General features: G+C 35.7%; 1 long non-coding RNA gene across 1 annotated transcript; it reads left to right on the forward strand.

The window, feature by feature from the left end:
• Window positions 1-5,045: 5,045 nt before the first annotated feature.
• Window positions 5,046-39,018, forward strand: LOC124643369. The gene is made up of 2 exons (XR_006985923.1): window positions 5,046-5,382; window positions 38,925-39,018. It is a non-coding gene; the product is annotated as an uncharacterized LOC124643369 (long non-coding RNA).
• The last annotated feature ends 17,540 nt before the right edge of the window (window positions 39,019-56,558 follow it).

Below are 56,558 nucleotides of genomic sequence, written 5' to 3' on the forward strand. Positions count from 1 at the left end.
TAAGATATACGGCTTTATTGCAGTGAAGAATAAAATCACTTCAAAATATCTTTGTGATAGAGTCTACATGAAGCTCCGTATATAATCCTGGGTCTATGTGACATATAGCCTGAAGTCATTATTTTAATTTTTATAAAAATTACTTAAACATTTTTTTAAACATTTTTTTGGCCTTACCTACTACAAAAACTTAAACACCTGTTTTTCACTTGTCTAAAAAAATTGTGGCTGCAAAATGAACCATATGTCAACGTCATAATTTGACATTTTTTTAGACAAGTCTTAAACTGACTTTTAAAAGTTTTTGTGGTAAGACGATTTTTGTTTCTATGCTTATTTTTAAGTTCGTAGTAAGAATCATTATAAAATCAGCCGTCCAGTGAGTCAGTCAAGATATTTTGTTTCTTAAAGTAGTTAGCAATGTTCATTACCACTAATTACAACAAAGATTACACAAATAAACAGTTAATAAAAAGCAAATAAGCACTAAGCATTTACTAAAAATGATTTATTGCATACCAAAAAATATTAATTTGCTTTACAACAATTTGAGTTTCAGAACGGAATAATTACCGTGCTCCGTAATACTTAATAGTTGTACTAAAACAAACATTAGTTTATTATAGTGTAAACAGTATATAAATCTATTTTAATAAGCAAATTGATCCAATTATGGTTACAGGCCATTTTGATGTATGACGGCCTTTAGTTCGTGAAATCACCGCACCGTGACGGCGCTAGTGTGTTGTAAGATTTGCTACTCGATAACAGATGGCGTTGTTTTATCGATTTAATTGATTTTTGTGATGAGTGATCTTGATGTAACTTTTTTTGTGATTTTGGAATTATGTTTTGATATATAATTTAGGGATAAGGCTTTTATGGTCATAATTGGTTTTAAAAAAGATGACTGGTTAAACTACTTTTCAAAATAGTACTTAAGTATTAGGTAAATCTAACGTTACAAAAAGGAGTTCTGAGTGATTTATTGAGACCAAATATTTTAAATTGACACTAGGAAATAACTACTAGACCTATCAGAAACGTTATTTCAGTTGATCGAAGAATTCTACAGGCTTTTTTTCTTTCTGGGTGTGGAAAATAATTCCCATGGGATTTGATAGAATCTAGTTCTAAAATATTAAAAAGATAACTAATGATTAAACCATAAAGCTACAGATACCGGCCATAAAATAATGTAAAATATAATACTCTTCTAAAACATAGGTACCTATCACAAAATTTACTCAAATAACTATAATATAGCTCTGAAAATATGTAAAATTAAAATGTTTAATATTTTCCCACATATAAACGATAACACTAATTTACAAAATTATCTTGACCAAAATAAGATGAAGCTTTTTTCCACTGAAAGCGATAAGCTAAGCTTTTCTTTATACTATGCGGTGTTCAAGTATCTTTAAAACGAAAAAAATCTTTTGCGGTCCTGAGTTTTCTTTTAGACAGAAGGAGGCAATCTGACTCTAGCGCCAGTGACAGAAAAAAATGAGAAGCCAGCGTTTTTCATGGTATGGGCATGTAATGAGAAGTAAAACATAATTACTGTGTTAAGTATGAATGTAGGGGAGAGGCAGACCGAAGAAAAAAATTGATAAATTGTCTGAAAGAGGACAAAAGGCAGTGAATGTCAGAGAGGCTGACAGAGATGAATGGAAACGGAAGACATATTGCGCCGACACCAAATAAGTTGGGAACAGAACAGGAAGAAGGGAAGTATAAAATCCCTTCTTATTCATGTCACCTTTCAGGCAATATATTTACTTCATAGTCCGCCTTTTCCTCTCCATTCATGCACATTGATAACAAGATATTGAATGCCGTGCTCGGAGATGGGCCGCAGCACCTGGACGTTTTAGATTGTATCAAGTTGTCGACTATATAATGTTAAAGCTCGTTTAATCGTTGTTAAAAGCTATATCATCGCATTCTATGGAAAACAATCTCAGCCACCAAAATCTAAAACATAATAAGGTACATTATTGTTATTAAATACGGTCAGTAATCCTAAGTGGCGTACGAGGTTAATATTCATAATTTTTAGTATGGGCCCATGTAAGGAATATGATTAACTTTGTATCTTTGGCTGTACTATGTTATGCACGCGGTTTGGCTTGCAAGTTAAGTTAAATGCAAACAGTGTTTTATATGGCAAGGAAAAGTAAGAAATAGAGGTTTTTATATGTATAGTTAAGATAGGCTTTCTTCCTAGAAAAACGTCATCATCCTCCGAGCCTTTTCCCAAACTATGTTGGGGTCGGCTTCCAGTCTACCCGGATTCAGTTGAGTACCAGTGCTTTACAAGAAGCGACTGCCTATCTGACCTCCTCAACCCAGTTACCCGGGCAACCCGATACCCCTTGATTAGACTGGTGTCAGACTTCCTAGAAAAAAATAAACATTGCAAATGATGACAAAGTTTTACAGCCATTTCACAAGGGTGGATTTTCAGAGCGGAAAACTGAAGGGCATTCCCGGTTTCTACGGGCAGTTGTCAGTTGTCAATAAACCAATTGCGCGAGTATACGCTTGCCTGCTCGGAAAATCCACCAGTAGCAAAATATACATGACTGACACTAGTAAAATGCGCGACAATAGTATTTGCGCGTATTACCGCGGCCCTGGTAAGTACACTGTGGGCTCCAGAAGGAACATGGTGGGTTTTAGTCAGTAAGAGTCTGACACTCCCTCACGCTGCACCCACAGCGGGAGAGATAACCTGATGATATCCCGAGTTAAAAAGAACTGGTAATTAGCATTAAGGTTACTAGCTCTTCATGAAGTTACGTGTGAAAATTTAATTTTCCTGTAAAAATTAAACATATTTTCAAAACAGACGGGCGGACAGACAGACTGAATATCAGATATAAACTTACTTATCATACCTATAGGTACTTTAATATTGGTCGTGTAGGCATGATTTTTCATGTTGACATGAGTAACAACAGGCCGGACCATAGACTTGTGAATCTTTAGACTGATATTGATATCTACTTGAGATTTCGTAATATAGACTAATGTAATTAAGGTTTTAAAAAATTATGTTTGAAACATTGCTGTAAAAATCATTCATGCGTTTTTTTTTAAATTAATTTTGAAACCCGCCACAAGAAAAATATTAGTTACTCCTTGTAAAACACTGGTACTCAGCTACTTCCGGTTTGATTGGAAGCCGACCCCAACATAGCTGGGAATAAGGCTAGGCAGATGATGATGGCATTATTAGCAAACTTTATAATGCAAGCTAATTATTTTTTGGAAAATACATTACTGAATTTTACATCTCCAATGTAAGTTGTCGTTCGTTTAATCTTAGTATGTAAAACAACTAATTTATTATTTTAGCACATCAATACTCCCAACCAAAACTGCCACCTCTAACCATCCCCAACTCTACACCCAACCAACATTATCATTATGTTAATTCAACGTTTTTCGTCTTAAAACTAGATTCTTTGAAACTAATGATGGATTAGAAATATAATAACGCCGATACCCATCTGTCTCAGACAGAAAACAATTTGTTTTTGAATATAGGTTAGGTTTTAACGCGGGAATATGAAATGAGATGGCGGTTTTTTTTAAGTGTATGCATTTTGAGGTTATGACGTCATCTTACAGACAGATTGTTTATGGAGTTTACACTTATTTAACAAAAATGCGAAAGTAACTTTGTCTGTTCGGCTTTCACGCCAAAAACAAGGATTTAAATTAATTTTGGTAAATTAAGTTTTGAGCCTGAAAAAATGATTTTTTATACAGGTGCTGAAAAGAGTTTCTTCAGGATGCGGGTAGAACCATAGGGAACAGCTCGTATTATTATATTTTTTTAGATTTTTGTCCATTTTAAACAAAATATAACTGAAATGAAAATTGATAGAGTTAACATAATTATAACGTTGTCAACGTTTTTTTTTTTTTTGGCAGGGGTAAAATCCTCATGGACTTCCCTCCACCTGGGGTCGGTGGAGGGGGTGTGCCGGACTCTTACCGGCTAACAACCCACCCAGTGTTGTTGCCTTCTACCTTACCTATTGTCGAGGGCACGGGTATCGCCAAAGCATTCTTCCGCACCCCCGACAGGTATTGGCCCGCCAGATGTTCAAAGGCGGGCCCCGTCAACCTCTGTGGCCGTCACCCAGCGGCCACAGCAAACTCCACTAAGAGAGGCGCGCGCAACACAACGCCACCGTCTCGAGACCTGTTTCTGATCGGACGACAGACGCCCCTAGTCTGTCGCCCGCAGGCCGCGCCCTATGGTGGCCGGAGATCAGCCACCCTGCGACGCCCACCACGTCTGCTGCGGGCGGGGAGAGAGGAAGCAGTTTCTCTCTCCCTTTCCGCCACCTCCTTTAAAACCATCACATCCTCACAAAAGGAGGCGACGGCGTTCCACCCTTCTTCGCTGCCGACCATGCAGGACACAACAGCCGGCAGCGAAAGACTTCCCGCAGCATCTACTGCTGCCGCGAGGTCACGGCGCTGCGTTGCCCATGCTGGGCACTCCACCAACGTGTGCAGCGCCGAGTCCTCGCTGCAGATCCCACAGTGGTGGCATTTGGGCGTGGGCTCCCGGACGTTGTCAACGTTATTTATTGTCGAATCTGGCATCAAGGAGGTTTTTATCTTATACTTAGTTAGGTGAATCTTAGTAGATAAAACCTAGTTTATTAAGCAGGTGCTAAAACCAAGTAAAAATTGTTAATATGTAGGCACCTGGTAAATCTTTTTATCAAAACTTAAAATAACAACGAAATGCAATTATATGTAGCTAGGTACACAACATTCTAAATAAGTATTCCACAGAATTCCACCTTGTCCTACTACAGAAACCAAAAATCTATCAACTGAACCAATATTTAAGCTGCCAACAATATCCTCGGACTAATATAAGCACATTATACATAATAAGCATGACACTAAATTGGTATTGACCTCAAATGATTGCTCTTTGCTCACACAAATTGTACACCATTATAATTGGGTAGAAAACCGCATGTTGTATAGTGTCGTATCATTACGCTACTAACTCGCGATGGGGACAGACAGACAGTTAAAAGTGAAAAGTTATTTAAATAAAACAGTAGTCAATTTAAGTCAAAACAAAATGGACGCCAAAAATTTTTCAATGTGATATTAAAACTCTAACCTCTTTGGTAATTATGAAAGACCTAATTAGAATTTGACAGTGATGTCGTTCCTTATTGAAGACCGAATTTCAAATTTGGAACTCTCAGTGACATAATTCGATAGTGTTTTGTTTTTTATAGTAAATGGCGTGATCTGTTTTCTTAGAGGGAATCAATATACATAGTGTTAACGAAATGTCAATATTGTTTGGAGTCAAAAATATTGTGTAAGGTAAGAGAAACAATATCATGCAGCATGGATATGTATAAGTAAGTAAATAACGTCAAATTATCATTTTATTAAGTATTAGCCGTTTTCCCGCAGTTTCACTCGCGTCCCATATAAACTAAGTACTGCCTCGTTACAAGGGTTACTGCCTAAGTTACTTGGGTATAACGTAGCTTCCTAACTACCTACTTCAACTTTTTCAAATCAGTTCACTAGTTTCGGAGCTTTGATAACTATTTAGTGATCTGTGCTTTACAAACACACAAAAACTGTTTCCACTTGATAATATGGAAAATAGACAACAAAAAGCACTGCGCATGCGCGTCAGGCAAAGATATTAGTTGAGAACTGTAAATTAGTTTTACTCTGAATATCAGATTTTGTTAAGGAGCTACGAACATTATAAATAGAGATTGGACACAAGAAATAGGCCGATTAGTCCACGAATTTTTGACAAATACTTTGGCTCCTGTTACGGGTAGTCAGTAGCCAGAAAGTCTAACAACCACCCTTGCGAAAGGGTATAGGGCTTGAAGAGGTCAGATAGGCAGTCGCTCCATGTAAAACACTGGTACTCAGCTGCATCCAGTTAGACTGGAAGCCGACCCCAATATCGTTGGGAAAAGGTTACGCAGTCTGCGTAGCCTTTTTAGTTTATCAGTTTTTTAGTACAAATAGTACAATTATATTATTTATACATACATTTATAAAACTTTCTTAACTTTAATTCCCAGTTTAAACTTGAAAAAGAAAGCGCAGATACTCGTCTAGACACGCATTGAGTTAAAATTAACATAATTAGCTTAGGCGCCGGCCAAGAATTACGTTACATCCTAAACTTGTAGTTAAATATTCATGAGAGGAACAACGTTTCCTGTGATTATGTGTAGCGGTAGGTGTGGGTACGCAGGGATCCAAAATATATGTTAAAATAAAGGTACCTAATGATTATGAGGAAATTCCACCAAAACTGCGTACACCGGTGCGTGGTGTACTTTCACTAGCATGTGTTCGCGCAGAAACGTTGCAATTTCGCTGACATTTTAGAAAAGTCCGCATGAATTTGTCACTTTTTCTAGGTCCAGAAGATACATGTGTGTACCTTACAGTGCCTCACACTGGTGGAATCTCCCATTTTGGTATTTTCTGTATATTTCTGCTAAAGCTATAATTTTAACTATCACCATACCTGCTTAATTTCCATAGTTTTGGTAATTTCTATAGCTTGGGTTCGTTGTAGATAAATCCTAAACTAAATGCATTTTTCCTGAAGTGGCTGAAACGGGATTTTACGAAAATATTATAAAAGACAGCACCCAAAAACGCCCACCAACCATATCCAAAATTCTATGTGCAAAAAGTTGGAGGGGCGCAACAGAATTCCCCAATAATCCTATAAAATTCTGAATGTTGCTCGGAAAATCCGTTAGTGTGAAACGCCTTCATAGAAAATATTAGCTATAACTAAATGATGTTCCTAATTAAGTATATCTACCTAAGCGAGATATGTATATAACAGCTTTTTTCGTAAGCGCGGAAGTACCGCGCTATGTCGCGCGGTTTTTCCGCTCGGAAAATCCGCCAGCGTGAAAAGGATGTAAGCGAGTGAACATTGATTGATTAACCAAAACTCTGCTAGGATCTCAAACGTTAATGCATTCCCAGACTATCTTAAATACGTACATAATGTTATTAAATACTAACAAAAAATATTATTACAAAGAGATCAAGCATTAACGATAGAAAATTACACAAAATCATTTGATCCGTGTCTATGATCTATTTTTAATGATGGCCGCCAGGGTCGCCATTACGTTCCAATTTCAAATTCAAATTTCGAAGCCGCCTGCGCAGGCGCCGCGCGTCTGTCGCGACTGCGGTTTTTGGAAAAAAATATAGTCATTTCTGTTTCCGGGTCCGTAAATAGGGGTGGGCTGTTTGGGGGTGGTACAACCCTGTCTGTCAAAATCGAAATGATTATTGTTATGTAAGCAATCGATTTGAATTCTCGATGATTTGCGTGAAGCGATTATTTTGTTTTTTTTTTTTTTAATAAGTATGCGGTTTTTATTTGGTTTTGAAATATGTTTGATTAAATTGTTATACTTTATCATTGTGTTTTGTTGATCTAGTAGAAAACGCGGTTTAAGTCTTGAGAGCCTAGCATCAATTATATTTGCGATTCAGCCTAATTAGTAGTCATATATTTTAATTGAGAATTTCTCCCTCATGTAGGTACATGTAGATATTTATGTACATTGCAATAAATTATCCATTTTACATAAGACCCGCCCTTCCTGTAAAAATAAGCGCGAGTGTTGCACTTGAAATATTGATTTCGCGTATTCAAACATTTTCTATCGTACGTAGGTACGTTGGCTAAGTCTAAATTGGCTTCCCATCTCAATAATGTTTGGATGACTTTACTCTTTCACGCAAAACACGCTCTTTTTGGTAAGCTTAGCTATTCTTGTATGACAACAGGCTACATTTTTCTGGGCAAGACGCCTCGCTCGATAAAACCTCGACAACTAGCTAGTCATAAACAAAAAGACTTACGATGGTCACAATAAAATACAAAATTAAAATAAAAAATAACCCTTTTTCATCTACATGAATTAACTCTTACAATACCTCAAACCTTTACAATAAAACGTTGATTAACCCACAAGAAAAAAAGATCTAAAATAATACAAAAAAGCTAGTCCAGCAACAAAAGGAACTAACAAGCAATATTTCCACTAGTTTGAACTAGAAAATTGTCTAGAATTTTCCACAAAAGGACCAATTTACTTATTGTTGTCGAGTCAAATTGTCCGAAAGAAGAGGGTAGATGAACATTGGGAAATCAAATTGTATTGTGCTTGGTCAGTCGCGTGTGACTGCGGGTAGGGGTAAGACGTGTGGGGCGGTGTTCCAAAGGAGGGGTTCGTGAAAAATGTTTTTATACTTTTATGTAGCTATATTTTGGCATGTGAAATTGCTGCGTGTATTTTTTGGGTTGTGAGTGGCTGAATCTTTAGAGTCTGCTATATTTTTACTCGCCTGTTAAGTAGTATATTTTTTTCATCTATTATAATAAATGTATTACATACCTATACAATTAAAATTTTCTCTAAATCTCTGAATATCCTATTCATGAACTCTTTTACCAGGAAGTCCGAGGGGAATCGGATTGGCCAGGTATCTGGGTTGAGGAGTTCATATATCTAGGCAGTCGTTCCTTGTAAAACACTGTTACTCAGTAGCACTCAGTTATCCCTGTTAACATCGCTCTTCCACCCTGTGAACGTGCTTTCAAAATGAACCACATTTTTATTTTACTTTTGAATATTTATGAAATTCTCGTGTATCAACAAATGAACAGTTTATATTTTTAATTTCATTTGAAAAGTCCTTTGATAAAACGAACCTGTATACACCATTTCCCTTCCTAAAAAAATTACTGAAACGAAAAACTCCAACACAATTTCTAGTTACCAACATAAATAAACCGGCCAAGTGCGAGTCGGACTCGCGCACCGAGGGTTCCGTACAAATCCTGGTTAGATAAAAAGTGAGTCTCGCGCCAACCGTTCAGTTTAGAACAATCATAGTTATGGTAATTTCGTGAGAGTCAAAATAGCTAATATTTTTTATTTTATAATATAACTAAAATAGTAGGCCAGTACCTTGTAAAAGTTATTTTATTAAAGTTATTTATATACAACATTTTATAGTCATCATTCAGAAATCTGATTGAAAATAACTAATTATGTCTTAAAGGTCATTGGGCATATCTGACCCGCTTTGTAAAAAGTGGCGGACATGAATCAAAGTAGTTTTAAATCGTGGAGAATGGTATGACGTTTCTTTGAATGTCCAGGATCGTTTGAAAAATATAATAGACAAGCAGTTTCAGAGGATTTTACAGGTTGCAATGCTAGTTTTTATTGTTAAAGACTTTTCATAAAGAAAGGATCTGGAAACCCTGAGTAATCGAGGGCAACTCTTGAATATTGTAGTCACGCATCGAGTCAAAACCAGACATGTGAGTGTATTTTTGAGGGTACTTGTAAACAGTGAAGGTTTGGAGCTGATTTGATTATGGAGACTACAGAGAGTCGAGGGAACTCCTGAACGGTATGTTGCAACTACCACGTGTTTGGGCTTATTTTATTCGTATTGGCGAAGACTTTCCACATAGATAGGTTTAACTGCCATTGTGGGATCGATAGCAAAGATCAGATATAGTTATGGGAACTCCTTTACAATTTATAACGTAACCTTGTGTTGGAGCTTATTTTATTTTAGGTGATGAGAATTCACTACTAATGGGATCTATTATTTTTTTAAACATGCATAGAGTTCTCTCGACTTTCTCACGTCTCCATCATCAGGTAAGCTCTAAACTTTCACTGTTTGATAGTATCACCAGACATACATCTGAGAATCAAGTTTTAATCCTATGCATGCCTACAATTTTTTATAGTTGCCCTCGATTTCTCAGGATTTCCATCATCAGATCCTGACCTGATGACAATGGAAATAAACGGCGAGTATACTCTTTCACTACAAAGAAATGATTTCTCAAATCCGTCAAATTTGGTCGTTTAAATTCCCCATTGAAATGAGGAAAATATTTGATGTTTACACCTGATTTTCTCTAGATTCTCACGGTTCACATAGATGCGACTAATGCCATAGTAAATCAGAGCCTTTATCATTATACTGTGCTATATTTCGTTCGTATCCGCCGTGGGTATGGTTTTCATACTAAGGTGCCCAATGACCTTTGAATGATTTAAAATTTTTCATAGTTTAGTGGCAATTATATTTAAGAAGTGTTTGATATGAATTTCAACTTTAATATCTCTACGCGTTCATGTAAAAAAGGGTAGTTAGTAAGTTTATAATTATTAAAAAAATATTTTATGTCGTGTAAGCAAAAATAATATTTTAATATTTTATGTAACTTCAAATTAATCATTTTCGCAATTTTTCCTTTATCTGTACTATATAACGCTGCTTCGTGGCGAATTTCAAGATTCTGAGTTCACGGGAAGTACCTTGTAGGTTTTGATTCCCTAGCGTGTGACAGAAATTCGTCTAAGGTGTCGGTATAACTGCTGTATCTTTTGATCGCGTTAACTTAGAAGTTTGTTTTTTTCACTGCCTAAAGGGACAATAGACTTAGGTATTTGGTATAAATTTCAATTTGATACCTTTATTCGTTCGTGAGAAATAAGGTAGTAAGTTTCATTTTATTAAAATATATTTTTTTATATTATATAACTAAAAAAATGAGATTTTCGTAATTTTTCCTATATTTGCATTATATGACAATACTTCATGCCAAATTTCAAGACTCTGAGTTTACGGGAAGTACCCTGTAGGTTTTGATTCCTTTGCGAGTGTCGAGAATTTGTTGAAAATATCGACATAATCGGTTGTATCTTTTGATTGGCTTGGCTTAGAAGCTTGATATTTTCACAGCTTAAAGGGACAACAGACCTGAGCATTTCATGTGAATTTCATCTTGATACGTCCACGCGTTCTTGAGATAAAGGGTCTTGACAGACAGACAGACAGACAGACAGACAGACAGACAGACAGACAGACAGACGGACAACAAAGTGATCCTATAAGGGTTCCGTTTTTTCCTTTTGAGGTACGGAACCCTAAAAAGTCCTTCCCATAAAAACTAACGTTACAGTAATAAGTTCAAGGCGTGGTCATAACATGAAACCATTAGCATATAAACATTAAACATTAAAATAATGTATATAACCATATATCTGCATAGGAACTAGTTAAGCCTAGTTTGGTTCAAAATTAATATTCTATAGCTGTTTTGTTCATAGTTTATACAAGGAAATTATACGCTGTAGGAAAAAAATCTGCGTATAATTAGTATTGTAATTGGTAGGTAAGTAGTATGTATATGCAATGATAGTACATAAGAGCGCTTAGTAACAGCCGGGTCAATCGATCATAAGGTTCAGTAACGATTGACGCGTTCGGTTCTTGGGTGACAATCTTGTCATGACGAATTCTTCAGCGTTTCGCAAAGCAAGTATAAGTGGATCCCAACTGTCATTTGGACAACTTTTGCACTCGTTACGGCTACTTAGTTAAGTCTTTTGGGACAGAAATTCTTACAACTAGTTTAAGCCAGGGGATATCGGTTAATCCAGGTACCTAACTGGGTTAATCACTCCATTTAATACACTGGTACTCAATGCATCCAGTTAGACTGCAAGCCGACACCAAAATATTAAGGAAAAGTCTATGTAGATAATGATGGCAGGAATCAATATAATAAATAGATACTATTGAAACAGGAATTCGTGCCTTAGTCTATGTATTGCGCATACATAGACTAAGGCACGAATTCCTAAGGTCATAGCTATCTACCAGTATTTGAAAACTCAATATCGGACAAAATAATCCGTTGGTCTTGTAGGAGGATTTTTCTCATAGAGAACAGAATGACGCGCGGAGATGCTATAAGTAATGGAAAATCTCACGCAAGAAAGTAGCGTTACTACTTATCTCAATCCCTATAAGCCTTCATTGGAAGCGGTTCATTTCTTAAAATAACAAAAATCGTTGACACATGTCCTAAAGCACCCGGACGCCTCGTTGGTTTACTAGTAACTGATAATTTTTATCATGCCTAAGGTTCTATTTCACCTAGAAGAAGGCGCTTGACCTACCTGCCTATGGCATCTCCACCCAATTTCCTTACTGCGTAATTTTCCCCACAGATAGCGGGGAAATTTCCGAATGTTACCTACATTGTATTATCGGCTTTTACAGTAACATACCTAGGTATATACCCATTTGCATTGAACAGTGCATGCTCTGGCGTTGTGGTCGTAATTATAATCATTTTCAGGCGACATTACTGACCACTGAAATACTCAATCGGAATATTTATTTGTTAAGTATTTATACTACCAATATATCTATTTGCCTAGCCTTTTCGCGACTATGTTGTTGTTGGCTTTGAGTCTAACTCTATGCAGCTGAGTACCAGTGTTTTACAAGGAGGGACTGCCTATTTGACCTCCTTTTTCATTACTAGATGTGTTTGTAAAACATAAAAAAGTTTCTGACAAATTAAGAACTTCCTCCTCTTTTTAAGACGGTTAAAAAGTATCCTATATCCTTTCTTCGCAAGCTCTAGAATATTTTGTGTACCAACATTTAAATAGGTTCAATAGTTAAGGTGTAAAGGCATGAAAGACGGACTAACTTTCGCATTTAAGTATAATATTAGCAAGCATAACTTCCAAGACATTGCTAACTCAACTTACTTCATAATAAAACCTCAGTCGAGTAAATAACCTTTAAAGTTAGACTTACACCTACTTATAACATTTTCGTCGAATCAACCCCATACTTTCACAAATCCAAGTTTATATAAAGCACATAAATCACTAATTATCACGGTAAACAAACATGGACGCCATTAAAACTTCATTTACAACTTGCTGTCAACTAAAACCTATAAATAAAATTTATTTCCTCACCATTTGTCACTTAGGAGCCATGAAAAATTATCCTACAATATACGACCAATTTAAAAAGACCCACGCTCCCCTCGAGCTAGTTCAAAATAACGTGTTACTGAATAAACTCTACGAATTCGAAGGGTCTACTTAATTTGGTCGCGTGCCACTACTTCATAATGTAATTTTGAAACGGAACACTATTATGTATTTTTATCTCTTTCACTCCCTTATTAAAGTTGCGAGTGGGAGAGGGATGGGCGATTAAAGAGGGTCGTATTGCATATCATTAAGAGACGTTTCGAGAGGTAACTGATGGGGTATTTCGTTCTCTTTTTGTCGTGGTATTTTGGGTAGTGTGTGAAAGAGATGGATGGTTGAGATATGATACTCTTAACGCGAGGTTTTTTGTTATGAAAATGTTACGAGCATTGAAGGGTTTATGAAGTGAACCATTTTTAAAAAGTAAATTGAAGTTCTATGTTTTTTGCATTTGTACTGAAATCTGTGACTTTCAAAGCAGTGTTTTGAATTTTAAATTAGTAAAGCCCTGTGTTTAATTTTAACAAATTATTAAGTTAAGATTATGTTTTCCTTTTTTCAAAGACAATCATTCTTGAATATTTTTTTGCACTAACTAGACGCACTAACGTGTAACTAGAAATATACGTATAGCCCGTGGTTGCAGTTACATCCCCAATAACCCTGATGCATATACCTATTCGAAATTATTCCAGATTTCAACCAACAAACAAGCAAGCAATTCGGTAAATATAAATGAATTCACCAACCCTTTGAACCACAAATTATGGTTAAAAGCCACAACCTGCAACTTACTCTTTTTAACTGACTAGGAAATTTAGGAGATTTAGATTTATCCTTCTTTTTTCCTAAAAAGAAGGATATTCTCAATTCCAAAATATTATCAAAAATAGTTATGTGTATTTTACTTATTATGTAAAATCTTTGTATAACTTATAAAGGATTATAACAATTAATCCTTTCTAAATTATATGAAACTAGCTTCTATCCGCACAGTTTCAAAGAAGTCCCAAAAAAATATTTTCCGCATATTGATAAAAAGTAGCTTAATCATATTATTTTGTTATATCAAAATCCATTTATCCGCCCATAATTACGTACCATACATACCTAAAAACTTTTGGTAGGTACCTATATAGGTAATATTTATTAGCATGATACGAATATCAGAATAATACAGGCTTCTTTCTATCTGTCCAGGCACTAGTTTCCTTCAGGACGCGGGTAAAACCGCGAACGGAAACAAGACAAGTCATAAAATATAATACCAGTAAGTCTGCATGTCGGTCCTTACATCCAATTATTACTCTAAAGCAATGATTAAGTTTTTAATTATTTCTGAAAAATACTCACCGTCACAGTTTATTGGTTGTTATAAAATAATTTGAGCGCATTTAAATGGTTTTTAGTATTTAATTTCGTCGGCCATTCTTGTTTAAAATAACAATTTTACTAGCGTAAGCCATTTGAATTCGTAATTGGGTTTGGTTCATTTATTACTCAATACTGAGTAAAGTTTTAATATTTTCCAAGGCTCCAGTGAGGAGGATAAGCAACTGACACATGGGTTGATTTTCGAGGTTACCCGGGTAACCTGATATTCCTTGAATTGCAAAGTCCTCTACCTACTGAAGTGCATCAGTTTAGACTGCAAGCCCACTCCTATATTATTGGGAAAAGGCTAGGCAAATCAAGCTAAGATTTAATACATCATCATTTTCCGAACCTTTTTTCCCTACTATGTTGGGGTCGACTTCCAGTCTAACCGGATGCAGATCTAAGATTTAGTACATTCACCTTATAAACAATCATTCTTGGGCTTCCATTCTAAAAATTGACATAAATAGCCGTGTTTTCAATGAGCCTCCAATTCACCAGAAAACAAATACACAAATATTTCTTTTGCATATCGTATTTCTTAAGGTGAATATAGACTACAACATTTACTTGTAACAGAACAACGAGCCGCTCTATGATATGTTCTGGTATACCATCCTTTTACGAACTAAACATGCTTTGAAAACTGAGCTTTTGCCTGTGTTGTACCATCCGTAAGAACGTTACATTACACAGAAATACTCCAGAAAAATGTTGTAGTCTATACTCACCTTTACCATACAAAATCATATTGTTTCAATCGATTCAATACTTGACATTTTGACCTCATATCGTCACCCTATTGTTGACCTCATAAGGACTTACTTACAGGGCGAAATAAGGGTCATAGAAAGTTAATATAAAATGTCACATACCTAATATGAGTTTTTCGTGTCTTTGAAAACCAATTCTGACTAGGTAATGAAAATTAGATATGAGAAATTGAATTTGTCTATCCTTTTTGTTACACTTTTTATAAGGCTAAAGGCTCAGAAACCACTGCAATTTGAAAATTCTTTAATTTATCTTTTACACAAAAAAAGTTTTTCAACATGTTTAATATAACTCTATATTTCTACGTTTATTACTCTTTCATGGTTTGACGAAACTCGAGGCAGTATCATACTTAGCTTACAGTCAATTTAATTTCGCGTTTTTAGAGTCAAAATTTTATAAGGATCTTTTACTTGTAGACTTTACAGAAAAGAGCCTTAACAACGAACGTCACTATACAAAACAAAAACAACAGCTAAAAAAAGTACAGCTGAATTTTCAAAAATAAAATCGTTAATCCCCAACATTTTTGACGAATGAAAAGTCTAGTAGGTACGGGCTGAAAATCATGGAAATGCTTTATTTTACTTGGTAACAGCGCTGTTCATAATTCAATGTAACACAACTCTGAAAGGAGGGTGGACACGGAAAACGGGGAAAATGGAAAATTTGTGTTGCTATTTTATTCTTGTTTTTCGATAATAGTAAGTTCTGTTGCTCATTATGTTGATGTTTTTTTTGCCTTAACAGAATGCTTGTGTAGTTAGGTTTTCGAACATCTTTAAAAATAAATGGATAAGAAAAAATTAAATGAGAATTGCTAACACTTTTTATCTTCTTGACAGAGAAAGAGTCAGCCATAGATTTAAAGTAGCTTTAACTTTAATAGAGCTTTGTGCAACTGACGGTTAGACTTTTTTCTTTGATGAATTGTTAGTTAGTTTGGACTTCATCTCAGTAATTACCTACCTACTAGCCAGAATTGACAAATGATTTCAGTATTTCAGTTTGACACGCCAAGGCATTTCCAAGGGACGCGGGTGTAACCGCTGGTCGAAGCTAGTTCTATGATTTATTTATTTAAAATACTTCTTGCACAAATAGTACAATGGCGGACTTAACGCCTTAGGCGTTCTCTACCAGTCTACCTTTGGGTGGCGGAGAGAAAGCGTTGGTAGGTGCAAACAAATCCGAAAAACTAGTATGAAACATATACCTACATATATTACAATACACAAATAAATTAATAATAATATATATGTATATATATAACTATATAAATATGTACACTACATACAATACTAATAACATAAATATCAAGAAAATTAATTTGAAACCGACTGTTTATGTTTCTACCAATTTCTCAAGATAGTGGTCATGAACTTTGTATTTGAAGGTGTGACGGGTATTTACCATCCTGATCTCCAGAGGTAACTCATTCCAGAGAAGAATAGATTTTACAAATAAGGAAGAATGTATGATATCAGAACGATGTGTAGGACATTGTAGAAGGCGATTGTTGAAAGAGCGTAAATTTTTGTCATGATGTGATCCAAGATATTTGAAATGAGAAGTTAAATAAGAAGGTGAAGTAGGAGTGTGAAGAATAGAGAAAAGAGTAGTCAATGCCCTCACCTCACGACGCTGCTTAATAGGTAGCCATCTGAGCTGCGTTCGATACACTGACACGTGATCGTACTTGCGAAGATTAAAAACGAATCGAATGCAATTATTGAGAAGCCGGTCAAGTTTGTTGAGCAGATCTGCATTCAGGTCATAGTAGCACACATCACCATAGTCGATTATGGGGAAGATTAAGGTTCGCATAAGCATCGCTTTCACACTGGGCGGAAGCAAATTTTTCAGGCGGTAGAGGAACCGTAGTATGTTAGTGACTTTTTGGCTGACAGCTGCGACTTGTAGTTGCCAATTCAGTGTGGTGTCCATTTGTAAGCCAAGGTTCTTGACGTTGCCACTATAAGGTACTGTCATGCCATTGAATACTACTGGCGGCAAGCTGGAAGTATCCACCCTGATAATATTCCTCGAGCCACCAATAATGATGGCTTGGCATTTCCTAGGGTTGACTGCCACTCCAAACCTGTCCGCCCAATTTTTCACAACCGCCAAGTCTGCGTTAACCTTATCGAGCGTGTCAACCAAATCATCAACTGTGGTATGTCGATATAACTGCAAGTCATGGGCATAGAGGTGATACGAACACTGAAGCTCAGGAGTAAGTAAATTTATGAATACTGCAAACAAAAGGGGTGAGAGTATGCCGCCTTGAGGAACGCCAGCATCCAAATTACACCAGGTTGACGAGACTTCATCTACCCGAACCAACTGCTGGCGCTCCATGATCAATACATCATTTGATCATTTGATCATTATGATCAATACATCTTGTAGGTTTAATTTTGTAAAAAAAGATTCACTAGTATTCCGATCCCAAATTCGCAAGAATATGAATCACCCATAATATATTATTGAAAACCACATAAAAACAAGTTCGATGATTCTTGAGTAGGCACAGATAGACATACGTGACTGTGGAATATGCTAGGTCAGTTAACCACGTGAAAAATGGTCCAATTAACTAAGTAAATCACCTGTCTGATTACTTTCACAGTTCATAAACTAACATGCTTTCAAAGCTGCATATTGATTATTAATAAACAAATTAAAAGTTTTTATCATCCACTGAAGTGTGGTAACACTTCATTTACTTAGTTATAAATACTTCTTAACTTATGTTCTTAGGGTTCAACAAAAACTATCTTAATCTTTGACAATATGTCCACTAGATCAACGGTCTATTTTTCGCATAAAAACTTCAAAGTCCAGCTTACAGAAATAAACTGGGTTCCTAGCTGCCTTTCTACCAAACTAAAACGCGAAGTCGGATAAGACCTAGCTCTTCTCGATAAATGGGCTATCTAAAACTGAAATATTTTTTTAAATCGGTACTTTAGTCTCAGATTACTTAATTACTATAGTTTCTGATAGTAGCACAAGCAAACAAACCCACTCTTCTGCAATATAATATTAGTATAGTCATGCATGACAGACGAAAAACCTCCACTGCAGGACAAAAGCCTCCAAAAGCCTCCTCGAAACATGCGTGTTGGTGAGCGATATACTTAAATACACAAAAAACATTAGGTTTCCAAATTAGAACCAGCGAAGTACTATGCATAAGAGGTTGTTCATATAATTGTAATTTATAATATAGGTACGTGCACATATTTGTATTTTCTATGGGCCCTACTACCCTGAAATGAAGGAATAAATGAAATAACTTTTACTGGTACGGAACCTTTTGCACGCTATTACGAATCAAACTTGTTAAGTCTCTGTTTTTAATTAAAAATACTACGTGATTGCAATATCATAGTAACTAATATACTTCCTAACTAGAGGTATAAATAATAACCTATTAAGACCACACACGAAGAAGCGAGACGTTTATAATTTCTGTAAAATTACCTAACTTAATTGTTATGTTATTATTTTTAGCTGAGCTTAACACTATCAATTTATGGCTGGTTAGCTGTATTTAATTTACACAGATAACATTTTTCTTGCCTCTGAAAGCATATGAATGTTGTATGATAATAATCTATAAATCTTACAATTTCTTACGAATTCAAGTCTTTAATAGATACCTACCTATATGAAATTGACCTACTTATATGAAAAGTGCTGGAGTGGAGACCACGGACTAGCAAGCGCAGCGTAGGACGTCCACCAACAAGGTGGACAGACGATCTTATAAAGGTCGCCGGAAGACGCTGGATGCAGGTCGCCTCCAACAGGTATCTAAGATCAGATCTAAGGGGGAGGCCTATGTTCAGCAGTGGACGTCCTATGGCTGAGATGATGATGATATGAAATTGATATACAATAACAGTGTTTTTTTTTTATTTGAAAGTATTTTTGCTTGCTCTATTAGTTATTGACGATGACTATTAAATTATCGTTAGGTATTTAAAGTTATTATTGCGGTTTTGTACGGCATATCATATTCATATGTATTTGCCTATGAAATTAATTGTCCTCTTCAGTGTCTTTAGATAAATCATCGTTTTTTAGTATATTTTTAAACAGATAGTACTAAACTTTCGTTCGTCTAAGCCTACATATTACGTTGAGAATGCGATTGGAATACTGAACACGACTCAATTTTAAGTAGGTAGGTAAACTAAGATACCTATAGATACTTGCAATTAAAACTTAAACTTAGGTAAAGTTTGAATATTTCGCGGTAAGACGATTAAAACTTTCATTATCTACGAACAAAAATACATTTATTATTTGATAGATTGCATTATAAGTAAAAATCGTGTCTTTGTGAATATATTACCTTAAACAGAGTGTCTTTGGAGTTTCTTGCTGGCTCTTCTTCTAGACCAACTTTTTGGAGCCGTGCAACTAGTGTGACGTTTCATAGGAGCCTGCAAAGGCCTATTTGAAATAAAATATGTATATAGACTTTGTCTTAAAAAAATCACATTACAAGTAAAAATAAATCAAATAAAATCAGCCCATGAATACCTACGAAATATTTCAGCTACCCCGCTGTCCTATTTACCGGCACATAGCGCCGCCCCCGGCGGTTGCCATGGCAACGCTACCCGCCTCGCCGAGGGTACATGTTAATGACTTTTATTTTTCCTCTAGGGGACATAGATAAAATGTTGTCTTGTATTTTTGTATGGCGGTGTTTTGGAAAGTTCTACTTAGTTGTATTTCGGATTAAAAAAATAGATTTTTAAACAATAATTTTTGCATAGAGTTTTTGTCAAGTCCTAATTGATTTCGTCAATTTTGTGAGTAGAGTGTTATCTCTAGACCTTCAGTTTTCAGTTTTGAAGATTGTTTCAGGCTACAGGTAAATATTATTAGGCATCCCAATTCCCCGCAAGAAACCATATCTCGCATCCAGATGAAAGTAGCCTACCAAACTACCTATAGGTATCTTTTTTCAGATTCTAGCTTTATTTTACTTTTTGTACCAAACATTTAAATCAGTACAACAGCGTGAAAGCATGGTAGACAGACAGAGTAACTTTCGCAATACCTGTATGTAGTTTACTAAGTCTTTAAACAAACTGACATGTTTAATATTATCTTCCTGTTTTATTCGAGGTTGACGATGTAGTTCTTAGGGCCATAGCGTGTTGGGGCTGCGGAATTGGCCGCGAAAAAGTTACCACGCTCCCGGTACATAAAGGGCACCAGAAGGAACATAGTGGGTTTAGTCAGTAAGAGTCCGATACTCTCTCACGCTACACCCACAACGAATGACGCATTTGTTGATTTACCATAAAAAAGGTTAACGGTGTAAAATCCTTTATATTTTTCCATCAACACCACTCTACATTTGAATATTTGATCATTTCATATACTTAAGTGTTCTACACAGAAGTAGATATAAATGTAATATGTAAGTTGACTAAAACCACAGTTTTTCCAATCGGCTTAATGTATCTAAAAGCTTTCAGTTTACCGAGTGCGCGCCGGGAAAATCAATTGTGCTGTTTATATTGTACGTATTTCTTTTGTTGGAAGTCGTGTCGTGGTCGGATCGATTTATTTGTTTAGAGTAGCTTCTTACTGCAAACTTTTAGCCGATCGGTAGTTTGATCAGTCTCGTAAATCAGTATGGAGATGAATGGTAGTGCGCATATTGCAAAGATCACGTATCAGGCCGACTGAAAACTTTTATTGGGATCAATATATACTCAAAAAAAATGCTAATCATAAATCAATTGTCAGCCGACAGTTTAGTCTGTCCTGTCCTAGAAAAACCACTTCTCACCCGGGTAAAAAGCAGCAAAAAAAGCACTCAAAATAATAGCAAACAATTGAAAACTACGGGTACAACATAGATTGATAGATTGACCGAGCAATAGAGTTTTGCGGCTCGCTATTTGTCTCATGAAAACGATTGGTTTTGGTACTAATTTGACATTACGTAAAAGAACCTTTCTTTCACCGAACTAGAAACAAAAATAATCCTACAGAATCGTATCGTGACATCTAAAAGCGACTCAGCAAGAAGCTCGCGTTCTAAAAAGTGGTGCAGAGTGCTTTTAAAATATGGACCACGGATTTATTGTTACTGAAATGGAATGATCACGTCGAAATGTTTACACTTTTACCCCTTCTAATGTGAGCTTAAGTAAATGCTAGGAAAATGTAGTAAGTGTGTCTAAAAATCTTGTTAATGAATGTTAATATTTCATGAGATCTTCTCCATCTATTCTTTACATTTACTCCTATTGTTATAAAATGATTTCCCTGAAAGATACAATTTTTCCCTGGACAAAAAAATTACTTGGTAACTTATGCAGTCAAAATATTGTTCCAATAGGTTTACTTCTACGCTAGTTTCATTTAATTAAGTCAAAGTAGCAGCTTTTTAAGTAGAACCCATTTTTCAAATGACAACCTCATACAGTAAATAACCTATTTAATTAAGGATTTGTTTTCTCTTGTTACATAAATGTACAATTGTATATATGTATTTATATTTTAAACAACAATAATGTTAGTATTAGGATTTATAATTAAGATGAAAGTCAGAACGAGGTGCCAGAATTTCAAATCTAAAAGGGTTTTCTCATAATTCACCCTGGTTAACATTAGGTATGTACAATATGAGTCATCTTATCATTCTCTAATAATACCTTCAACATTTTTTTTTGTATATATTTGCTTAACCTGAAAATATCTAAATTACATTTACATTAAAAGCTTTTTAGATAAGCTACCAATTCGTAATCGAACACTCGACATATCGAGCGACACAAAAATTGACAAGCGCACTTGTCGATATCGACTCGAAGTCGCAACAAATTGCACCAGTGCACTCGAGTCTCGAGCTCTCGAGCACTCGGCGCAGCCCTATTGTGGCGCAGCCCTATTGTGGTGCAGCCCTATTGTGTGGCTATTGTCTCGGCTTCGTTACTGGTCGCATTGTTTTTAATATTCTTTTATTTTAGTGTTTTTTTTTCTGTGGTGGGGTTTTAGTGTGAGCGGGGAGAGTTAATTCGGAAATTATTTTCTTTATCTTGTATTAGTGAAGACGTAGGTGCTTATTTAGAAATTATGTACTACATATTTGCTTTCGCGCGCCGGCTCACCGGTATCTCCGGGGAACTAGTGCCCATACCCGGATGGAGTTAAAAAGTCCTACATCCTTCTCACGGGTCTAAGCTAACTCTAGGCCAAACAAATCTAGCAAAAGTATCTGTGCATACTAATAAACTTTAGTACTATGTAGGAGCTGAAGAGCGTATTTGCTTAAACTCGGTAATCTCAGGAACTAAAAAATCTATTTGAAAAAATCTTTCAATGCTTAATAGCCCATTTAACAAGGAAGCTTTACTGAGAACACGGACTTGTTAGTTTCCACGGGATGTCAATGATAAGTACTGCTGGCGGGAGTTTATATCCCGCCAGCAGTACTTATTATATAGAGTTTATATCTATAGTTACTATATATATAAAACTACATAATTCAGTTCATTTCCATTCCAATTATTTACCATCATAGCTCTGAAGAGCTACCACTACGCCCAAATAAATATTATAAATTCAAATAATCATCAAATCGATCCCGCTACCACTATAACCCTACCCTTTGTATATTGTGTACCCTCAACAGTTAATTACGCCAACTGTCGCGATATTCAATTACTAGCACTACTTAATGAATACAGTTCTAACTGATCGCAGGTCATAAGAGTTCAAGGGAAGAACCGTAGGCGAAGGGTCCTATATCAAGTTTTATTGTACTTGACACCAGTCAATGTAGAAAATGAATCGAAGACCTCGTGGTGTTTATTAACCACATTTACAAATATTTACATTTCAATTAAAAACTATTCTAGTAAAATAAAAAAGGGGGTAAAATTAAAACTAAGTATCAAAAAATTCATCCGCATCGCTGTCAGCGAGTATCGTGCCCAAAAGGCTGGCTGCATTGCCACACTGAATGGGAATGCATATTCTTTTGGTCACGAGTGGACTCCACTAATCGCTTACTGATTAGCTCGTGGCTATGTCAAAGCCGCGTGGATCCATCAGTCATAAGGTTAAGCAAAGCTTGGCATAGTTGGTCCGTGGATGGACCATCGTGGCATGACGAGTGTGGAAGCCGACCCCAACATAATTGTAAAAAGGCTAGGCAGATAAGATAATGTAGAGTGAAGCGACAAAGTGAGTTAAAAGGATTCATCAGCCTATTTAATCGTCCCACTGCTGGGTACAGGTCTCCTCTCAAACGGAGGATTGAGCGTTACTCACTACGCTTGCTCAATGCAGGTTGCTGATTTCAGACTTTATAGTTCAGGTTTCCTCGAGATGTTTTCCTTCACCTTTTAATTAGTCATTGGTCTCCAATATACTATTTACTTAGAAAGAACATACAAAATAAGAAAAGTTGCCTGATGCAGCTAAGTACCTGTTTACCACAAGGAGCGACTGCCCTTCTGATTCCCTCAACCCAGTTATCCTAGCAAGCCTGGGTTGTCAGATTTTCTAGCTTCTGATCACTTACTCATAACAACAAGATGGTTACCCATATAGACCGAAGCGTTGCTTAACCTTATTATCGATCGACTCATGCGGCTGCTCCTTAGCCACGAGCTTCTAATATACTTTATATTATTTCTATATGTTTTTCATATACTTCCTAGTTACTACCCTTACAATGAACCCTCAATATAACGCCTACGATCTATATACCTCTCCATCTCTTTTCCTCTTATTGTATTTAACTATAAGTAGAAGGTATATGCCGTCTCTGTCTACTCCCCTATGTAATAAAGAGACATATAATTTTGTCCATCTGTTCTGCTGTAGTTCAATGAGTATTGTGGTCGAGAAGTAATTTGTGTTCAGTGACATCTTAGGTACAGTTGAGGGAAAAATACTTCGGATAGTTATATCAACTTGGTATCTTATTAATATTCTGATTAATAAGATTTGAGAAAAAAAAAATACCTTTCGGAGGACCACGGCATCAAATATATATAATATGTGCTCAGAGCATAAGTCATATTTTATGATAATTTAGATAAAAAAAAAAAAACATATAAAAAAATCGTACTATATTTCAATTTCCCGTTTCACTTAACTGTTCATTCTTAACAAACTTTATTTTTCTACGATTTCTTAAAAGTAATGCCTTTTCAATATCTTACTGGTTTATTTCCTAATTAGAATTAATGTTGTATTCAGCAAGATAATTCTGTATTTTAAATAAAAAATCCGATCCAATATTTTTTAAATAAAATAAAATATCTTGCGGTCACAAACCACATCTGTCCTCACCTGTACTCACGTATCGATGACAGTGGCGCTGTCCTTCTTACAAGAGTACAATCAAGCACAATAGAATCGTAAAACACCATCTTTATAAATATAATGAGAAAAGTAGATTTTTTGTAATGCTATGTAGCTAAATTTCGTCCTTTCTACACTAATATCACAATTTTATGTTTGTAGAATTCTCTTACTGTTAGTAAATTACACTATTCCTTATCAACAAGGCATTATTAACATATTTTAATTTACTTTTCTCGCCTTAATTTTACCCGGAATTACTGTGTAGTAAATAATACAGTATAATATAATCCAATGTATAGACATGGTTTACGATATATGAAAAGAATATAAGCGATAGCTTTGGCAAAACATTGAAAAATAAAATTAAAACCTCGACACCATACTTATCTCTAAATAAAGAAGTATAGAAATAAAAAAAAACATCAACCAAATCATCAAACTGACCACGTATCATCTAAAAGGTGATCACTAAAAAAAATCGGAAAGTGACTCCTAAAAAACCGGAAAGATTCACAATAAACAAGAGTCAGGAACGAAAAAACGTAATTACGGCAAACACAAAAAAAACTATGTCCCGACGAATTATAGGGCCAAATTATATACCCTGTATTACTAACGTGTGTAATTTCGAGTTTTTTTTTAATGTTTTTTTTAACCGGCGCGACTTGTGTCATTTTTCGACACGACAACAAAAAATTTTGGACGCCATTTTTTTTTGGTCGTTGGTCGTCAAAATTGGTTGGACTTTAATTGTGTGATTAGTTTTCATAAGACTGTGCTGAGGATGTTGGGTTGTTTGTGAAATTGAGTTTAGTATGTTTTTCACGTTTATGATATTGTTAGCACCTATATTGATATTATAAATATTACCTATGTACTGATCATAAAAAAAAAAGATTTTTCATGCTGTTGTAATATTATAAATGTTAATGTAGTATCATGATTAAAAGATAGAAAAATATAATAAAAAATAGGTACCTACTACTAACATTAAGCAGAAGACTTAATGTTAGTAGTAGGTACCTTTTGTATTTTTTGACGTGAAAAAGTGCTAAAATCTAGCCTATTTTCAATAAACGATTTTGACTTTGACTTTGACTTTAAGAGTTCGTTTATCTTTACTTGTTTATCTCAGGAAGTATTGGACGAATTGGAGAAACTTTTTCAGTGTTAGATAGCCTATTTATCGGATGATCAAATGATATTTGCCGAGGAAGAAGATCATCATCAGTCCTTTTATCATCCCACTGCTGGGTTGCGGCCTCCTCTCACACAGAGAAGGATTGAGCGTTAATCACCACGCTTGCTCAATGCGGGTTTGTGATTTCAAACCTTATAGTCCAGGTTTCTTCAATATTAAAATATTAATTGATTTGCCATATATCAAAGCTATATTCTAATCCTAGATAGAAGGCACTAATAAGCAAATTTACATACGTTAGTTGTCGAGGGTAGATAATGATTGATAATGTGGGACCACAGGCCGCTTGTTGCAATATTTATTATGCCAACCGTGTGTGTGTGTCCATTGGTTGAACGGCACGATATTTTACTAGTTTTCATACATTATTTATTTGTTGCGTTTCATAATATATTTTGCAAACGCATTCAAGAAGTTTTAGGTCTACATTGTTTATAAGGTTTATGATTCCATCTCAAAATAACCTATTGAGAATGGTGTAGACCTATGGGTTATTTACGATATTGCTCACGTCGATCATAGTAGGTATCAGATAATTGCCTTAAACAATCTGCCTTGTTTGTCCAAAAGTAGCGCGACTACTGCGGTACTAAGGAACCCATAAAGCAGGCCGGAATCTACAAGTAAAAAAAGTCGAATAGCACGTAAATGTCGTTCCTGCTCGTGAAATCTCTCTCCGGTGAATTGTCCTCCCATCGCGCTATGAGAGAGTGAAGGAATAGCGAGTGCACCTGTGTCTGCGCAAATGCTTGTGCACTATAATATGTCCTGCACAGCTAGCTGATCTCCTTACATATGAACAGCCATCATGGCCGATAGTTGGTTTTAACATCATTATTAAAACATGACAATGGAAACAGTGACCCGAAGAAACGGTTTCCTGCAATGATTTTTTATTCGTAGAAAAAGCTTGAATTTTTTAATGAATTATTAATCCGACCTAGCCTTGTCCCATGGGGCGAGCGAAGGGTATTCATCGCTTCATTTTGTACTTTATGACTCTAACTAAGGGGACGTTTAAACTTCTTGCCTTGAACTACTAGAAGGAACTACTTCTTGCGTGTCTTTTTTTCAGGCTCTAGACTATCTGTGTATGTACTTTTCGTTGAAATCGGTTCAGTAGTTTCGGCGTGAAAGTGAGACAGATAGACAGACTTTCGCCTAGTAAGCATGGTGATGGGTGACGTAAAAAACAATTAAGTATGGACGTTAACGAAATAGGTTAATAGTTAAGTACTTACTACAGTCTCTATCCACCTAGATACACGTTTAAAGACATGTTTAAAGGTAGGACTCAAAGTAGATTCAAAAATAATTTGCAAAAAAAATTGTTTCTACGCGGAAATTGTTACCAAAAAACGGACTACGTTAACTTACCATAATTACAAATATTATTAAAAAAAAAAAACGCTGGTACCCTGCTGCACCCAGTTAGACCGAAAGCCGACCCCGACATAGTTGGGAAAAGGCTAGACAGATATAATAACGATACTTAGGGCGAAAAAAATATCTATTCAAGAACTTTTCTCCATTATGACTCTACCTTAACGTTGCAACGCATCATTTTTCCAATTAGCCTAGAATATTTTATAATACGAAGCCCCAATTTTCAGTGCGAGTAGAATGGCAAAAATGCATTGTAAAAATGTAGGCTTTTTTTATTTTCTTACAAGTATGAGGATTAGTTAAGTTTTTACTTGGAGCCTTAAAAACCTGGTATTTCTGTCGATGGATTAAAGTACAAACTTTTTTTGTTTATTTTTGCAATCTATTTTCATTTATCGAAATAAGTATGTATCAAATGCAGCTTTCTTCACCATTTTAAGATAGAATTTACCTAAGAGATTATAATCAGGTACCTTTCTAGAATCTTTCCAAAATCTGTAAATCCTATTCTTTTAGAATAGATGTTTAGGTCAGCTTTCAGTCTAACCGCAATCATCTGAACGCCACCAGCAGTGTTTTCCATGGGGCAACATCTGACCTCCTCGACTCAGTTAACCTGATACCCCTTGGTAAGACTGGTTGTTAGACTTTTTGGCTTCATTTTAAACCCGGACTTCACAAAGACGATGTAATACGAATTTTGGTTATTTCTGTAATGTAAGCTAACATTACCTTAATTAAATATTTATAGTAAAAATACCCCTAAATATATCTTACGTCGCTTTTAACGCTTTAAATTTTAACGATAACCTCAACATCCAATATTCATAAGAAAATGCTTTCTCCTAATAATATATCACAGTTAAAAACAGCAAAATGACGACAAATTAACCGGACGAAACGCCTTAATTACCGCCTGAAAACTAGATAATAGTTAAACTACCCACTTAATATATAAAATAACTGTCAATTATATTCTAACTGTACTTAATAATCCTACCATTTTAAATGGTCCCTCAACTCTGAGGGACATCATTTTTCTGAAGGTCTTTTTAATTTGGTTGTCACATACGGTAATGCACGAAATTACTAGTTATAGTAAAGAATACCTGTCATAAGCCGACCAATCAGAGCTCGTGATGTACAATTCGAAGTTTGAATGAGCCAATTAGATTGTGTAATTGTTATGTTAGAAGGTATTTTGTTAAATTTTATTGGATAGTTGAAGTGTATGCAATTAGATTTGAGTAGTAAGTTAATTGTTTAGTTAAATTGGTAATGAAGGAATAGGTAGTTAATATTATGTCGTTTTGTTTTGAAATCTTATGTCACAAATTATTTTAATTTGAATGTTGCTTGTTGCTAGAATCCTCTAATCTCAGAAACCACTGGGCCGATTAAACCGTTAGATAGCTCATTTTATTATGACTATGGGCTACTTTTTATCCAGTTGCGGCAAGTAAGTCCCCTCGATTCGCAAAAAATAGGTATACAACTAACAGTGGTTGAATAATCCACCTCCTAAATGTGGCTGATTTTGAAGAATATGTTTTGCCAGCTTTAGTATAGAAAACATGTCAACTGATGATTGAAAATATTCGCCCAAAAATATCTTTCTTTCTTCAAATAACCCGTTTTTGTTCGTAATAGAACCCCTTGGCAAACAAATTAGATGTCATTATATTATCGTAAGTGCACAAAGGACAGTCCCACGGCGTGCAGTGATATGTGCAAATAAGCCTATTAGTATTACAATTAGGAAAACATTGATGCAGGATAGAATAGATGCGGTAATTTTTGTAACACGGGACAAATGGACATAGATTTGGTAGATATGCGATTCCGAAAAAATAAAAGCTATATTTGATTAACGAAATACGTAAACAAAAATAAATAATATGCATGTTCACGTTTACATCTTGTTTCATACATATTTTACACGCATGAGTTTTTATAAATCTTTTGTCATAAATGCATAGGTAAGCAATTTATCTACCTTATAAGAAAAAGTCAGTTTGCCCAAATATGCAATGTAATTAACAACTAAATGGAAATTAAAAAAAAAAACAGCGATAATGGTCATTACCAGTACACAAACAAATATTTTCAATAAACTACGTACATAAGTAGGCATGTAACAAAAAACTTAACTCTACCACAAGAGAGCTGAACACACTGCTAAATACTACAATATTGCCGAACAAAAAAATCTGTAGTAAAATAAAATACCGCATCGTCATCTTTTTCAATCATATTCACTCTCACCGAAGCGATTACGCGATTAAAGCCAGATCACACGGTGAAGCACAATATTGTGACTGCGCGCGCGCGTGTCACCCCCTAACACCCTTTGTTCGCTGATCACTGAACAATCAGGCAGGGAATACTAGAGCCAATACTACTGCAGATCGCATCAATAAATAACTACATTCGTAATACAAAAACGCGAAACGCTAAAATATTAGCAAAAGTTAATTTCCGTGATTTCACTCGCAGATAAAATGAAGCCTATTTTACCTGGAGATATTGTACCTTTCTAACAATTGCAAACACAAAAAGGGATTCTGCTATTTATAACATCAGTACAGAACCTTTAGTTTAATAGTATAGTTATTATAAATAGATGATTAACAGACATACTCTTATTCTCTTTCATCTGTCTCTACCTATATTTTAAAAAAAAAACATCGATATTTATCAAATACGCGATTAAAGCCAGATCACACGCCTAGCACAATACTGTGACTGCGCTCGCCGCGTGTCATCTCCTAACACCCCTCAGATTATGCACTAATCACTGAACAATTTGTACTATTCAGGGAACTTCATATTTACCCGACTACAGGAAAGCACAATGTACTTAACAAGCCAAAGCTTTCGGACATTGCACCCATAAATATGACACTACGTTAAAAGTAAATAATTGTTCTTAAAATACTCGGTACTTAGGTATAAGTAGCTGATACCCGGTGGTTTTACCTGCATTCCGAGGTAACTATTTCTTATACCCGGATAAAAAAGCTTACGATACCCACAATTACTAACGTAACTGTTTCAAAATTGGATCGATTGAAACTTCTTTCCGTACCTACCCGGATAAAATATAGGGTTTATCAATTACCGAATCATCAATGCTGTGACTGCGCTCGCCGCGTGTCATCTTACACCCCTCAGATTATTCACTAATCACTGAACAATTAGAATAATTCAATTATATTGTAAAAATGTTGTTAATAGATGTTAATTTTATTGAATTGACACACGTTCATATTGTATTATCGCTTAATACTTTTTTATCTTAATATGGCAACAGGGAGACGAAGTTTAGAAGGGTTAATTTTTATTAATTTAATGTAATATATACTTAGTATCAGATTACAAATCACACTTGAATGGTTGATGATACTTTGATGACTTGTACTTCTCAACCCAGTTACCCGGGGTTGCCCGGGTAACTGGGTTGAGAAGGTCAGATAGACGCTCCTTCTAAAACACTGGTACTCAGCTGCATGTGGTTAGACTGATAGCCGACACAAACTAAAGGCTAGCAAGATGATGATGTTGTACTTTGAAAATCTATACCTTCATTAGCTAAGAAACTTCATTTTTTTTCATTGTTTATCAAATGCAACTATGTACTCAAACTCAAACTCAAAAACTCAAAATCGTTGATTTAAATTAGGCTGATAAATCAGCACTTTTCGAACGCCAAAAACAAAAGACAGCGCCCAAAACGCCCGCCCTTCACCACTTCCTATGTGTTTTTGCTGAAGAAGAAGTGGCGCAACAAACTCCCTAGCAACACATGTCTGTCTGTAAGGTTTGAAGAACCAGAATATATACAAAACAAGTCAAATAAAAATATCATTATCACATGATAACTATTATATAAAATTAAGAAAGAAAAAAAAAACAAACTGAACACATACTGAATAATTTTAAGTAAAACTTCAATTAAGAAACACATACCTAGTTATAAAACAATTTTATTATTTTTAGCCCCAATTTCTAAAAAAACATTTTATCCAAACACTTTCTTAATTCACAATGGCTACCAAATTAATCAACTAACCATTATAATAGACCAAAATAACAAATGAGTCACTCTGTAACAAGCCCCAACCCCCTGGGGTCAGTTCATACAATCCCCTCATTTGATGGGGATCTATCATTCCATGTGGATGGGTGAGAAAGAATTAGTTCAAAGTGTGAGTTCATTCAGCTATTTTGTAAAGGATTTGACCATTGATGGGTAGTGCTTAAATTAATTTGCGTGGGAGTATGGTAATTCTAATACCTTTGACAAAAATTAAAATAACTTCAGGTAAGTACTATACTTATTCGGGCAGGCATTTGACTAAATATATGCAATCTTAATATGATATTTTATCCAAAAATTCAGTATAAAAAATACAGCGAAACAAAGTAGCTAATTACTATAGTAACAATTGCTTAGGCCCAAATTCTTAATACTTTGGAAATTGAACTTGAAAATTAAAACAAACTTGAAAATAAAAAATAACTTGAAAATTAAACAGTGGTTTTAAGAAAAACTGACGTTTATGACGTCCGTGAACCTGAATCTTAATTGTTTACAATTGAATTTTATTATAAGTAGCAGTTTATTTATTCTGTTAGCTTCATTATTCCTTCCTTCTTTACCTCCTGGGAGAACCACTTCCCGCATCCTGATAAAAAGTAGCTTATATCCTTTCTCACGCTCTAAACTTGAATACATGACATATATATCTTTCACTTACATTAATTCAATAGTTTTAGCGTGAAAGCGACAGAGAGATAGAGTTTCTTTTGCATTTATAAATAATCCTATTAGCAAAGATAACACTAACAAATTTTACCCTACTTTATCTCTTACCCAACTACACACTTCCAGTATGTTACCTCTCAATACATCAGGCCACGTGGCTTCACTACCCACTTTGTCCATTGATTACCGGCCATTGTGCGCATTGACTGGCTATTATGTAGCATTACAGTTGTGTTATGACCTTATTTTGATAAAGAAGATTTTTTTGCAGTGATTGTGTGGTATTGTTTGATTATAATCTTCGCAACAATTATTTATAACCATATCAATCCAGTTACCCGGGTTACCCGATACCCATTGCTAAAACTAGTTGTCAGACTTTCTGGCTTCTGAGGAGTGGCTCGGGAGGAGTCACGGCGCCCTCACGTACCGCATGACGCAGGTCCTCACCGGACACGGTTGTTTCGGGAGGTACCTGCACCGCATCGGTCGTGAGGAGGCGCCCGGGTGTCACCATTGTGCGGACAGCCCCGAGGACACGGTGGACCACACAGTCCAGGTGTGCCCCGCATAGGAGGGGCACCGCCGGGTCCTCGTCGAGGCTTTGGGCGGCGGCGACCTCTCGCGTCCGGTCCTGGTTCAGGCCATGGTCCGGGGCGAGAGGGAATGGGATGCCGTCGCCTCCTTCTGCGAAGCGGTCATGCTCGAGAAGGAGGAGGCGGAACGCCAGAGAGTTCGCACCTCTCATCCCGGCCGCCGCGCTGGACCAGGTAGACACCATGGGCGCCGGGTGTCGCGAGATGACTCCCGGCCACCGTAGGCGTGGGTCTGTGGGCGGTGAGTTCGGGTGGCTCATCGCCCCTCTGTCTACTTAGACGACAGACCTGTGTCGACGGCGCGCGTTGTTCCACGCGCTCCTCAAAGAGATGTCAGCAACCCCAGCGGGGCCCAGCAGGGCCAAGGCCTGCCGGGGCTGCGGGTTGTTCGAAAGAGATACCGCGGCCCTGGTACACAAAAGGCCTATGACGGAACACGAAGGTTTTTAGTCATTAAGAGTCTGACACTCCCTCACCGCTGCTAACCCACAGCGGGAGGGGTCATTTGATGATTTAAGACGTCGAAAAAAAAAAAAGACTTTCTGGCTTCTGAAAACCCGTAACCTACAGTCGGAAACCAGTAATCTACTGCGCTGATATCTACATAATATTAATTCAAATAGCTCTTTAATTTTTTTGTTTTATAAAGACATCAAAAACTTGCTCAAACTACTTATAAGATCTGATGTCAAGTTAGGTAAAAAGTATAATTGATATTTACCCATCATCATCTGCCTAGCCTTTTCCCAACTTTGTTGTAATCAGCTTCCAGTGAGTACCAGTGAACCACATATAGCGACTGTCTCTTTGAACTCCCCAACCCAGATACCTGAGCAACCACTTAGTAAGACTGGTTGTCAGACTTTCTGGCTTTTAACTACCCATAATGACTGCCAAAAGTGTTCAAATTGCTCGAATGGTAAAGGTTGGTAAAAGACCAGGTAGATGATGATGACCAGAAAATACTTTTATCCAATCGTGAGAAAACTTCCAATAGTATGATAAATAATGCCGATAGCTATATAAGCACTTTAACTAAGATGCAGCTATAGTGCGCTCAAAGTCGATGTCCTATGAGCAAAAACGTTAAAAATGTCAATTAATTACAAACAAATGTAGGTGTTGAATGGACTGGACGGTACCAGGTTGTTTTTGTGAGCTACATCAAAAGCAACTTAGTATTTATGTCTAGATGTTCTGTAAGGTAAATAGTCAGAAGCCAGTAATCTGACAACCAGTTTTACCTAGGAGTATCGAGTTGCCCGGGTAACTTGGTTGAAGAGATCAGATAGGCAGTCGCTCCTTGTAAAACACTGGTACTCAGCTGCATCCAGTGAGACTGGAAGCCGACCCCAACAGAGTTAGGAAAAGGCTAGACAAATGATGATGACCAGAAAAGGCTAGGCAGATGATGATGACCAGAAAAAGAAACCCAATCGTGAGAAAATAACTAATAATAATGGCGATGCTAAGCACTTTAACTAAGACGCAGCTACAGTGCGCTCAAAGTCGGTGTCCTATGAGCAAAAACGTTAAAAATGACAATTAATTACAAACAAATGTAGGTGTTGAATGGACTGGACGGTACCAGGTTGTTTTTGTGAGCTACATCAAAAGCAACTTACGATGGAGCGACATGCGACAAAGAATGTTTAAGAACAGGTGTGCTACTAGGCAAAATTAGATTCATCTCAATCAGTTCAGTAGTTTTAACGTTTGTATGCATCCGGTATGCGGCAGTGTTTCGTCTGGTCTACTCGCTCTAGCAAACAGTAAAAAGTTTCGTGCGAACTGAAATTTAAAATGGGAGCTGTGTTCAGTGACTTTTAAAATTTTCTGATGTCGAAGTTGTTTTGTTCTATATTGGGTTACAGTTATCTAAAAGAGATTCAGTATCGTATAATTTTGCAGTTTGGATTTCGTTAATGGGCTTTTTATACTGACTGTACATAATATTTCTTAGTGCAATCACAATGTAAGTATGCAAATCTTCAATTCTGAAATACTTTTGAATCTGCTTTGACTGTTCTCTCTCACGAAATCGTGTATGTAAATTGTTCATGATGCACATTAATTTGACTTTGAATGATTTAGTGACTCGACCACCAATGACCGCTCCCAAGCTTACTCATGAAAAAACAGAGTGCATGTACATTTACAAACACAAGTACCTAACTCATCCGCTTTTCCTAAAATAAAAGATTTATAACTCCAAGAGCCGTCTCTTCTTTTCTCATAATCTTTGGCACCCAATTCTCAGATATGCGAGCGTGGCTGCGCAGTCGCCGCGTCGCAAGTTTTTCTCGTCCCTCTCGCTCACACATCCCTCTATCTCTCTCCCACCAAACGCGCCGCGCACAGAGGTTTTTGCCCGAAGGTAGTCATGCGCTTTTTCACGTTCGACTCACGAAGTCTTGAAATCACAGAGGTACGTTCGGAAATTCGATTTGTAGCTTTATGTAGGTATAAGTATTATGTTTTGTATTTAAGATTATATATGTTTTTGAGGGTTAACTTGGGCCTGGTTGTGGAAGAGTTATGGGACTTGAGCAATGGGTTAATCAAGTTCTACTGGAAAAATGAAAAGATGACAGCGAAGGAAAAGAGGGGCTGACTTTATAAAAGTAGTGGAAAAGAACTGGGTGAGCACTGTAAGGGATAAAGAATTATGGAAAAAGGGAGAGGGGGCTTTCGACCATACAATAATTAATTTAAAAGACATTGAAATATAAACTGAAAAAAATGGAAAACAGTAAAATAGGGACCGATATATTTTTTAACCACTGTGGCGGTGGATAGAGGCAAGCTACCCAAATTTCAAGACCGAGATGGTTGATACTCTTTGGGGTGGCTTATGTTCAACAGTGCAGATAAGAAGTGAATCCTATCTGTAGTTACATACCTACATACAAACGGCTCATCTGGTGGCAGGTGGCTAATGATTGATAGAGGCAATGCATCACTACTCCGAATTACTATAACTAGAACACTCGGGTCGAGACAAAATTGCTTTGTAGGTTTTGACATAACTAATTTATAAAGCGACCATTAGCTTAGAATTTGGCGGTGTTACACCCTCGTGCCTGAGAGGACACGGAAAGCCAACATACTACTCAGAAGCATTCGTTGTTACAATTCCAAGTCAGAGGCCGTCAGGCGGATTTGAGATAACACTGGCCTATTATCTGGTTTATAATTAGATCACAGTATAGGTATTCAAATCGCGTTTTGCAAATTGAAACCTAAATGATGTTACCTCATCTATTGACAAACATTCCCAATAGGATTAGCCTCATAGGTACAAGTAATGTCAAATTCCTATCGTCAGTAACCAAATCCATTGATAGATTGAATATTAGGAACAGCCATTAAACAAGAAAACTGCTTCCATATTGAAAGTGTCTCGACTTGAGAAATAAACCGGGCAGCTTGTAGGTGAAAATCAAGTCAAGTCGTAAATGTATTATGCATTACATGTATAATGTATGTTTCTCCGTTTTTCTAACAGGCTGGGAAGCCGCTAACTCTGATTTCTAGGCCCTAGTTTGTTTTTAGGTATTTAGTACATAGAATGTTTGTTTATTTACTCGTCTAAAGTGGAATTTTTTTTACGTATATAATTATATATGCACTAATAAGTTTAATGAAGCTCAAGGGTTTGTGTTTGAACGCGCTAATCTCAGGAACTACTGGACCGTATTTTCTTTTTGCAGTATAAGAAACCGCTGGCGGAAACTAATATAATAATACCATACCAAGTTAACTTAGTACATATTAACTAAATGAATCAATGAGTAGAAGTTTGTGTCATCGTCACAAAAGTTAAATTAAACATTTATAGGTACGTCTTTTAATTATTATTTTTTAACCAGCTGACAGCACTCTATCGATTAGCCTAATTTGAATAAACGTTTTTGAGTTTGAGTTTGCACTGATACCATTAGATAGTAAGGTGTATTTAGTTGCCAAGTAAATTCTGTACAATCATGCCGAAACTCTTTTAAGACAAATAATTCATTCCGCCTAAATCCACAATTGAGTCGTTGATAACAAAATTGATTAATCCAACGAACTATTTCGAAAACTACATGCGATTAGAGCCCTCATTAAACCCACTGAAAGCTACAAACGAAGCCTAAACACCACGAAATCTTCAGAAAACCAAACAAAGGTTACAAATAACAAAGAAAATAAACTTCAAATGAACAGATTAATCTAAATACGTAACTCCAATCTCTTTGATAGGCCAATCTTACTTAATGACTTCATAAACAGCGATTACCACGCGTTTCGGATATCACGCGACAAAAACTGACTGACAAACGTCAATGGAGTCTGTTCTGGCTAATTTATATGCGTTTTAAGTGCAATTAAAATGATTTAATGGCAGTTTCCAGTGATGATGAGTTATGGTACTGGTAGCGCCATCTGTTGTTGAGTAGCGGTACTGAGAACTAAAGTTTGCGTTAAAAATGTGAATTATTCTTGTATGCAATGTTTTTGATGGAAATTAAGAAAAAAATACTATTTTTACAAACAGCTAATTAACTGAAAAGCGGAGCAACTCATAAATAATTATAAGGAAGCAAAAAAAATATTACATCACTTGAGAGAAATTTTCATCCGTGAGAGCTGCTTTTCTTTTTTTGTATTTTTTCTTGATTTTGATTAAAGAACAATAAAACATTTCAAAATTGCGGGTTTTGAATAGCGTAGTTTAAAATGCCGCAACGTGGGGTAGTGTCAGACTCTTATGGCCTTACTACAAAAACTTAAAAACCTATTTTACACTTGTCTAAAAAAATTGTGGCTGCGAAATGAACCATAATGTCGACGTCATAATTTGTCATTTTTTTAGACAAGTCTTAAACTGACGTTTAAAAGTTTTTGTGGTAAGACTGATACTGACTAAACACCATCATGTTCCTTCGCCCTTTATGTACCACGGCCGCGGTAACTCTCGCAAACAATCCCGTAAAGCGTAGCTTAACCTTACGTAAGTTACCTACACAAAATACATACTCAATAATGTATTTTAATTTATGTAGTTACATACCTTCTCGACGCCATATTACATAGCTTTAATTAATTTAACTCCATGGGGTGACAACATGGACATTAAAAACCTTAATTTATTTAAAAGCCAACATTAATAAACTTAATGGTTTCCATATTTTATTAATAACTTAATATTAAGCTTCGGTGTTACACTGTCATTATCACATTTTAATTACATTAATTTATTTATGTTTTAATATAAACAACGGAGAAGGAAATGCTCAATCCTTCTCCGTGTGAGAGGAGGCCTGTGCCCAGCAGTGGGACCATAAAAAGGCTGTAACAATAACAGTAATAAACAACGACAGTTTTCCTAGAAAGGGTAGGCAGAATATGTTAACATTTTTAGACATTCCTTTAGTTTCATTCGGCGCAGCATGTTTTCTTCTTCGTGTTAAGTCGATATGGCTTGGAATAATCTCACAAGTAATATTATTCCAAGCCATATCGACTTAATACAATTCATTCATCCTTACATTATTCACAACAACTTCTACTTATATTATTGTATGTGTGTTTTGACCAAGTAAAATTACCAGCTAAGATTTTGTACATCGTATTGAATTAATTAATTTCATTTAGCCTACACAGTAGGCAATAAGTACAGTGCCTAATCGCTTGGTCGTCAGTTTCAAACTCACTGATGTATGAATCTCGATATATTTTACCAGATTTTCTCTCATACACAAACCTACAAACTGTACCTATGAAATAGCCTCTGAATTCACTTAATATTTAACATTATTGATACATAATCTATAAATTAAACCAAACTTTAAATCTATTTATGTGTAAAAAAAAAACTGTGTACTTTTCGCCCTACCTTAGACAACATGACATCCCAATAATTTAAGCCAACACAAACACATATGTATATTTTAAATTAAATATGAGTGAGAGGGTGGTCGCATTTTTAATACAACCCTATGTAATTTGAATGTGACGCGGGGGACGGTAGCCGGTCGCTAATTAGAGCCCCGAAACTCAAGGTGTGTCGCCGCCATTTTGGAAATGACATAGATTATACATGTGTGACAGAAAGGACAATATTTGATAGGTATTTTTTTGTGATTTCTCTGTGTTAAAAATGCTTTTTGGAAGTCATTAAGTAGTTGGTTAGTTAGATATTAGCTGAAACCAACAGTGTTACCCGCGTCCCAAGGAAACTACTTACATCACATAAATAAAAAGTAGCCTACATGTAGGTACCTGATATGTTGTTCTTATTTATATGCTATACACTTGCCAAAGATCCAAACAGTGCTTTCAGCGTCAGAGAGTAACAAACATACAAATACTTAGGAATAACCAAACATCCCTCACATATACTGTCGCATATTCCACAAAACAAAAGTTCTGATAACCAGTCGTACTAAAAGATATCGGATATGAGTTGGGGACGTCATATAAACAGACGCTGTCGCTTTAAATAATTAATTGGAAAATGTGACATGCAATTTTAATACAAACTTTTCTTTTGTTTTCAGATAGAAGAATTTGGTTCAAGAAATGCAACAAGATTTCAAGAAGGCCATTTTCATATTTAAAGCTTTAAATAAAACATTGTTCTTTATTGCATAATTTTCTTTTAATTTCCTAATGTATATCCTATGTGCATATCGTAGCAATAGCATACATTAATTCAGATACTATTTCATGAAATATATCATTTCATAAAGAAAGCAAATCTACGTTATGGTTAATCTGTGTAATATTTCTTTATTCTACGTCACACCCTCTGTCACATCTACATTTTTATCCATTTCTTCTGTCCCTTTTACTTTGCCAACTATATATGAATTCATTTTAACGAAATCTGATAGAGAAATTCCTAATGGATGATTTAGTTTAGCGTAGTTAAGAAATATTAATCAATTTTTGATTAATTGCCCACATAGTTGTAAAACTATAGAAAATTAAAATAAAAAAAGTTCAGAATGTTGGAATGAGGATTTCAAAATTATGAGCCACACTGTAGTTAATAACCACTTTGATTTTAAAAACTATTTCTCTCTCAATCAATATTATAATTACACAATATTAGAAACATACCTACATAACAGAAATGAGTAGTTAATAGTTACAGCCTATTTATCGTCCCATTACTGGGCACAGGCTTCCTCTCGCATGGAGAAGGATTGAGTGTTAATCACCAGACTTGCTCAATGTTGATTTCAGTAATTTTTGGTCATTTCAGACTGTATAGTCTAGGTTTCCTCGAAATGTTTTCATTCACTTTTTAATCAGCCATTGGTGTCTAAGGTATCCTTAGAAAGTACAACAACATGAACCTTCAAAAAATCCTGTCAAACACTCAAAAAAATACCGACACCCAAAACAAAAGTGACCAAAAAACTCGAACTTAAGGTTTTTATTTTCCCCAGCTTCCCAAAGTTATCTGTGTATCATCTAATCACGGTAGCCGGAGATAATAAAACGCCAGTTTCGGCGAAACACTGACCGTAATTATACCATTGGTACACCGTGCCTTGGGCAATGGCCGGGGTGTTTTCCACTGAGTGGGGTTTCGACACGGAATGTTGTGTTAGAATAATGTGTCGGGATGTTGGGTTTGAGAATGTTGTGTTTATTTAATCATTACCTTAGCTGTACACTGAAAATGTTGAGTCGGCCTATAGTTTGATCGGGTACAGAAATTATGTACCTATGTAGTTGGAATGCGCAAATTGCGGGAGCCAGCAAGTATCCAACGACAAAAAGTTTCATGACTAACTCATCTTGTGGATTATGGTCATAGATGGTTTAAAAGTCTGCTCCGAGGTACTATTTTAAGCACCCGGTTACAATATGTGGTAGGTACCTACTTCAGTTTTCAAATGACACATACCTACGAAATCATTCGTTAGTATAACTTTAGGCTCATAGATTTTGCTCTATTTCCCTGATAACGCATACAAATATCTTGAATAAATAGTCAAACCAATTATATATGAGAGCCAATACAATACCTACTCAATAAATTGAAGACGTAAATATGATGTCCTTACATATTCCATTGTAAATTAATTATTAAAAATACGTGCCCACTTGAACAGTTTATTTTTGAGACACAGGTTTAATTATATCTTAATATTAGAGTGCACAAGCAACTTTTCAAATGGCTTCTCATTAAAATCGACACATCCCGGCGTGTCGTACACAATGGAGAACGACCTTCCTCTCAAAGTCCAGGAGTTACATGGAAGAAAACACCCACGCCTCCAGCTCGGGTCACGCCAAACATACTTTAACATAATTTACTTTACCATCATTACTGAACGAGTTTACAACTCGAATCCTATTCAAAGTCGTTAGAACATAAACCTTTTATTATTTTGTTGGGATTTTTATTTGACGAAATAATAGTACCTAGCCGCCTTGACGACGGGTCATACTTTAAAAGAGTCTTACAAAATGTACCTGATGCATTTTATGTATATCCGTGCATCGGAGAGCACGTAAATGTCGGTCCTGCGCTTGATCTCTCTCTGGTGGAGTCGGATTGCCGTCCCATCGCGCTATGAGAGTGAGAAATAGTGAGTGCACTTGTATCTGCGCAAATGCTCGTGCAGTATAAATGTCCTGCGCAGCTGGCTGATATCCTTACTTATATGATTATATGAGAACAGCCGCCGTGGACGAAATCGGTCGTGGACGCCATTAGATATCCGTGTTCAGAAAGCACGATAAACTGTGGGTCCCAGCTGTCATTTGAACATCTTTGGCAGTCGTTAAGGGTAGTCTGAGGCCAGTAAACCGACAACCAGTCTTACCAAGGAGTACCTATTGGGTTGCCCGGGTAACTGGGTTGAGGTGGTCAGATAGGGCAGTCGCTCCTTATAAAACACTGGTACTTAGCTGCGTCCGGTGAGACTGGAAGCCGGCCCCAACATAGTTAGGATAAGGCTAGGCAGGTGATGAATGTATATGCGTATTTCTTATTTATTTTAAAAAATTCAGTGAGAGCAGAACCCGATTTTTATTTAGATGATAATTATCTAAATATCCTTGATGGCATTTGAAATAAAAATAAACTAATCTTTCTCGAATACTGATAAATAGAGCATCGATACATAATGTGCCTCAGGCTGGACTCAAACCTCGCCCCTATGTGGTAGCAAAATACACTTAAAAAACATACAGAAATATATTTCAATCCATACATTATAAGTAGTTTTTTGTATCAAAAAATGTTACTTACCACGTTTTGATTCTCAGCAGTAGATCGCAATGGAAATAATTAAATAAATTAATGTCTTATTCCAAACCATTAAAGATCATATTTCTTTAATAATATTATGACTTATTGAGTAGTTTTTTTCTGTAATAATTTATGCCTGTCTTTTACCAGAATGGCATCAATTAAGCAAAAAAGATATTATGTCACATTTTTTTATTATTGCAATTTCAACTTTAAGGCTTTTTAAAATAAGGTTGGAATTTTAATAGCAATAAAATTCACAGTTATTCCACAGTATGCATTACACGGCTTTTTAAATATGAATATTTATGCTGGCAACATTGCACGATAATTTACTGATGGCAACATCTAGATTGAATTAAATAATAATAATATGACTTTGTTGACGCTTCATTTACGTAACTAACTATAATTTTGTTATTTATCAAAATTATCCTCACTTTTAATATGAGTGCAAAAATAACTCTGTATGTCAGTTGCGTTTTCACGCCAAAACTGCTGAGCCGATTATAATTTAATTTTGATACACAGAAATTATAGAAAGGACACCTTATAGGCTACTTTTTATCAGGGAACGGGAATTAGGTAATTTCCTACTACTTCCTATAATTAGGTACGCGGATTGAAAAACAAGGAAAAGCTAGTATCTATAGAATAACTGTCATTGGATCATTGAAGTCGGTAAAAAGCTACACTTAGAGTACCCCACTGCAAACTTTTAGTCGCCCGAGAGTTTGTAAGGGCTCATTCGAATATATCAGCATGAAGATGAATGTTAGTGATGATGATGTCCTCCTAGCCGACTATCGGCTACGGCGGCTGTTCTCATGTCATCCCTTGCAATTACGGCCGCTGCCGGCCGCTGCCGGCCGCTGCTCTTTCAGTGGGAATTGACCCTTATAGTGCACGAGCATTTGCGCAGACACACGTGCACTCACTATTCCTTCACTCTCATAGCCCAATGGGACGGCAATCCGACACGACCGGTAAGAAATCAGGCGCAGGACCGACATTTACGTGCTCTCCGATGCACGGATGTATCAATCACCAGCTTCCAGGCTCCGGGCTGCTTTGTGAAAGTCTTCTAAAACCCACAAAGCGAATTCGGCTCGACTCGGGAATCGAACCCGAGACCTCGTGCTCTGCAGCCGCACTTGCGACAGCTAGACCAACGAGGCAGTTAATGAGAGTAGTGAATGGTAGTATGCACATTGCAAAGATCAGGTATACAGGCAGCATCAGACCGACTGAAAACTTTTGCGGTAGTCATGGTTTTAAATGCTTCAGTTTCTTTCACAATTTTAACATTTCTACTATTAATTGTACCTACACAGCATCAAAAAACAAGAGCACATCAAAACCCGAAAAATCTTCCAAAAAAAGGAGTTAAGAAGCGGCTTCGGAAGCCGCCTGAACCTCAAATTTAATACCTCACCATAACTGATAGATTAATATGATAAATGCACGTTATAACCCATAATTATTAGCTTTATTCACAACATAACCTTCAGGTGATTTTAAAACATTAGAAACTTTAACAATTTATTGTTCCAAAAGAATGTATGCGTCATAGACTTTTTTGGGCTAGCAACACTACTTTTTTTAATACCAGGAGCATGTGAGATGATGGTCAGTAAACCATCATAATCTTACAAGACAGAAATGTGGATGTTTTGACTAGAAATGGTTTAAAATTCCTCGACTTCCTCGACCCATTTGTAAAATATATTAAAGTTAGGAAAGTAAATAAACACAAAATAACATATGTATTAATAATGACCACAAAACTAGACGGAGTCTCTCTATTTCTGAAAACAATTAGAGTAGTTTTCGAGATCACTGATTAACATCGTCACAGCCGGAAAACATCCACTGCTGGACTGCTGTCTCCCCAACCTCAGAGGATTTGTGCATACTTGTCGCAACGGACATGGGCTTTGGTGAAACAAATTTTACAATTTTAATTGACTGTGGATTCACTTTCACTCTAAAATACTCACGGGAAAAACAACGAAACCTATTCCCATACAAAAATCACACTTTCAGTGATAAAGTATTTACCAATAAACAAAATAAATCATCGGTCCCGTCAACGTCTTTTTAATTTCATATTATTTTTTCGTCCATAGCTATATTAAATTAAAATAAAACTCTTTTTTCAACAAGAGAATCGCTAAAGAAATTATTTATGTATACAGTAGCGAGAGATTGTAATTATAAATTTTGAAAATTATTATAATTTTAAAGAAAATAATATACCTACATAGTACAGTGGACAGCATTTTGATGGTGAGATGACCAGCGTAACTTGAGCCTTGCTTGTATGAAAGTGGTTGGTCAAGGAATTTCAGGTTATAGTGGTATTTTTTGGACATGAGGCTGTACCGTTGAGTACCAACTGGAGAAGGTAAGGATAGGAAATAAACTTTAGTAAAGTTACGCAATTAATGGTAACGGCAGTCCTTTTTTTGGTGGGAAATCATCAAATGACCTCTCCCGCTGTGAGTGCTGCGTGAGAGAGTATCAGAATCTTACCGTCTAAAACCAACCAAATTATTTCTGGAGCCCTTCATGTTCCAGAGCATCTATAACTCTTTCGAACAACCCCGCTGGGTGCAACGGCAATCCTGAAACGAGACGTAATCCTTAAGCTGAGCCCTGCTGGGTCCACATTTATTATCTTTAAAAGATCCACCGGGTCATGACTAGCCCTTAGCTTATCCTATGTCTCCTGGAAGTCTCTTAACAGTTGCAAGACCTACTCTTTACATACCTATAAAATGATAATCAGTCTTCTTATCGTCCCACTGCAGGGCTGGCTGCGGCCTCTTCTCATACACACGGTAGGAGCGACGAATGAGTCCAAAAGGCACTTTGAAAGTACATTCAACTTATCCTTAGTATAATATTCTTGTAATCTAAGACAGTTAATTACCTATTTGACTTACATACCTTACATTTATTAATGATGATATATTTTTTTTAAGAAAAAGTAAATAGCACTTTTCTGCTGTCCTTATCCACGCCGGCCAGCCCGCGGCCATTTTGAGAACGTTATACTTTTTGAAATAAAAAAAAATATACTTACCTACATCCGTCGGTCTGTTTAGTGTCGGTTATATTTTTATTTAACCTATTCCTTTCACAGGAAAAACCTAATTTAGAATTAGGATCATTTACGAAACCTGCATACAGGTTTTGAAAGACAAAAACCGTTTAGTTTTTGCGATATTTCCATCTTAGATTTTAAGAAACTGTCCAATTTTTCTAGACATTGACTAAGTATTTGATTGTTGTCGGCAGTACCTATATGCAACAAGCACATTAATAAATTGTAACATTAATAAATAAATACGAGTATGTTATATAATACTAAACAAGTCTAGAACATTTTACACCGTAACTAAACCAATTTTAATGAAAGTTGGTAAGTATAAACATAGTCTAGACTTCTAAAGAAAGAACATAGGCTTTAGCTTATTTAGAAGAGGTTCGCCGCTGGTAACATCTAGTTTGTAGGTTGTTATTACATGTGCAAAAACTTGAACATATAAATATCAAAAAGATCAATCAAGTATGTATCCGAATTCCTGAATGTCAATAAAAGATGACATCATATGTCATCTTTCCGAGAATATCTCAAGAATCGCTCAAAGCCCACGAATATTAATTATAATTTGCGACCCATCGCGGCTCAATATCGAAATCACATCGCATATCAATCAATACCTACTAATATTATAAAGATGAAACATTTTTAACCGACTTTTAAAAAAGGAGGTTCTCAATTTGACCTGCAATGTGTGTACGTAAGTTTGTACCCGATTATCTTTTTCAGGTTTTGCTGAACCGATTTTGTTTCAGTTTTCAGTATAGTACGTGTAGGGCGTACGTTTCGCATTTATAATTATCAACCACTTGCCTAGCCTTTTCAGGTTCAGCTTCCAATCTGGATGGATGCAGCTGAGTACGAGTACCTATTTTACATGGAGCGACTGCCTATCTGTCCACCTCAACCCAGGACCAGGACAACCCGATATCTCCTGGTTGACAGACTTACTGGCTTCTGACTACCCGTAATGACTGTGCCAAAAATGTTCAAATGACTGCCGGGAACCACCAATTTATCGTGCCTTCCGAAACACTACGGATTTAACCTAAACTCTGATTTACATTGAGAAAGAGCATCAGCGTATTGTAATACCTACCGATACCAATATCTTACCGCTTTTTAAAAAGGCCCATTCCTCACTGTCACAACCTGGTAACTACATTTAACAAAAGATGTTTAGCTGCATTTTTCTTGCCCTCTACATCATATCTTGCTGCCAAAGGATCAGCAGACGCTTCGGGCTATAAATCAAACCCATCGTCCCTCAATTATAAACCATGCATTAATATAGAAAATAAAACTTGGGGGAAACGACGCATCAATTAAAATATTAATTGGGAAAACTGTTGAGTCGACATTCAGTTAGTTTATCTCGCTAAAAGAATAGTTAAAGAACTTTTTGCAGATATATCCTTCACTTTATGTCTACATACGTATGGTACTCAAATTCATCGTGATTAAATACCCAAAATAAGCCAAAAAGCCTTCGTAAGTTAACTGTATTTTTTTAAAATAATACCCAGTTTCACCTATATTTCAAAATGAATATGTTTTAATAACAATATCAGTATCGTAATCATCATCTGCTTAGCCTTTTCCAAACTATGTTGAGATTAGCTATCACTATCGTTAATATTAAAGTTAAATTGAATTTATCTTTAATTTTTGTAAGTACCTAACTGACTGTATTGTAACACCCTAAATATGTACCTAATTAAATATACATCAGCGGAAAATAAAATATCGAAATGAAATGAAATCGTTTGTTGTTTCAAGTTGGACATTACATCACTTTTACACGTCAATTTAAGAACGCTGAGGTCGGCATTTCCTAACTGACTGATCCCTGAGAAGAAACGCCGAAACAAACTCAAGGGTCATAGTCTCTTTTAAAGTCCAAACATATCCTTACTAATACCTAAATTTTAAGACTGTCGAAGACTTGTCGACAGCTCAAAACAAAAACTTAGCGACTCCACGCCACCCAAAATTCAAATCAGTCATCTATCAATCAAGCACATCTAATAAATCTACCGATTGGCTCTCGAGGCTATTATTACACCCAATAATGGCCGCACTTGCCAATTAAACGATCCATGCACTATTGATCCTATATCCTGATAGGTATTTTTTGTTGGTTACCACGTTTTGAATCATGTCTATGTAGGTCAGAATGTCAAATGTTTTTGTTGTATGCTGTGAGGAAAGCGAATTTGTTTTACGTAATAATGGATGTATCTTGCAATTTCAGCCGCGTTCTGAGAGCAGTTTCGTGCACTTGGGTAAATACCTATAACTGTGTCGAATGTTCTGTCTATATCTAACAACTAACTTGCTGTGCCTGAGAGGGTCCATTTGTTTCTATTTATTTTTGCCTACCAGCCTTAAAGTTATTGAGTAGGTACATCTGTATTGCATCGATTTTAATGTAATGAAGAGGTACTATTTGATGCGCACTTTGAGAAGACGACCCGAATTTCACAGCAAGTGGCGATATTACCAACCTATCTACGCTATGTGATATTATGATAAATTCCCGGCTTGTTTAATTTCGCTTATTAATTCCCCTGGAACCTACTACACTCACCCTGATAGAAAGTAGACTATAATCTTTCCTCGATAAATAAGCTATCTAAACACTGAATGAAGATTGTTTCAATCGGACCTATCGTTACTGAGATTGACGGGTTCAAATAAATAAATATAAACCCAAACAGTCTTATAATATTAGTGCAGGTTGGCACAGTGTTTACTTGACAAAAACATTATCCAACTGCTTTTTTCTTCACATTTTCATACACACAAAATCTCTACGTCCCATTTCATACTGTCTTACCACACACTTTCAATCAAACTTAACCTATATACTACATAAGAATAAACAGTAAAAATTTCCCTACATACCACAGACATATAAAACATAAATATTACCTTAATATATCTGACCAAAGAATATAAAAAGTCCAACACAAATAAAAGAAAACTCGCAGCTCGGCCGTGGAGGCAAATAATTGTTACTACGCACGCGATCCGAACACGCAAACTTATCTTCAAGCATAGAATAAGCAAAGCAACAGGATTTGTATATGTATGCGTAATATATACAGCTATATATGTATTACCAAACATGTAAGTAGACCTACACTGCATGCAATCGGTCGATAATTTATTTTGTACAGAGAGACTATTTAAGAGACTCTTGCCCATTTTCACCAAGAAATACCTTTTAGGGATTTCGTTTTTACCAAAGTTTAAGTGTCCCTTGTCATCTTTATTATTAGGGGACCCTTATTCTAAGTGACACTTAGTTAGGGAAACGTTAAGAGATTGTTGGATTATTATATATTGGATATATTGGATTATTTAACATAAAACACCTATATTTCTACTACATTCTGACAAAAAGTTTTCTTTCTTTCTTTTTGGGCTAATGATGATATGATGTCCTCCTAGTCGATTATCGGCCACAGCGGCTGTTCTCATTCAAGGAGATTAACCAACTGCGCAACACATATTATAGTGCACAAGCATTTGCTTGGACACAGGTGCACTCACTATTCCTTCACACTCATAGCGCGATGGGACGACCATCCGACACCACCGGAGAGAGATCAGGCGCAGGACCGACATTTACGTGCTCTCCGATGCACGTGTGTATTACAATGGTACAGCTTGGCAAAAAAGAGTGTGGAATAAATGAGGTCAGCACTATCGCACCTGTGGCAACCCGGAGTACTACGACTCACAGATTTTGATATTTGTTATTTTTGAAGATATTCAATCCTAAGTAGGCGATGTCCCTTGGACACTTCAATGACCAGTATTAACGATGTTAACAATTTTTATTTGATTTTGATTTTTAGTTCCAACTGTCACCGCGTCAGACTCTTTTTTGCCAAGCTGTAGTACGCGCATTAGAAAGATCAAGTATTTAGCCGGTACCAGACTAAATGTTTTTATTGGAATCATGATTTTCTTTAAAAATTGTCGTACATCGGGTCGACTGTTTAGATTGCAGTGTGCGGGTACTATTACATTGTAAGAAAATGTCGGTTCTTGCAGCTTTTAATGTGTACTTTAGATCTTCTTTTCAAAAGTTGATGCATGTTTTTTCGAAAACTGGTTTTGGAAATGCTGTTGTATAGGTATTCCTTTTTGTAATTTAGTTGGCACATAATCGGATATGAATATAACTGATGGTAATAGGTTACAGTCGCCTATAGACTGTTGTAATGTTCATATTTGCCTAAAAATATACACATAAAGAAAAAAAATAAAACCTATCTGATAAGTTCCGCAGAAAAAATCAGAGGTCAGCGTTTGTCGTAGTAGGCATAAGATGTGAAATGGTAGGATGAACAGGCAGAGAATCGGTGTTTTACCTGGCCTAATGTAAAAGACGGATTGCCTGAAAGAAGACACGAATATGGAGTAGATGTAAATATGACTAGTAAGAGAGGAATGGAAGCGGAGAACATATATTATTGCGCCGACTGCAAATATTTTGGCAACAAATCAAGAAGAAGACCACTCTAGTAGAACATATCGGAACTGACTCAAAATAAGTATTTATTGTCAGTGAGGATCGATAACTGTCGAGCCATAGGTACTTACCTACTAATATTATAAACACTAAAGTCACTCTGTCTGTCTGTCCAACTTCAAAAACTACAACAACTACAGAACTGATTTAAATTTAATTTGGCACACAAATAGTCTGGAGCCCGAGAAAGAACATAGGCTATTACGAAAAGTGTTTTCCCAAAACGTGTACGAAACCGCGGGGTACAGCTAGTTATTATGTAAAGTATAAGATATAGCCTATACCTTTGAACTCTTACAATACAAGATGTAAGATGAAGATGGTTTGGCCTTTACTTTAATCTCACATTAACTATAATTTATCGCTAGCAATTTATACAGACATTATCTTGTTAAAATGGTACTACTAACGCCATCTCTTGTCGAGTAGCAGAAACTTTGTAATGTGCTGTCGTTTATGTAGTGTGAAATTGCAACTAAACTGTTTGATTATTTATTTGTAATTGTTGTTTACCTACTTCAATAGATTTCATTTTCTTTATTATACTTTAAATTCTACAGTTTGCAATAGTAAGTAGATGGTACCAAAAACTTTTTTAACTCTAAAATTCCGTAAACGGTTTAAGGACAATAGGTAAAGATTGTATAGGAAATAATATTTATCACAATGAATAAAATTAAATACACTTTGCTTCTAATAAATACCTCTATTATGTTATAACAATAAGCCAAACAAATGAATGTCGATCTTTAAAAGAATCTATTCCGATTAAATTCTAATAATCACCACCACACAGTTTAATTCCCATACCTATAATTACAACATCAAAACCCCAAATAAAACCGCAGACCACAACAAGTCAAACATAAACTCAGTTTCCTTTAGTTAAAAGAAATTAAAGTTAAATACGAAATTACCATGAGATGCTATCGCTAACATTGCACGAAAACAGACAATCGACCATTGTTCTTGGTAGATAGGGAAGCGAGTTTTAATCTAAATTTTCTCACTTTTATAGTTGGTTTTAAAGGTTGGAATTTCTGACTAGTACTTCTAACAAGTGAACTTAAATTATTTACTTAGTTTTGTTATTTTCTATAGTACTGATTGTTACCTAATTATAACGGTGTCCTCCTTTTTTCACGCGCGTCGGGAACGGACAAAGTCTAGCTTCCCAACAGTGACAAAATGTTTCAAGTAGTTTTGAAGTCTTCAAAGTACAAGCAAAGGAAAAAATCCCTGTATAATATTACCTACCGCTAATCTCAAGAACTACTGGAACGGTTTGAAAACTTATTTTAGTGTGAGATTTCAGCTTATTCATCATGGAAGCCCTCTCTTATCCCTAGGTCCTCTTTTATACGGGTGCGCGAAGAAATTCTGAGGGAAGCTAGTTTAATAACATTGTAAAGGTGAGTCATGAATGAAGTTATGGTAAGAACTAATAGTACTTAAGATCCTGCCTCTCAAGTATGAGTATGCGAGTTCAATTCCACTTCAGGCAAGTACCAATGTATGTAGCTTCTGTTATTTAAGTCAGTATATGTGCACTATTTCTACATGTGACTTGGACACCAATAGCCAACTAATATTAAAACAAAATATCGTAATAAAATCATAGAAGTCTAAAATCGTCAATCCGCCACGAGCGCAAATGGTGATAAACACTCATTCCTTCTCTGTTTGAGAAGAACCGTTTGCCCAACAGTAGGACGATAAAAAGGTAAATATGGATTAATGAGTGCCATAAAAAGGCTGTTAAGTAATAATAAAATATTCTTATTCTTATTTTTTATTGCACACTTAACAACAAATATGTAAAAAGAATACAGACAGTTTATGTACTATGGCGAGCTTAACCCAGAATTGGGTTCTCTTACAGCGAACCTTAAAGCCATAGAAAGATTCGAAAAATACATAGATTTTCGACATAAACGAGTCCGCCATTTTTCATATTCAAACAACGATGACAGCAAAATTGTCATGTGAAAAGGCGCAGCCGATACACTTCTGTAATTCTAAAATTATAAGAAAAAATAAAAGGCTCGTTCCTAGTTAGCGAGTTGCCTTCAATAACTAATACTTAACTGTAAAGTTAACTTTAACTAGTAATTCACTTGAATCAAACTTCTGCTTTTAACTTTTAAATGAATAAATCTGAGTGTGTCTAAAAGATCTTTTAAAAGTAAGTTATGGTTCCGTATGATTTTTTTTATCATTTGTTTTTTTCGAAAATAGAGCGTTACCGTGCCGTAACTAAATTACAGTGTCTGTCTGTCTGTCGCGCTTTCACGCTAGAACTACTGAGCCGATTAAAATGGAAGCTGTTGTACTTTCATAGAGACGTGGATGAAACCGGGAGAATAGTTAGATACATAATATGTATCTGTTAGTATATATATGTATCTGTAGTCTGTAGACTGTTTATATTATAAACAGTCTGTTACTTGAATAGTTCAATATTGATAAAGTACAGGATAAAAACAAACAAATAGTTTATTTTGTACACATTAATAAAATAGACTCTATAATTGATTAAAAAAAATCCATAGATTAGTTCCATTCGGTGAGAAATAAATTGTATCTATTTGAAAGTGTAGCTTTCTGAATGTAATGTACCATATCTTTCAAACTCTGAAATAGTCAAAGCAATTTAGCTTTGTACTAAAACTAGCAAAAAACAACACTTTTTAAAGGAAAAGATACCCATTCACAACAGTTATCGTTTAAAACCTTAGACCGTTTTCACCACATCCACGGAACCCTAAAAACGGCAGAAATTATGTAATAATTTATTCACGATCGTACCCTTCATAGGCCGTAATGTAAGGCTTCTTAACAGCAACTTGTAATTTGTCAGATTTTTCCAAAGCTTTTAATATATAGGAGCGAATGTATGCAAGTTAGGGGAGATATGAAGGTAGGTACATTCATCTTCATATGTATTTAGTTTTCTATGTATTTTACGATGAGCAAGTAGCTCTATGTACATGTATATCTTTAAAGGTTATTTACTAATTATTTCCTTTGCTAACGTAATAAGTGTAAGCTGTAGGGTATGTTAACTGTTTTCTGCAGTCCCTAAACCGCGGGTCTGTAACCTGCGTAGGTACCCATAAACCTTCTTAAAATATAAAGTACCGTAGTTACCCTTGTTATTGATAAAAAGTACCCTAAACTTCTTCTTAATAAACTGGGATTTCAATTTACACCAAGGAATAACCAAACATTTTCATTCGTTTAAACTTGGATTAACTTTAGTCTTTGTTTATTAATAAATAAGGGGGTTATTGTTTTCTTAATTTCTCAATTTTCATTTCAATTGGTTCATACGGCGTCAAAGCACAACATATGTACAATTGTACAATAACAGGCAGACGAAGCTACTTTCGCATTTATAGTAGATACTTCAATACTTCAATACTTCAATACTTTATTGCACTCCATAAGTTTCGTGATGGTGTTACATAATTATGTTGTTTTGTTACATTATGGACCCCGTCGGGCACGGCAACGTAGAAGAGAGGAGGAAGCTAGTTTTATAAATGTTATTATTGTACTATTTATTTTTATATTAGACGGAATGTATGAGTTAAAATTTTTATTGCTTATTTCATTCTGGTTGTACTTATTTAAGTAATTTAGTTAGAGTGATGCTTATTTTATATATTATTTATTGTTTTTATTATACCTAAAGAGAATAGATGTGTTTATTATATTATAGTACTTGTATAGTTTTATATTAGGGGTTTTGAAATTATTATTATTTTATATATACATATATATCCAAATATATTGTTTATTTATTTATTTTAAGTTTTTATCATTCATGTACTCGTTAATATTATAGTATGCTTTATTTATGAGTATTTGTTTTAACTTTTTAATAAATAATATATTACTAGTTACTTTTTTTAGGGTTTCTGGAATCTTATTATATATTTTTATTGACATGACATATGGACTATTCGAATGTAGGGTCATGTTTGAAGTAGGTAACATTAATCTGTTTCTATGTCTTAGAGATCTGTTTGTATGCTTGTCTCCACGTTTGGTAAAGAAAGTAAGGTTGTTTCTCACAAATTTACATATTTCTAAAATGTATATACATGGTAAGGTAAGTATTTGGTGTTTTTTGAAATAGGGTTGGCAACTGTCCATTTGGTCTATGTTAGTTAGGATACGGATTAGTTTCTTAGTAAAGTGTATAGTATAGTATTAGTAAGATATTAGTAAAGTGTATAGTATAGTATTAGTAGTGTCCCGTGCATCGGAGAGCACGTAAATGTCGGTCCTGCGCCTGATCTCTCGGTCTTCGGTCGTGTCGGATTGCCGTCCCATCGGGCTATGAGAGTTAAGGAATAGTGAGTGCACCTGTGTCTGCGCAAATGCTCGTGCACTATAATATGTCCTGCGTAGTTGGCTAATCTCCTTACATGAGAACAGCCGCCGTAGCCGATAATCGGCTAGGAGGACATCATCATCATCATTAGTAAAGACAATGAATACAATCTCTATAATTATGTTAAAATACATAGTTAATTGACATTCAATTCAAACCATAATCTCTAACTCCCAAAAAAAATATATAACACCGCCAAAAAAAAATTGAAATCCGATCCCTCCAATTAGAAAAACATAGAAACAAACTGCTTTTCGACTAAAAACCAAAAACATTTTGGATGCGAAATAAAAACTGTGTTTCATGTACTTAATTGGGGCTAATTCGAGGCCCCGGGCTGCGATTACGACTCGGGAATCGAACCTGAATCGTTGGTATCATAACTCATGTAGCAGTCAAGTGCAATTTGATTTATTTTGAAAGCGAAGCTTCGTGAAACGCAAGATGTTTTAAGTTAGACATAACTTAGACTCATATTGTTGTTTGGTAAGTTACTTAGGTTGTACTTAGATAACGAGATAGTAGGCATACGTCTCCTATTCGTGGTGGCCTAGTGGGTAAAGAACCATCCTCTCACGTATGAATGTGTGCGTTCGATTCCAGGTTAGGCAAGTACCAATGCAAAGTTTTCAAGTTTGTATGTACTTTCTAAGTAACTATAATCTTGGTCACCAATTACTGATTTTCGGAAGGCACGTTAAACTGTAGGTCCCGGCTGTCATTTAACATCTCTCGCAGTCGTTATAGGTATTCAGAAACCAGTAAGTATGACACTAGTCTTACCAAGGGGTATTGGGTTACCCGGGTTGAGGATATCAGATAGACAGTTGGTACCTACTCTTCCGACTTTCGACTTCTCTTAAGACTGAAAGCAGGTCCCAAAATCGTTAGGAAAAGGCTAGGCAGATGACTAACTTTTTTAAATGCACATAATTATGTTTGATTGTTACGATTGCACATGAAAACGACGAATTGTTAGAAAAATAAGTAACTACGGAGAAAAAAACTTATTTGACGCGAACTGCAAGCATGTGGCATTTGTTCATTATCATCAGTTACCAACCGACATTAGCTTCAAACAGTCTACTTTTTCAATATCAGCGGTTCAAATCAATGATTACTTAACCAATGATCCGACAAACTGATAGTATCTACTTAAGTGTTTACTATGCATCATTTGTCAACACTTTTTACTAATTACACCTACGTAACTGCTGGTCTGTGAGCCGTAACGGGGCAACTAGTGTTACAATTACCACCGACGTAGCAACAATGTTTGTAGGAAAAAATATATTTTTTCATATGGATTTCTAAGTGTATTGGAAGGTGCTTATTGCGTATACAAATGAGGGTAGGACAGGATATCATAATTAGTTTTATATCGTTGCTAGTTTCCGCCCGTGGCTTCGCTCGCGTCTTTTAGGAACTTCTTCCCACACCCGACTCTTAAACTCCGTTTTCAATGTTAGAAATTAAGATATACATGTATGTAATTGCGTTTTTCAGTGGGCATATCAAGCCCATTTATTTATCCTTTGATTTTATATTGAAATATTTTTTGAATTGGACCAGTTGACCAGGGCATCATCTATCGGAGATTCAGAGGAAGGCTACGCGACACCACGCAGCGTCACACGACGCCGACGCTTCGTGTGCATTAGTGGTAAACTATCACTCAAATAGTGTTTCATTCTCAAGTGTTTCATACAAATAAAAGATTCTTATTCTTATTCACTAGGTAGGTACTATACCTATTTATATACCTATTTATAATTGGTATTAGTTTGTAAGTATTTTTATGTATATATAATATGTATTTGTGTTTTCTATGGGCGCGAGTTGCCTGTAATAAAGGAATAAATAAAAATATTACCAACACGCATGCCCAGCGCGGTAACTGTGGGCAAATCTCCCCACTTGTTAAAGGTCTTTGTCCAGCAGTGGACGTTTCAGGCAGTGCCAACGACGTATCTAGATATATTATTAGGTTAGGATTCTACCTCGCATATAGCAAATACTTAAGTGAAATACTGTCTGTCTGTCTGAGCTAATTGCGATGCTCCAATAGGTTGATTATAGGGCATTCGATTCCTGGACGTTCTCACGGGAGCGTGTGTAGTAGGGTAGCAGTATTGCGGGAGAATTTTGGGATTAGTTCTGGAATAAATAGGTATTTGGTTAATCACACTGTTTGCACGTTACACAAATTTTTGTTTCATATTAGTACCATTAATTGCATTCATTGTAGATTACGAGCCGTTTTAAAATTTACATGAACCTGCTAGGGCAATTAGGTAATTGTTGCTATTTTAATTCACATTACTAATTACTTTTTATCACTACAGTTTTTTTCATGAAGTAATAAAAAAAAACACACCTAAATTTTAAAATACACGCTTTATTTTTTTAGATTTTTGTTACCTCTCAATTCTTCTTCTTCTTTCATGTCGATGACATATATTGAGACTACACTTTGTCAGCCCAATATGCCGCCACAAGCTCTCAATAAAAAGTTCATAACTTTATATATATTGAATTGAACCCACTATTGAATTAGGGAAACCTGTAAATTATAGTGATGATGTTGTTGTATAAATAAATAAATATATCCATATATTCTACTCAAATATTTTGTAAAAAAAGATGAATACTTCGATTGTCCCCGAATCAAAATAGTCACCCTACACTATAAGTCTGCAAAACCATTGAAAACTGAATTACATGTTATTTTAGACAGTTTTTACAGAAAAAAAGAAAAATATTTCGGCCTTTCTTAATTATATTCTAACTTGTAAACAAACTTGATATATGGATCTAGACTTTTTGATAATTTTTCAAATACAGGTTTAATATAATAATTACA

The sequence above is a fragment of the Helicoverpa zea genome, chromosome 27, assembly GCF_022581195.2.
Source record: "Helicoverpa zea isolate HzStark_Cry1AcR chromosome 27, ilHelZeax1.1, whole genome shotgun sequence".
Classification (NCBI taxonomy): domain Eukaryota; kingdom Metazoa; phylum Arthropoda; class Insecta; order Lepidoptera; family Noctuidae; genus Helicoverpa; species Helicoverpa zea.